Raw genomic sequence first — 72,089 nt, forward strand, 5'->3', positions numbered from 1 at the left:
CTTCCTTTTTCACTAGAAAGGAGCTATGTTGCAGTTCTCTGTACAGAGTCTGGTTGGGAGCAGCAATGTGCCAAAAAAAAGTACTGAAGTTTTTAATACATTTATCTTCTGTTTATAGCAGTGGTAGTAATAATAAGTTAACTCTAGGACTGCAAACTTACTGTAAAATTAGTTTTTCTAGAACAGTGTTGTACAACCTGTGGCCCCCAGAGCCATTCCGTGTGGACCCCAGCTGCACTGTCTCTGCTCCCATAGGCCCTGTGTATAAACTAGGACACAGTAATGTTGTGTCCATTGTGATCTTATTGCACAATTTTCAAATGACTATTTTGATCCCATCACCTATTTTGTGGTCTTATGAAGATGGGTTACTCTAACACTTTATAGAGCAGGAGATAACCTTCTGAGGCTGAGTTCACACTTCAGTTATTTGGTCAGTTATTGTTTGCGAAAATAAGGTGCGGGTCAAAAACAAAGAACAAGTGCAAATCTTCCCATTCTACCTCCTCTCTGTGTAGGCTTCACTACTGGTTTGGGCTCACAATAACTGACCAAATAACTGAAGCGCGAACCTTATATACTCACTGTTTCAGTGTAGTCTCTAAGAACGTGATCTCTGGGAACTCGTCTGTAGGAGGGGTACATATTTCTTATACATAAATTCATAGTGTAGGGACCCATCTGAATGAGGTCGCCGTGACGTGGCAGATGGGCTCGCACAATTTCATCAAAATGTGCGCTAAGAACCTCACATTTACACCTGTAGTCAGTGACATATGAAGATGTAGTAGAAGAATGTTATCATTTGAAGTTCTGCACTCGGCAGAATTCTAGGTCGTTCAGTTTGCTCTTCATTAATTTACCTGTTAGCGTGACTTAAATGGCTCCTGTCAGCAGATCTGACCTGTTGCATGTGTGCTTGGCATCTGTGTTGGTTTCATGTTCACATGTGCATTGCTGAGAAAAATGAACTTTCAATATTTGCAAATGAGACTCTAGGAGCAACGGGAGCATTGCCGTTACACCTAGAGGCTCTGCTCTCTCTGCAACTGCTGCTCCCTCCACACTTTGATTAGCAGGGCTAGGCAGTGTAAACATCATCACACCCGCCCTTGTCAATCAAAGTAGAGAGGGTGCGGCTGTTGCAGAAAGAGTGGAGCCTTCACGTGTAATAGCAGCTAGACACATTTATCACCTGGGTAGGACACAAATATTACTTTGGTGGGGGTCCAAGTCCAGCGGGAAGGTTGAATGCAGGCTCCTAAGAAATTGTGGGGGTCCCAATGAATGGACCTCCTTCGCCAATTTAACAATAATGCTCTTCACAGTTGGCCCTAAGAACATACAGTAATTCTTTACGTTTTAAGATATTATCTTTGACTATGTAATACTGAGACACTATAACATATTTACTGTGGGTTTTCAAGATGCCTTAATTTGATATACGGTAAGTAACAGATCTTAATCAATGTCTAAAATGCTATATTATATTCAGACTTTTTATAGGTTTATAAATGTTATTGTGGGGTCCATCCACAGGGAACCACATGGGGTCGTTGCACAGAACTTTGACCAACCATGCATGCAGCACTCTTCATAAAATGTATTGGAGGAACAGTCAAGCCCTTCAATATCAGAGGTCATTTTTAGAGCAGATATAGAAATAGCTGGGTACACTCAGCTCCAAATCTTCCCAAAACATTTATGGAAAGTGCACATCCTCCACACAATTTTAGCAGGGACACATATTGTGGTGCCCACGTGGTTACCGAAACCCTGCTCACATCCAGTGGCCAACAGCCATAAGATTTTGCAAATAAAACTGAGGTGCTGCCTGGCCAAATTGTGCACCCATTGCCCAGGGGATGTGAGAAGGGTTTCGGCAGCTCTGTTTGATGTTCAACCTTTATCTGGTCGCAGACAGGATTTTTGGCTAGGTGAAGAGAAGAATGCCACACTACTACAACACAGCCCAACATTGCCCATGACATTGCTTTTGGCACATGGTAAGCCTGGAGACACTTGTTGAGCTGGCGTTCAAATTCAGATATTGTAGAGGGAACATCCATCACTCATTTTCCATCTTTTGATCTTAAACAAGTGGGACTACCAGTTATGGACAATAGTTTATTTTCTATGGTATCAAATAGGCAGCCATCGCTGCAACATTTCCCCCTTTACTTGTTCTGCTCACCTATATATATATTGCGATCCCAATCTCATTCTTCTCATCACTTCCAATCGTTGTGGCATGACACGTTTCTCCACATCATCCCTTGCCTCCAAACATTGGTCAGTAGTCTCCTGGGTCCATCAGCATTTTGGCTAAGCATGAGTCTTCTTCAGCAACAGTTTCACTTCTTCCTCTGCAGGGTGGCCGAAGTGGCCAGAACTGGTAACTGAAGCACTGCTCCCATCGAAGTGAGTGGGAGCAGCACTGCAGTAGCCCGCTATATCCACTACACAATGGACGGCATCTTTTGGAACAGCTAGTCAGTGCGGATGCCGCTAATCTGATATTGATGGACTATCCTGAGGATAGGCCATCAATATAAAAATCCTGGAAAATCCCTTTAAAAATGCATTTTTTTTCAAAGGGAAAGTAATCACTGCTTTCTGAGTAACATGACCATCACTCTGTGTCATAAATAAAACATTATTCTGTGGATCAGTGTGATTTCAATGATACCAAATTTAGAGCGTTATGGCAATATAAAACACTTATTAAAATCATTTGCTTTTGTGTTGCCACATTCTGAGAGCCATTATTTTTTTTTTCTTTTTACAGCCCACAGGGCTTTATGAGTTTGTTTTTGGAGGATGAGTTGTCATTTATTTTCATATAATAGTTGGGTACTTAGAATTGTTTACATTATTTTTTTTTTAAATAAGAAAATATTTTGTAAAGGACAAACTTTTTTGTGTTTTTTTTAATAACACTTGTAAACTGCTTAAATACCATGATCAGCACTGACCCCCATATAAGTGGTTAGATGGCCAGGATCGAAGGATCTCGTGCACAGCTTCTACTGAATCACGGGATCCATGCTCTTCTGATGGACATTACATAAATGTCTAAACCTTTTACTGAATTGGGAAATCACAAAATTTATTGTCACCATCCTCCTCAGTGACCACAGGAAACTCTAGATTATAGGTTCTGTGGTACATGCACCCAAAGTAGTTCATCGCATACCTTGGGGGGGGGGGGGGGGGGGGGTGAAGCACATACATTGTCCTTATGTTGTGCTGTTAATGTGCAGAGTGTATGATCATAGCTTTGGGGGTACTTTCTATCAAATTAATTAAGTAAAGGGTACCTGGCTCACAACTTCCCCAGAACAATGCTTCATGATGTACCAAGCCCCAACAGCTTATTTTAAAGAAACAGACGCAGCACTGGCTGGAATGGAAATTCATTCTTGATTAATGAACTAAAAAAAAAAAAGTTTGCATACAAAAATAATTGAGTATTCCCTTGGTGCACCAAAAAGTTTATAGAATCTTACAAAATGAGGTAAAATAGTTAAGACGGCTTCTAGCCCTCATCACCACACCCCATTTACTTGCAGCAGTCGTGACTGGACTACTCCAAGTTGACCATTGCCTGAATGGATTCAGTCTGCGTGTGGAGGACAGTCAGGTGGCTAAGTGAGGTGGCTATGTACACCTCTTGAGGTATTATGGTGCAGTCTGTCTTGCAGCCTAGAATGGAGGTAGTGTTTTCCTGCAATAAATCCACAGTTCCTGGCACCACAGTCAAGTTCTGGTAGTGACCGTTCTCTGTGTAATTTAGCTTTTCTGCAGGTTTTGGGGACTCTTCGCCATCATCTTCGGTGACGTCTGATTTCTGTCCTTCTTCAGCTTTTGGATCTAGAACAACCAGGAATGATTTCCAAGGCGTATTTTTATCATGGATCTGTAACAAATATGTCAGAAACAGCTATAAGTGCTCATATACAGTTTCCCACTGTCTGCAATAGGGTTACAATCTGTGAGGACATGACATATGTTAAAGGGAATGTCACCAGTGACATCCCGATGTAACTAAAGACACTGTGAAATCGGTTTTCCTCACCTGATTACAATGTTGCCCTTGGTTTGGGGGCTACGGGTCCCCTACAGAGAAAAACTGAATTAGACTCACCGGTAATTCTTTTTCCATGAATCCACTATGACGGCATAGTATATGAGAGATTGACCCATGACCTCTGTAGGGGCAGGAAACAGAGAAATGTTAAATTGCCCCCCTCCTACCACAGTGTTTAAATTACTATAGTGCCCGTGAAGATATATATATTTTTTATATTATTTTTTTTGTATTTCTTCATACTAAAAGGTAATATAACATTTATTGGGTAGGAATTCTGTGCCGTCATGGTGGATTCATGGAAAAGAAATTAGCGGTAAGTCTAATTAAGTTTTTCCCATTTCACCCCCAAGACGGCATAGTATATGAGACCTAACAGATCATCAATTTTAGGGGGACCTTCCTACCAAAAGGATAATTCGGAAGATCCCGACAAGTCGAGTCTATAATGCTTAATAAATGTATGCACATTTGACCAGGTCGCGGCTTTGCATATCTGGTCCAAAGATGCACCCGCTTTTTCGGCATAGGTTGAAGAGACTGCCCTGGTGGAATGAGCCTTAATTTTTACCGGGCAAGCAAGATTTTGGACACGATAAAAATGACAGATCGTCTGTTTTATCCACCTGGCAATGGAGGCTTATGAGGCTGCTTTCACTTTATTTTTGCCCTAAACTGGACTAGAAGATTGTCAGCTCTTCTCAACTCCCTAGAGACTTCTATATATCATAACAGTTCGTCTAACATCTAGGGAATGGAAATTTTCCTTTTTGATATTTTTTTTTTTTCAGAATGAGGGAGGAACTATTTCCTGATTCCTATGGAATTCGGAAACTACCTTTGGCAAGAAACCCAGATCTGGTTTGAAAATAATGCGATCGTCCCTAATAGTTAAATACGGTTGTCTAATGGATAAGGCCTGAATTTCGCCTAATCTCCTAGCAGAGGTAATGGCTACAAGGAAAACGGTTTTGAGCGAGACAAATTTTCAAGCTTCAATCAGAGGTTCAAAAGGGCTAGATGTTAGGCCTTGTAGAACTATGTTTAAATCCCCAGATGGTACACGAGGTCTGATAAGGGACTTCAAACGAGTGGCTGCCTTGCAGAATCTTTTTATCCATCTATGCTCCGACAAATATGAGTCCAAAAATGTACGCTTAGGGCCGCAATCTTTACTTTTAGGGTCGATGGAAGACCCATGTCTAACCCCCGTTGAAGGATTCTAGGATTTCTTGTATATTTGGAGGAGACCGATTTGGATCTGTCTCTCCCAACCAGGTGCAGAATTTTCTCCAGATCTTTAAGTAAATTGCCGAAGTGACCCTTTTTCTACAGGCTTTGAGTGTGGAGATCACTTTGTCTGACTTGTTTTTTTAGGATTTCTGATCCAGGCTGATAGCCTGAAGAATTCCGGATGTGGATAAATCAATGGGCCTTGTGTTAGAATATCCTTTCTGTAGGGAAGGATCCAAGGGTCCTGGATCGACAACCTTTTGAGAACCGAGAACCAGATTCTCTTTGGCCACCATGGTGTTATCAAAATGAGATTTGGTCTTGTCCTGAATGATTTTCTGAACCACTTTTGGGATCAGCTGAAAAAGAGGGAACGCATAAGCCAAGTTCCAATCCTAGGTCTGGGAGAAGGAATCTATAGCCCAAGGGTTGTCCCTGGGATTTAGGGAGCATAATTTGCAGGTTTTTGCATTTGTTTTTGAAGCGAATAGATCTATCCTTGGAGAACCCCATCTTTTTCCTGAGAGGTTGAATGTTTCCTGATTCAGAGACCATTCTCCCTGGTCTAGAGTTTTCCTGCTCAGGAAGTCCGCCCTTTGGTTTTGGGAACCCTTTACGTGAACTGCAGAAATTGATTTTACGTTTCTTTCTCCCCAAGAGAATATTTTTTCCGACAGCCTCATCAGATCCTGTGATCTCGTTCCACCTTGTCATCTCAAATAAGATACAGCTGTTATGTTGTCAGACAGAATCTTTATATGATGACCCTCTAAGCATCCTGACACAGCTTTTAGCATTTTCCATACTGCTTTTAGCTCTCTATAGTTTGATGATTTTTCTGCAACTCTCTTTGGCCAAAGACCTTGAAAGAAGTTTCCTTCTATAGTGTGGCAAAAAAGTATTTAGTCAGCCACCAATTGTGCAAGTTCTCCCACTTAAAAAGATGAGAGAGGCCTGTAATTTTAATCATAGGTATACCTAAACTATGAGAGACATAATGAGAAAAAAAAAAAAAACTGAAGATCATATTGTCTGATTTTTAAAGATTTGCAAATTATTTTTTGCAAATTATGGTGGAAAATAAGTATTTGGTCAATAACAAAAGTTCATCTCAATACTTTGTTATATACACTTTGTTGGCAATGAGAGAGGTCAAACGTTTTCTGTAAGTCTTCACAAGGTTTTTACACACTGTTGCTGGTATTTTGGTCCATTCCTCCATGCATATCTCCTCTAGAGCAGTGATGTTTTGGGGCTGTCGCTGGGCAACACGGACTTTCAACTCCCTCCAAAGGTTTTCTATGGGGTTGAGATCTGGAGACTGGCTAGGCCACTCCAGGACCTTGAAATGCTTCTTATGAAGCCACTCCTTCGTTGCCCGGGCGGTGTGTTTGGGATCATTGTCATGCTGAAAGACCCAGCCACGTTTCATCTTCAATGCCCTTGCTGATGGAAGGAGGTTTTGACTCAAAATACATGGCCCCATTCATTCTTTCCTTTACACGGATCAGTCGTCCTGGTCCCTTTGCAGAAAAACATCCCCAAGGCATGATGTTTCCGCCCCCATGCTTCACAGTAGGTATGGTGTTCTTTGGATTCAACTCAGCATTCTTTCTCCTCCAAACACGACGAGTTGAGTTTTTACCAAAAAGTTATACGTTGGTTTCATCTGACCATATCACATTCTCCCAATCCTCTTTTGGATCATCCAAATGCTCTCTAGCAAACTTCAGACAGGCCCGGACATGTACTGGCTTAAGCAGGGGGACACGTCTGGCACTGCAGGATTTGAGTCCCTAGCGGCGTAGTGTGTTACTGATGATAGTCTTTGTTACTTTGTTCCAGCTCTCTGCAGGTCATTCACTAGGTCCCCCCGTGTGGTTCTGGGATTTTTGCTCACCGTTCTTGTGATCATTTTGACCCCACGGAGTGAGATATTGCGTGGAGCACCAGATCGAGGAAGATTATCAGTGGTCTTGTAGGTCTTCTATTTTCTAATAATTGCTCCCACAGTTGATTTATTCACACCAAGCTGCTTGCCTATTGCAGATTCAGTCTTCCCAGCCTGGTGCAGGTCTACACTTTTGTTTCCGGTGTCCTTCGACAGCTCTTTGGTCTTGGCCATAGTGGAGTTTGGAGTGTGACTGTTTGAGGTTGTGGACAGGTGTCTTTTATACTGATAAGTTCAAACTGGTGCCATTAATACAGGTAGCGAGTGGAGGACAGAGGAGCTACAGGTCTGTGAGAGCCAGAAATCTTGCTCGTTTGTACGTGACCAAATACTTATTTTACCGAGGAATTTACCAATAAATTCATTAGAAATCCTACAATGTGATTTCCTGTATTCTTTCCCCCCGTTCTGTCTCTCATAGTTGAAGTGTACCTATGATGAAAATTACAGGCCTCTCTCATATTTTTAAATGGGAGAACTTGCACAATTGGTGACTGACTAAATACTTTTTTGCCCCACTGTATGTATGCTCCCCAACCTGATTTGCTTGCATCTGTTTGAATTTGGATACATGGTATTTTCTGCCAGACCAAGACTTTGTCGAGATTTGAGGACCTTGTCCCACATGCGAGGGATGATTTTACCCACACCGGGATCCGGACCTTCCTGTCTAACGAAACCTGTCTTTTGTCCCAAACCTTCAATAGTCAGTTCTGGAAGGTTCTGAAGTGGAACTGTGCCCAAGGGACTGAGGATATGCACAACGTCAGAACTCCTAACAGCCTCATTACGTCTCTGATTGGGCAAAAGTTTTGTTTTTGGATTTTTTTTTATTTTCTGTCTCAGGCCCAATATCTTCTCTTCTGGGAGGAAAGAGGACTGACTGACTGAGTCTAGGAGGATACCCAAGAATTATATCCTTGTTTGGGGATGAACACAGGATTTTTATTTATATATAATCCAACCCTGATCTCCGCTTTGCATCTGTTCTTTTGAATTAGGAGGTCATCTAAATAAGGCATTATTATTAGACCTTGTTTCCTGAGGTGAGCTATCATCTCCACTATGATCTTGGTAAAGACCCTGGGGGCCGAGGAGATACCGAAAGGGAGACTTGTAAACTGGAAATGACAAATTTTCTCTTTTTGATCTTTTACTGTGAATCTCAGGAACTTTTGCCACTGCTCTTGAATTGGGACGTGATAATACGAGTCTTTTAAATCGATAGTGCACATCAGCGAATTCTTCCTTATTAACGGAATAGTGGATGAGAGAGACTCCATTTTGAACTTCCTGTACATAATATTTTTGTTTAGCCGTTTTAAATTGATTATAGTACGGAAGGATCCATCCGGTTTGGATACTAGAAAGAGGGTCGAGTAGAAACCCTCCTTTTCTTGAGCTGAGGGAACCGTAACATGTCTTGAACACTGTTCCAGAAGTTTTGAGACAGACTTTTTGACGAGGGGGAAGTGACTACATATCTGTTTGGGGGAAGAGGGTAAATTCTATTTTGTATCCCTTCTCTACAATGTTTTGTACCCAGGGATTTGATCTTCTTTCCTTCCACTGGTTTGTGAACTTTCTTAGTCTTCCCCCAATTTTGGCATCATTGTTTATCTTGACCACCCTTGGGGTAGCTCCACCTTCCTGTCTTTTCCTTTTCCCCTGTATGATCTTTCTTGTAGGGACGAAAAGGAAATTTTCTTCTTTAGGGTTTTTCCTCTGGAAACCCAATTTTCTTATCCGTCGCTTTCTCGAGAATCCTGTCAAGGACAGGACTGAAGACATATTCTCCCGAGAAAGCAATGGAGCACAATTTCATTTTTGAGTCTTTGTCACCTGACCATGACTTCATCCATAAGGCTCTCCTTGCTGTATTAGAGAGGGCTGCATCTTTAGCAGAGAATCTTACTGTTTCCACAGATGAGTCTGTCAGGAAAGCAGTGGCCGATTTTAGTAGGGGTAATGATTCTATAATATCCTCCCTTGGGGTTTTATTTTTTAGATGACCCTCCAGCTCATTTAACCACAAGTACATTGATCTTGCCACAGATGTGGCGGCTATGTCTGTTTTAACGCTATACATAGCTGCTTCCCAGGACTTGCGTAAAAGACCATCTGCCTTCCTCTCTATTGGATCTCTTAACTGGGAGGAGTCTTCAAATGGAAGGGAGGTCTTTTTGTTTACCTTTACTACCTGTACATCAATTTTAGGTGTTTTGTCAAATACTTGTGATTCAGAGGGATCAAATAAGAGGCGACTTTTGAACTCTCTTGATATACCTAGACATTTCTCTGGATCAGACCATTCGTCTAGGATCATTTCCTTGATATTTTCATTTATTGGGAGTACCTTAGAGCGTTTGGTTCTTAACCCGCCAAACATTTCCTCTTGAATAGAGTGAGGTTTTTGGATATCCTCAATGCCCATAGTGGTTCTCAGCGCCTTCAAGAGATCCCCCATTTGTTCAGTTGAAAAAATATATATTTTCGCATCCTCAACAATTTCTCCTTTTTGTCTTTTAGGGGGAATAGGACCCAGGCTTGTTTCTTTTAGTGAAGTCAGGGAAGATTTAACCTCGTCACGTATAATGGTTCTTAATTCTTCCATCATAGACGGTTGTTCCTCTCTCACAACACATGCAATGCAGTCTTTGCATAGCTTCTTAGAATAATTCTCAGGTAGTTTGTTAAAACAAGAAATGCATTTGAGATTTTTTTTTTTTACGTTTCCTTTGAGCCTCCTTAGAGACCTATCATAAGAGAGGAACAAGTATTAACCCCCTAATTGAGGTGGAATATATACCATAAAAGAGCCCCTAATGTCCCCCAAAGTTTTAATACATGCTGCAGAGAATAATACTTTTCCCCTTGAGGGGACTTACAATTACTGGCGCTGGAGCATCAACCTCTCTAGGCAACTCAGGAGCCGACATCATCAGACCTCAGATCAGGCTCACCGTGGCTTCCATGCTGGCTTTATACCAGATATCCAGTAATCACACTTCCGGAAACGCTGCACCTCCCAAAAAACGGAATCCCCTCTCCTTTCTCTTGCCAGCCCCTCCCTCGGACCAATGATTGATAGAGCTGAGCAAGATTATGTGGCACATTTATTAAGACTAGCGTTTTAGACATTGGTCTTAATTAGTGTTAAGCGAACTTCTGTTTTAAGTTCGGCGTCCGGTTAGCGGAGAATCCCGATATGGATTCCGAATTCCGTTGTGGTCCGTGGTAGCGGAATCAATAATGGCCGATTATTGATTCCGCTACCACGGACCACAACGGAATTTGGAATCCATATCGGGATTCTCCGCTAACCGGAAGCCGAACTTTAGACGCCGAACTTAAAACAGAAGTTCGCTCAACACTAGTCTTAATAAAGCCCTATAGCTGGCAGAGGATCCACCGAAGTTATGAAGAGGTGCCGGCCTCTCCATAACTTTGGTGCACCAAGCGCCAGTTCTAAATGTCAGACAGCTTTCGAGAAAATGATGAATGAGACAGGCCTGCAGAGCCGTCCCCTTCCCCGCCCATGCCACACCCACAATTTTAGGCATATTTCAGAATAGTAAATGACCCCCTGGCTCTGTGAACCAGAGGTCCAAGGGTGGGACTGGCAAGAGAGGAACGGGGCTTCAGTGCAATGATAAGAGGAAAGATAACTCCCTCGCTGCACTAAAAAAAATGTAATTTCTTTGCAGAATTGCAGATCTACAAACCATGGGCAGTGTTACAATCAGGTGAGGAAAACCAATTTCACAATGCCTGTAGTTGCATAGGGATGCCACTGGTGACAAACTCCCTTTAAATCCTGTTTATCTGGTAAGGAAGGTTATCCCCATTCACTCAAATCAGTCTGGGCGGCATTACCAGACAAGAGTGGTGCTGTTTATTTGGGGTAAAGGGAAGGAGGTTGCAAAGACTTTTCCCTAATTCCAGAGAACTGCCTGAAGGACTTGGTCAACTTGGTTTAAAGTGAATGTCCAATTTACAATTAAAAGCAGATCAGGTATCAGATCAGAGGCCAGGCTCCTCTCATGAATACAACGCCATATTCCTTGAAAACTCCTATTAGCCAAAAGGCCCAATATCTGTTTTGCTAGCAGACCTGTCTCCATACTATGCAGTGCTTGTGTGGGACAGATGTGATTTTATATATTTAGTTTACAATGTACATTATAAAAAAAAGGTCTATTATTCTGTGATAACGAGCTTACTGCACACAGATGCATTTCTGAGTTTAATGGAAGCTGTACAAATCTGTACACAATAAGCTCCCCCTAGTGGTGGCTGAAGGTAGCCAGAAAGCTTAAAGTGAATCTGTCCCCATTTTGTGTGGCCCTGTTTAAGGAAAACCTAGCATGAGGACAGATCCACTGTATCTTTAGCCGAAAAGGCTTAAAAAAATATATATATATATATATATGTGACATTTGGCTAGTAGTGGCCTACAAAGAATATAGCAATAGGATTCTGTTGTATTCTTGCGGGGGCCGCTCTCCCACCACATGTATACTCAGCAGCGGGGAGAGCACGCCTCTCCAGAATAAAGCGGATTCCTGACTATGACCCTGCTTTGTAAGGCTATATTGTTTAGGTGGTCCATGCTGCTGGACAGAAGAACAAAGAGGTCTTACTGAGGTGTGTCTGCGGAGAGTGGATTTGTCAGTAAAGGTCCTCTGACATGCGATGCACATGAAAGGCTTCTCTCCCGTGTGGATCCGGTTGTGCCTCTGTAGTGCGTTCAGCTGAGTAAACTGCTTTCCACACTGTTTACAACAATATGGACGTTCCCCTAAAAGAAGAATGTTAGATTACACGGCATGAACCAAAATGGTACCTTCCAGCAAACAGTATCCTATCCCATGTCTCCCTTAAAGGGGTTGTCTCACTTCAGCAAATGGCATTTATCATGTAGAGAAAGTTAATACAAGGCACATACTAATGTACTGCGATTGTCCATATTGTCTCCTTCACTGGCTTGATTCATTTTTCCATCATATTATACACTGTTTGGATCCAGGGGATCGAGGATTGTGTTCCGCAAGCCTCGGATCCGCAAAATACAGATACTGGCCGTGTGTGTGCCACAACTTCTTTGTAGAAATGCCTATTCTTGTTCACAAAATGGACAAGAATAGGACATGTACTATAATCTGCGGCGTGGACAGACGCGGACAGCACCAGATTAGGGTTGTTTCGATACCAAAATTTTGATTTAGCTTCCATACCATAAAAAAGTATTGCAATACTTGATACCATTCGATACCACGCGAAAAAAAAATAAAACACCAAAAGAAAGGCCCATATTAGAACTTTTGGGGGGACAAGGTGACTAAAAAAAAAATGGCGAAACGCACATTTTTTTTTTTCTGTTACGGCACTCACCGCATAGGACATTTTTAAAATATTTTAATAGTTTGGACTTTTCAGACGTGGCGATATGTAATATGTTTATTTATCTATTGTTTATATATTTTATATGTAAAATTGGGAAAGGGGGTGATTTATACTTAATATTTAGATTTTTTTTTTTACTTTTTTTTTTTTAATAACTATTTTCCCCCTTAGGGGATAGAACCTGGGATCTTTTAATCCTTTTTCCTATTCACACTGATAGAACTCTATTACGGTGAATAGGACTTCACACTCTCCCTGCTGCCCTGTGCTTTGTGCACACAGCAGCAGGGAGATTACCACGGCAGCCAGGGCTTCAGTAGCGTCCTGGCTGCCATGGTAACCGATCGCAGCCCCAGGATTACACTGCTGGGCCTCCGATCCGGACTGCCACTGCCACCAATGAGGGGGAGGGGAGGGGACCCTGTGGCCACCAATGATTTTAATACTGGGGAGGAGAGGGGGAGGGCGCACTGTGCCACCAATGATTTTAATACTGAGGGGGAGGGCGCACTGCGCCACCAATGATAATATAATTAACATTTAATACAGGAGGCGGTGCAGCACCTGAGGGGTTAACTGCCGCTGATCGCAGCTCCCGGGATTTGTATTAAACATTCACTTTCATTGGTGGCGCAGTGCGCCCGCCCCTCTCTCCTCACTGGTAGCAGCGGCACAGGGGAGAGGGAGAGACTGCTTCCTTCTCCCCTGTGCTGCTGAGGAGAACACAGAGCACGTGAGAGCAGCGCGCTCCTTGTTCTCTGATACTAGACTGCGCAATAGTGAAGCCTAGTATCGAAAAAAGGCAAATCCTGGTATCGAGGTCGATACCAGGGAAAAGTATCGATTGGGTATCGAAGATTTGATACCCGAAACAACCCTAACACAGATGACATCTGTATATTAGCAGTCCCATAGAAATGAGTCGGTCCACATATGATCCGCATAAAACGAGGATCAGAAACGGCTCGAAAATATGGTCGTGTGCATGAGGCCTTAACCCCTTAAGGACATAGGACGTACCGGTACGCCCTATTTCCCGAGTCCTTAAGGACACAGGACGTACCGGTACGTCCTGACTTAAAATCGGCATTCCGGCGCCGCGGGGGTTAATCGGAACGGGATGCCGGCTGAAATCATTCAGCCGGCATCCCGTAACAATGCAGGGGGGGGTCATTTGACCCCCCCGTATCGACGATCGCAGAAAACCGCAGGTCAATTCAGACCTGCGGTTTTCTGCGTTTCCGGTCCATTCGGGTGTCCTGTGACCCGATGAACCGGAAAAAGACTGCGATCGGTGGCGTAATTATACACCACCTATCGCAGTCCGAGGATTTGGAGAGGCGGTGCTGGCCCTGGTGCTGAACGCCGCTGTCCAGGGTGCTGATTGGAGCAGGGGAGAGAGGCGCGAGATTCAAACTTCCTGCGCTCCTCTCTCCCCTCCTCTTCCTGTCCAGCACCCTGACCGTGCAGCACCGTTCGGCACCAGCTCCTGCGTCCCCCTAATCGCCATCCATCACCCTCCTGCACCCATCGCCACCCAGGTAGGTTAGGGTCAGTGAGGGAGAGGCATCGTTAGGCAGGGAAAGAAGGGAAAAGTTAGAAAAAAAAAAAAGTTCTTTTATTTCAAAACTTTTTTTGATCCATCAGACCCCAGACCCCCCCCTGCCACTTGTGCCCCCCCACCAGCCCCGCACCCCCCCCACCCCCACCAGCCCCCCCTTCCCCCACCAGCCCCCCCTTCCCCCACCAGCCCCCCCACCCCCCCTTCCCCTCACCACCACTTTTTTTTTTTTCTGCGTGCGCTGACTGGCCGGCACTTTTTAGCGTCCGTCCACTGTTAGCGCATCGCCCACCCCACCACCGCACCACCCCACCGACCGCTGATCAGCGTTGTACCGCTGATCAGCAAATTTGAACTTTTTTTTTCCTAACACTTGCCCTTTCTTTTTTTGCCTTTTTTAGTACGTGAACACCCGTTGCCCCCACACACACGCACATATAATAAAGGTTTCCACACACGCACACATACACGCACACACACCCATGGCCCGCCGGATGTTCTCGGCCGAGGAGGCATACGCCCAGATTGCCTCCGACTCTGAGAGCCCCAGTGAGGATGAGGATGACCCCACGTTCCTTTTGTCATCCGCATCCTCCTCATCATCATCGGATGATGATGAGCCACCGAGGCGGCGGAGACGCCGCCAGGCGGAGCCAGGGGCCCCACATGCTAGGGATCCTGTGGCCCACCCTAGTACGAGCCGCCCTGGGGTTCGTACTGGTTTCCCGGCCCACCAAATAAGTCCACCGGAGCCCCCTGCCGATGAACTTAGTTGGTGTCCCCCAGTGGACTTTGAGCCTGAGATTCCGGATTTTGCTGGCAATCCTGGAATCCAGATTCCCACAGTGGGGTTTACTGAAATTGACTATTTTAGTTTTTTTTTCAGTAAGATACGGCCGGTCATCGATCACTTTGGGGCCAAATTCATGGAGGCCTACGTACCTGGAAGGGAGGTCGCGGTTGATGAGTCTCTCGTTGCGTTCAAGGGGAGACTCAGTTTCCGCCAATACATTCCCACAAAGCGGGCGAGGTATGGCGTGAAGCTATACAAAATTTGTGAGAGTACCTCAGGGTACACTTACAAATTTCGTGTGTACGAGGGGCGAGATTCCCGGATTCAACCCCCAGAATGTCCCCCCACTCTGGGTGTTACCGGGAAACTCGTGTGGGACCTTATGTACCCACTGCTGGATAACGGTTACCACTTGTACGTGGACAACTTTTATACCAGTATCCCCTTGTTCAGGTCCCTTGCCGCCAGATCCACGTTCGCTTGTGGGACCGTGCGGAAAAATCAACGCGGCCTCCCTGCCTACCCCCTCCAGGTACCTATCCCCAGGGGTGAGACCTGTGCCCTTACCAGTGGAAACCTGTTGCTGGTCAGGTATAAGGACAAGAGGGATGTCCTTATGCTGTCCACAATCCACAGTAACAGCACCACCCCAGTCCCTGTGCGAGGTACCGCGGCAACGGTCCTCAAGCCCGATTGTATCGTCGACTACAATCGGTATATGGGAGGAGTTGATCTCTCTGATCAAGTCCTCAAGCCATATAACGCCATGCGCAAAACCCGGGCATGGTACAAAAAAGTTGCGGTCTACTTGGTGCAGGTTGCCATGTACAACTCTTTTGTACTATCCCGAAGCGCTGGCAGCACAGGGACATTCCTCCAATTCTATGAGGCAGTCCTCAAGGCCCTGATCTTTTCGGACCGGGAAAGAGCAGGCCGGAGTACCTCGGGAATTGGAGGCGCCCGGATCGTCCCTGGCCAACACTTTCCAGGTGTGGTCCCCCATACTGGAAAGAAGGGACGAACCCAAAAAAAGTGCAGAGTGTGTCACAAGAGGGGGATACGGAAGGACACCACCACTCAGTGTGACACGTGCCCCGATCATCCGGGCCTCTGCATTATCGATTGCTTCAGGGAGTATCACACTTCCATGGAGTACTAAATTTTTATAATCCCCAACAGTCCACTAGAGAACATAAAAAACTATGGCTCTCAGACTTTGGAGACACGGAAACATTTTTTTTTTCCCAAAAAAATATTAGTTTTAGTGCAGGCATCCTCAAACTGCGGCCCTCCAGATGTTGTAAAACTATAACTCCCAGCATGCCCAGATAACCTACAGCCATCAGCAGGGCATGGTGGGAATTGTAGTTTTACAACATCTGGAGGGCCGCAGTTTTTAGGATGCCTGCTTAGTGTCTCCAAAGTCTGAGAGCCATACATATTGGGCATCGTCGCGTGCGTAAAAGTCGTCGCTATAAAAATAACTTTTGCCCAAACGCCTCGGATGAACGGTGTTAAAAATATAAAATAAAAACGGTGCCAAAACACCCATTTTTGGGCAAAATTTCCATTTGAATCCTTTTTGCCGGTAATAAAGCTAGGGTTAACAGCCAAACAAAACTCAATATTTATGGCCCTGATTCTGTAGTTTGCAGAAACACCCCATATGTGGTCGTAAATGGCTATATAGCCGCACGGCAGGGCATAGAACGAAGGGAACTCCATATGGTTTCTGGAAGGCAGATTTTGATGGACAGTTTTTTTTTTGACACCATGTCCCATTAGAAGCCCCCCCTGATGTAGCCTAGACTAGAAACTCCAAAAAAGTGACCCCATCTAAGAAACTACACCCCTCAAGGTATTCAAAAGTTACTTTACAAACTACGTTAACCCTTTAGGTGTTCCACAAAACTAAATAGCGAATGTAGAAACAATTTTAGAATTTAATTTTTTTGTTACATTGCCTCAAAAAGAGTAATATAGAGCAACCAAAAATCTAATTTACCCCTAAAATAGTCCCAAAACAACAACCACCTTATCCCGTAGTTTCCTAGATGGGGTCACTTTTATGGAGTTTCTACTCTAGGGGTGCATCAGGGGGCTTGAAAGGGTACATGGTGTCAATAAACCAGTCCAGCAAAATCTGCCTTCCAAAAACCATATGACATTCCCCTTCTTCTATGTCCTGCCGTTTAGCCAAACAGTAGTTTACGACCACATATGGGGTGTTTTTGCAAACTACAGAATCAGGGCAACCCATTTTGAGTGTTGTTTGGCAGTTAACCCTTGTTTTACTCCTGGAAAAAATTGATTATATTGGAAACTTTTCCAAAAAATAGAAATTTCAAAATTGTTTCTCCATCTGCCATTAACTCTTGTGGAACACCTAAAGGGTTAACAAAGTTTGTAAACCCAGTTTTGAATACCTTGAGGGGTGTACTTTCTTAGATGGAGTCACTTTTTTGAAATTTCTATTCTAGGGGTGCAACAGGGGGCTTCAAATGGGACATGGTATAAACAAAACCAGTCCTGCCAAATCTGCCTTCCAAAACCCATATGGCGTTCCCCTCCTTCTATGTGCTACCGTTCGGCCAAACAGTAGTTTACGACCACATATGGGGTGTTTTTGCAAACTACAGAATCAGGGCAACCCATTTTGAGTGTTGTTTGGCAGTTAACCCTTGTTTTACTCCTGGAAAAAATTGATTATATTGGAAACTTTTCCAAAAAATAGAAATTTCAAAATTGTTTCTCCATCTGCCATTAACTCTTGTGGAACACCTAAAGGGTTAACAAAGTTTGTAAACCCAGTTTTGAATACCTTGAGGGGTGTACTTTCTTAGATGGAGTCACTTTTTTGAAATTTCTATTCTAGGGGTGCAACAGGGGGCTTCAAATGGGACATGGTATAAACAAAACCAGTCCTGCCAAATCTGCCTTCCAAAACCCATATGGCGTTCCCCTCCTTCTATGTGCTACCGTTCGGCCAAACAGTAGTTTACGACCACATATGGGGTGTTTTTGCAAACTACAGAATCAGGGCAACCCATTTTGAGTGTTGTTTGGCAGTTAACCCTTGTTTTACTCCTGGAAAAAATTGATTATATTGGAAACTTTTCCAAAAAATAGAAATTTCAAAATTGTTTCTCCATCTGCCATTAACTCTTGTGGAACACCTAAAGGGTTAACAAAGTTTGTAAACCCAGTTTTGAATACCTTGAGGGGTGTACTTTCTTAGATGGAGTCACTTTTTTGAAATTTCTATTCTAGGGGTGCAACAGGGGGCTTCAAATGGGACATAGTATAAACAAAACCAGTCCTGCCAAATCTGCCTTCCAAAACCCATATGGCGTTCCCCTCCTTCTATGTGCTACCGTTCGGCCAAACAGTAGTTTACGACCACATATGGGGTGTTTTTGCAAACTACAGAATCAGGGCAACCCATTTTGAGTGTTGTTTGGCAGTTAACCCTTGTTTTACTCCTGGAAAAAATGTATTATATTGGAAACTTTTCCAAAAAATAGAAATTTCAAAATTGTTTCTCCATCTGCCATTAACTCTTGTGGAACACCTAAAGGGTTAACAAAGTTTGTAAACCCAGTTTTGAATACCTTGAGGGGTGTACTTTCTTAGATGGAGTCACTTTTTTGAAATTTCTATTCTAGGGGTGCAACAGGGGGCTTCAAATGGGACATGGTATAAACAAAACCAGTCCTGCCAAATCTGCCTTCCAAAACCCATATGGTGTTCCCCTCCTTCTATGTGCTACCGTTCGGCCAAACAGTAGTTTACGACCACATATGGGGTGTTTTTGCAAACTACAGAATCAGGGCAACCCATTTTGAGTGTTGTTTGGCAGTTAACCCTTGTTTTACTCCTGGAAAAAATTGATTATATTGGAAAATTTTCCAAAAAATAGAAATTTCAAAATTGTTTCTCCATCTGCCATTAACTCTTGTGGAAGACCTAAAGGGTTAATAAAGTTTGAAAAAACAGTTTTGAATACCTTGAGGGGTGTAGTTTCTAGAATGGGGTCATTTTTGGGAGGTTTCTATTATCTAAGCCTCACAAAGTGACTTCAAACCTGAACTGGTCCATAAAAAGTGGGATTTTGAAGATTTCTGAAAATTTCAAAATTTGCTTCTAAACTTCTAAGCCTTGTAACATCCCCAAAAAATAAAATATCATTCCCAAAACAATTCAAACATGAAGTAGACATATGGGGAATGTAAAATCATCACAATTTTTGGGGGTATTACTATGTATTACAGAAGTAGAGAAACTGAAAGTTTGAAATTTGCTAATTTTTCAAAATTTTTGGTAAAAATTGTATTTTTTTATGCAAAAAAATTAAATTTTTTGACCCAATTTTAGCAGTGACATGAAGTACAATATGTGACGAAAAAACAATCTCAGAACGGCCTGGGTAAGTCAAAGCGTTTTAAAGTTATGAGCACTTAAAGTGACACTGGTCAGATTTCCAAAAAATGGCCTGGTCCTTAAGGTGAAAATGAGCCCGGTCCTTAAGGGGTTAAATGGATAAAAAACAAGCTATACTGAATACCTTCTTTTAAAACAATATATCAATCTGGGTAAACAGACGGCTCCACCACTCAGGTAAATGGTAGAGGTGCAAAACTGCTAGATCTGACTCACCCAGTCAGAAGCATGAAATTACAGAAAGGAAAAGGATAAGCAGGCACACTCTAATTTGGGTACAATCTATTAATTTATTTGTATTCTAGTGATTGTGAGATCTGATAGATGGATATAGTATAATAAAATGAGAAAAATAAAATGAGCAAAAAATATGTATGAGCAAAAAATATAATTGTATATAAGTCCTTTTCAATAAATAGTAATAAAAATGTAAAAAATGTAGAATAATAGGTGATCACCACTAAGTAGAAAGTGATGGATACCCTGAAAAAATATCTAGATAAAAAATGTTCATAAGGTCTTTCATAAACAGTTTTTCATATAATAGTGGCCACTGGTCAGAGGATAAAATCGAGTAAAAGATGTGCCTTATAAGATTGAAAATCCATGAGTAGGATCGTCCTTCATAAGGGAATAATCGCTGAACAGAGGATTAATATCGAATGGTGCCCCTTTGTGTACTTGTGGCTCCGTTTGTACGGTATTTTATAGATATCAATCGCCGCTCAGCAGAGGATAGATATTGCGCCTTTTCAATATGTTTTTGATAAAACAGCAGGCATGTACATATAGTTGCAATTCAAAGCTTATGACCATATGTAACTGTTAATTGTTGTATTCCATATGCCAAGCTGTGGAGTGCGGCGTCCCGCACTGTCTCTGGCTACAGAGGTCACTTACCCTTCCCGGCGCTGATTGTGTTGGATCCTCTGGTAGTGATCGGCTGTTCCTGGGAGGCTGTTTCAATTCAGTCCAGTTCCTGCTCTGTTTCGAGTAGTGAATATTCCAGTAATCCTCAGCTTCTTAAACGCGTTTCGGGAGTCTGTCCCTTCATCAGTAAGTGGAGGATTATGGTGGATGCTGTGATATTTATAGGGCAGCAGTGATCAACTTATTTGTCGACTAATTAGCATTACCAATAAGGTTGATGTGTTCAATTGGTTGCTTTATTCCAGTCTTATTTGGCACATTAGATTTGTGACCAGAATAAAAATGTGCAAATTCTGGCAACAAATCTAATGTGCCAAATAAGACTGGAATAAAGCAACCAATTGAACACTTACTGATGAAGGGACAGACTCCTGAAACGCGTTTAAGAAGCTGAGGATTACTGGAACATTCACCACTCGAAACAGAGCTGGAGGAACACTGTGAACAAGCTTGGAAAGGTTCGCGATCACATGACCGCTTGCGTCACCCTCCAGACGCGCGAACCACGCCCCCCCGGCGTCCTAGGCAACACAAGGCACGCCGCCGACTCCTGTGACCTGGACTGAATTGAAACAGCCGATCACTACCAGAGGATCCAACACAATCAGCGCCGGGAAGGGTAAGTGACCTCTGTAGCCAGAGACAGTGCGGGACGCCGCACTCAGGCACAGAGCGTCCCTTTCCTCCGCAGCTTGGCATATGGAATACAACAATTAACAGTTACATATGGTCATAAGCTTTGAATTGCAACTATATGTACATGCCTGCTGTTTTATCAAAAACATATTGAAAAGGCGCAATATCTATCCTCTGCTGAGCGGCGATTGATATCTATAAAATACCGTACAAACGGAGCCACAAGTACACAAAGGGGCACCATTCGATATTAATCCTCTGTTCAGCGATTATTCCCTTATGAAGGACGATCCTACTCATGGATTTTCAATCTTATAAGGCACATCTTTTACTCGATTTTATCCTCTGACCAGTGGCCACTATTATATGAAAAACTGTTTATGAAAGACGTTATGAACATTTTTTATCTAGGTATTTTTTCAGGGTATCCATCACTTTCTACTTAGTGGTGATCACCTATTATTCTACATTTTCTACATTTTTATTACTATTTATTAAAAAGGACTCATATACAATTATATTTTTTGCTCATTATACTATATCCATCTATCAGATCTCACAATCACTAGAATACAAATAAATTAATAGATTGTACCCAAATTAGTGTGCCTGCTTATCCTTTTCCTTTCTGTAATAGATCAATCTGCTCTGCTCCTCCTGATCTATATCATGCTGCCTGCAAATCAGATCCAGCATTCAACAGGAGACCCAATTCTCTTATACAGGTTTCTCCAAGACAGACGATTTCTTTGTATTACCAGTGTGAACTTTATTATGCTGGTAGAGAGAATTCCTCTGAGCGAATGTCCTCAAGCAGATGTCACATCTAAACGGCTTGGCTCCAGTATGTATGCGATTATGATGCTTCAGATATTCCTTGGAGGCAAAACTTTTCCCACAGGTCTCGCACATGAAAGGCCTCTCTCCTGTGCCGAGAAAAGAGGGCGTGAAAACACAGATAACTATGATGTCGTACACACCCCATACACATCTCTTGTGACCGCTTACCGACAGTCAGTTTAGATCTTCAGTACATGATTATATATATTTTTTACCCCTTCCGCCTCTAAGGCCTCTTGCAGACGACCGTATACCCTCCGAGACATACGGTTTAGTGACCCACAGAAATAAGTGAACACCATAGAAAACAAAACCAAATCCCTTAGAAAATTTCATACCCTAAAAGGGTGCCATTAAAATACTACTCATCTCTTGCCAAAAAAGTTATAGCCCTTATGCCTCTTGCACATGACTGTATGCCCTCTGAGACATGCGGTACGTGAGTGGGCCGTCTGTCCCGGAGTGGCATGATCGTGCGCACAGGAGCACACGGCTTCTTAGATTACAGTGATGCTGTGCACGTCTTGCCTCCTGCGCGGCTACTGTCCTGCATTCATATGATCTTAGGAGTGCGGGACAATAGCCCGCGGGCGGCCCGACGTCCACACCATCCCTGTCATCTATGAAGCCGTGTGCACGATCATGCCACTCAGGGACAGACGGCCCGCTCACGAAACGCATGTCTTAGAGGGCATACGGTCATGTGCAAGAGGCCTAAGGGTTTTGTTCATCAACCTTACTTTTTTTGGCAAGAGATGAGTAGCATTTTAATGGCACCATTTTAGGGTATGAAATTTCTAGGGATTTGAGTTTGTTTTCTATGGTGCTCACTTATTTCTGTGGGTCACTAAAATGACAACAATACCAACTTCATCAAGTTTTTTTTTGTCTTTTAACATTTTTACTTCTCCATTGAAGCAGCAGTGTGTTATTACAATTACAGCAATACCAACTTGTCTCTTGCGGGATGACTTTTTGGTCACTTATTATTGTACCTTTTGGTAGGCAAGAAAAAAAAAGGTGTGTTTTTAACCACACGCAGTATAAATAACCTCATCCTTTTATAGTTGGGGTCGTTACGGATGTGATGATACAAATTATGTATAATTTTCAAATTTTTTATTTTTTTTCATTTGTCCCTAATAATAACAGACTGAATTTTTTTAATCTTTTTGTAACTTATCCCATTAGTCCCGCTAGGGGATCAGATCTGCCGATTGCTGCTATAATATACAGCAATACCTTTGTATTGCAGTGCATTATGTCTCTGGCAAGGCCTAATAGACATACTAAGATGCAGCCCTGGGGACCACTGCATCATGGGGGAGACAATGCGCTAACAGAGAGTCCCCTCTTGACAAACATGACACAGAGGCTGTGATTGCAACAGACTGCAGCATCTAAGGAAGCTAAAGAGAACAGTGCAATCTACATGTTATAGAGCAGGAGGAGCTGAGCAAATTAATGTATAGTTTTGTGGGAAAAGATTCAGTAAAACTTGTAATCTATTCATGTAAATTCCTGCTCATCCGGGGCTTTGCAGTCCTGTAGATGGTCCTATCAGTGATAGACAGCCTTCCCTCTACGACTGTATATACAGAGAGCTGTCAATCACGGATAGGACCGCCTCCTGGACTGCAAAGCCCAGAATGAGCAGGAATGTAAATGAGTAAATTACAAGTTTTACTGAATCTTTTCCCACGAAACTATACATCAATCTGCTCAGCTCCTCCCGCTCTATAACCTGCTGCCTGCAGCTCAGACACCATGTTCAACATGACAGGGTCCCTTTAAACAGCCAGGGTCCAAGTTATTTCTGATATCTTGACCCCCCGAAGGGGTTAAATAAACAATTACTTCTCTGAACGACCATAGAACAAGAAAGAAAATGTCCTTATATACCACGGTCATCCCAAGTACTATACGCGGCATCCATCCCCACAGGGTTACCTTGTAGAAAAAAATATGATAATGCATCCGTACATTTTTTTTTTTACTGCACTGTGTATGATGGAAAAGTGCAATGGACGACACTTTTATATCCTATATTTTTCTCACTGTATATGTTAAACGTGAGGAAAAACCATTACACTAATAATTCTGCTGGTTACCACAGTACAACATTAGCACTTACTGTATGTACCTATTGTGCCATTCCTCCTGTTCCATTTAGGATGTAAGCTCTTATGGGCAAGGAACTCTCGTTTTGGCTTATTTTTGCTGAATTCTTTCCATTTTGCTACTTTCCCTACTCTAAAGCGTTTCTGATGTGTTGGCGCTATGTGAATACAGTATATTATTATTACCTGTGTGACACCTTTTATGATAAATAAGCATGTGATTCTGGGTGAACTTGGCCCCGCACTCTTCACAGACAAAGGGTTTCTCTCCGGTGTGGATTCTGCATGAGGGGGGGGGAAAAAAAAACATTAAATCTAAATTATATATTGATATATAATACACTATGAACTGCCCAATAAAGTCGGGATATGCGGTCTGCGCCACTTCTCCGTTCTCAATAAAATACAATGACATTTTGTTTCAAAATCTGCTGTGGAGTGGCCTGAAATCCGCAGGGTAATAACGTGCATCTGGCTGCAGATGTCACCCATTACATGTTTTCCGGTGATTGGCTGCAGCGGCAACCATGATGCCGTCCACGCCACAAATCAAAGTTTAGTAAAGACAGCGGTGGACCCACAGAGCCGGAACCGAGCAGCGGGAAGCAGGCAAGTATGCTTACCTTCAAAGGTCCGCCGGGGTGAGGGTGGTATTTAAAACACGTCAGTGTTGGAAAACCCCTTTAAAGGGGCTGGATGATTGCCTGAAGCCGACTGTCCAATACCTTATTGAGCGATTAAGTCCTAAGCATCCCTTGTAAAGGACTTAGGCTACTTTCACACTTGCGTTCAAAGCGGGTCCGTCTGGTATCTGCACAGACGGATCCGCTCCTATAATGCAAACGCTTAGATCCGTTCAGAACGGATCCGTTTGCATTACCATGAACAAAAAAAAAAAAAAAGGAGACTTTTGTATTACTTACCAGTAAAGTCTCTTTCTCGCTCTTCCTTGGGGGACACAGGAAACCATGGGTATAGCTCTGCTCCCTAGTAGGCGTGACACTAAGTGAAAGCTGTAAGCCCCTCCTCCATCAGCTATACCCTTCAGCCTGGAGAAGAGACTGCCAGTTGCGTGTCCAAGTAGTGAAAGATAACCACCAACCGGAAAAAGAACTGTCGAGCCCCAACGGGGGCAACCAAGCCAGAACCACAACTGTAACCCAAATGAAGGGCGGGTGCTGTGTCCCCCAAGGAAGAGCGAGAAAGAGACTTTACTGGTAAGTAATACAAAAGTCTCCTTTTCTCGCCCATATTCCTTGGGGGACACAGGAAACCATGGGACGTTCCAGAGCAGTCCCAGAAGGGAGGGACCAGAACAAACTCAACCAACACCAGAGGCATCAATCAACTGCCGCCTGCAACACCAGACGGCCTAAAGCAGCGTCAGCCGACGCATGAGTATGCACCCTGTAGAACTTGGTGAAGGTGTGCAAGGAGGACCAAGTGGCCGCCTTGCAAATCTGCTCCGTAGAAGCCCGATTCCTCTGAGCCCAGGAAGCCCCGACCGCTCTAGTGGAGTGAGCGGTAACACCAAGGGGCGGAACCTTGCCCTTGGCGAGATAAGCCTCAGTAACAGCCATCTTGACAAAACGGGCGATAGCCACTTTGGATGCCGCCATCCCTCTGCGCGACCCTTCCGGGACCACAAAGAGCGAGTCAGTATGCCTGAAAGAGCTGGTTACTTCCAGGTAAATCTTGAGCGCCCTGACAACGTCCAGGCGATGAAGCTTCCTCTCCCGCGGGTGGGAAGGAGAAGGACACAAAGAGGGGAGAACGATGTCCTCGTTCAGATGAAAGGCGGAGACCACCTTAGGAAGGAAGGAAGGGACCGGACGAAGAACCACCTTGTCCTGGTGGAACACTAGGAAAGGTTCCAGACAGGAGAGTGCAGCCAATTCGGACACCCTCCGAAGAGAGGTGACGGCTACAAGGAAAATAACCTTGCAGGACAGAAGTCGCAAGGAAACCGTCCGCAGAGGCTCGAAAGGGGAAGCCTGGAGCGCTGAGAGAACCAGGTTCAGGTCCCAGGGCGGTACCGGAGGACGGTACGGGGGAACCGCGTGAGCCACGCCCTGAAGGAAGGTCTTGACAGGACCAAGGGGGGCCAGTGGGCGCTGAAACAAAATGGACAGCGCAGACACCTGACCCTTCAAAGAACTAAGGCCCAGCCCTTGGGCCAGTCCGCTCTGCAGGAAGGACAAAACGGCGGGGAGAGAAAAGCGGAGCGGAGGAATCCCCAGATCGGCACAGAACCCCAAAAAGGTCCTCCAGGTCCTATAATAGATCCTAGAAGAGGACGGCTTACGGGCGCGGATCATGGTGCGGACGACGTCCGCAGAAAAACCCCTACGCGTCAGGACGGTGGTCTCAACAACCACGCCGTCAAACGTAGGGACCCTAAACGCGGGTGGAAGATCGGTCCCTGAGAGAGAAGATCTTCCCTGGCGGGCAGCGGCCAGGGCGCGTCTGCCAGGAGCAGCATGAGGTCGGCATACCAAGACCGGCGGGGCCAGTCCGGAGCGACCAGAATCACCGAGACGCCTTCCGCCGCTATCTTCCGAAGGACCTTGGGCAGGAGAGGGATGGGAGGGAATATGTATGGGCGCGCGAAGCCTCGCCAAGGAAGAACGAGGGCGTCGGCTCCGCAAGCTCCCGGATCCCTGGCCCTGGACAGATAGGCGGGGACCTTGTGATTGAATTTTGAGGCCATGAGGTCCACGTCCGGTATGCCCCAACGAAGGCAAATGGCCTCGAATACCTCCGGGTGAAGAGACCACTCGCCGGGGTCGACGGTGGTGCGACTGAGGAAGTCCGCCGCCCAATTGTCCACCCCTGGAATAAAAATTGCAGATAGGGCCGGGACGTGGGCTTCCGCCCAACGGAGAATGCTGGTGACCTCCCGCATTGCTGCAGCGCTGCGAGTGCCCCCCTGGTGGTTTATGTACGCCACAGCCGTGGCGTTGTCCGATTGTACACGAACAGGATGACCCTTCAGCAGATGAGTCCAGTGTCGTAGAGACAGAAGGGCCGCTCTCAGCTCCAGGACATTGATCGAGAGTTTGGACTCCGATGGAGACCAAATGCCCTGGACGGATCGGGGAGGAAACACGCCTCCCCAGCCCAAGAGACTGGCATCGGTTGTAACCACCAACCAGTTGAGTGGCAGAAAGGACCTTCCCAGAAGAGGGGACTGTAACCACCAGCGGAGAGATGACCGCACCGGAGGCGATAGACGGAAGGGATGATCCAGAGACTCCGGCGATTTGTCCCAGGAGGAGATGATCGCCCGTTGGAGAGGGCGGGAGTGAAACTGCGCAAATGGGATCGCCTCGAAGCAGGCAACCATCTGCCCCAAGACCCGCATGCAGAAGCGGAAGGACGGTCGACGGTGGAGAAGGAGACCCCGAACCGCCCCACGGAGGGTCAGACGTTTTTCCGAGGGAAGACGTACCTCCGCCGCTCCTGTGTCTAAAAGCATTCCCAGGAAGACTAGCTGTCTGGAGGGGGGAAGGGAGGACTTGGGGAAGTTGATGACCCAACCGAACCTCGCCAGAGTCTCTAGAGTGAGATCCACGCTGGCAACCGCTTGAGAAAGGGACGGAGCCTTGATGAGGATATCGTCCAAGTACGGTAGCAGAAAAACACCCCTGGAACGGAGTAAGGCCAAAACCGGGGCCAGGACCTTGGTGAACACCCGGGGGGCAGTTGCCAGCCCAAAGGGAAGGGCGACAAACTGGAAGTGGAGGTCCCCCACGGCGAATCGGAGGAAGCGATGGTGACACCGGGCTACCGGAACATGGAGGTAGGCATCCTGTATATCGATGGAAGACATGAAATCTCCCTGCTCCAGGGAAGCCACCGCGGAACGGAGGGACTCCATCCGAAAGCGTCGAAGGAGGAGAAAACGGTTGAGCTTTTTGAGGTCCAAAATGGGCCGCACCGAACCTCCCTTCTTGGGAACTACATAGAGGTTCGAGTAGAACCCTTGGAACCTTTCCTCTAGAGGAACGGGGGTAATCACCCCCCTGTCCAGTAAGGCTTGAACGGCCGCGGAGAACGCAGCCGCGCTTTTCGGGTCCCGCGGCGGGCGGGAGCGAAAGAACCGATCTGGAGGGAAGGATGCGAATTCGATTTTGTATCCGGAGGACACAATTTCGAGGGCCCAGGCGTCGGAGACGTGAGCCATCCAGACGTCCCTGAAAAGGAGGAGCCGGCCCCCCACCCGGGTGGGTGGGGGCGCGCCTTCAGGCAGAGGACTGCTTTGCTGCGGGTGTGCGGGCAGCCTGCAGCTTGCGCCAGGAGGGCTGGGCCCGAAAAAACGGCTTCCTACGCTTGTCCTGGGGAGGAGCCGAAGCGGCAGCTGTGGTGGGAGCCCCAGAGGCCCTGCGGGAGGACCGAAAACGAGACGCACCAGGGCGTCCGCGGGGGGCGCCCCTTGCTTGGGGTTGAGGAAGATGGGTGCTTTTACCACCCGTGGCCTCCGAAATAAGTTCGTCTAGGCGGACCCCGAAAAGGCGGGAACCCGCAAACGGTAGCCCCGCCAAGGAACGTTTGGAGGCAGCGTCCGCTTTCCAAACCTTCAGCCAGAGCTCCCTCCTGACGGAAACTGCCAGGGCGGAGGAGCGTGCAATAAGGGCTCCCGCATCAAGGGAGGCCTCACAAACAAAATTCCCGGCCCGAATAATAAGCTGGGCCAAGGAACGTAGGTCCTGGATGGGGACGTCCGAGTCCAACTCCTGTTCCAGCTGCGCACCCCAAGCAGAGATTGCTTTCCCTGCCCAAGCAGAGGCAAAAACCGGTCTGAGAGCAGAACCGGAGGCAGCAAAAATGCCCTTGGAAAGGGTCTCCATGCGACGGTCCTCCGCTGACTGAAGAGAGGACCCGTCGGTAACAGGGATGGCCGTGTTCTTTGACAGCCGGGCCACAGGGGGGTCCACCTTGGGTGGGGAAGACCATGTGGCCACGACATCGGCTGGAAAGGGATAGCAAATGTCCAGCTTCTTGGGGTTGACAAAACGGGCGTCCGAGCGAGCCCAAGCCTTAGACACCACAGAGGAGAAATCAGAGTGGATTGGAAAGACTTTTGAGGCCTGCCTGGGTCTGATAAAGGAGACGCTAGCTGCGTCAGAGCTAGGGGGATCATCCTGCACCTTAAAGGTGTCACGAATATCAGAGATGAGTTGACCCATCGCTGAGGCTAGCTTGGACGGCAGGGCCGAGTCCATTTCCAAATCTGAAACCGCCAATTCACCTTCAGAGAGCGAATCCTTTGGAGAGGAGAGGCTCGTCTGGGTGCGCACGCGTGGCGGGGAGAGTGAGGCCTCAGAGGAGGAGGCTCGCTCTACTCTAATACGCTTCTGAGAGTGCCTAGCTCGGGAGGGGTCACTAAGAGAGAGTGAACCCGCTGCAGCGGCAGAAGCAGTGGACCCGGAGGGCGCGACAGTCAGAGAGGCGTCCTGCGGGGTAGGTGGCCTGTCTATTAGGCGGCCCACGACATGAGTGAGGCTTTCCACGGCCTGGGACAGGGATCTAGCCCAGTCAGGCGGGTCAGAGGAAGCAGGGAGCGACACAGCGGGCGACTGAGGCTGCGGTGGAGCTCGACATGCAGTACAGTGCGGATCAGACTGCCCCCGGGGAAAGGGTTCCCTACAAGCAGTACAGGCATGGTACCAAGGCTTGGCGGCTGCAGAAGGGTTTGACATGGTGGAAAAAAGATGTTGCACTTAAAGTGGGAGACCCCAAGAAAAGTGGTGGCACGGAGGGGGTTAACAGTCCTACCAGACCCGGATGATGCAAGTGGCAGCGGTAAGGGGAACAGACTGAGGAGGCTGTGGAGGAGAGGCAGCAGCACGGAGATGAATGGCTTCAGGATCGCACGGCAGAGAGGATTCCACGCAGCACTGAGAAGTGGAGCCCGATGAAACCGGAAGTAGCGGAGCGCATGTAGGAAGCTCCGCCCCCCCTCTGCCACGCTGAAGAAGAAGCAGAGCCGCGCGCGCGCGGCAAAATGATTTTAACCCCCAAGGATGATGAAGTGCCGGCCTGAAATAGCGCCGTTCACGCCAAGTAAGCGGCCCCCGCCGCGCCTGGATGTGGCAGACGGCTTGCTTTTTTCCTGCAGCCGTCCCCTGAAGGCAGCGTCCCTGCCAAGGACTTGCCCAGATAAACTCCCCTGCCCGGTAACGGTCCCGATATGCCCGGGGGGGGGCGCACGATGTAGCAGTGGCCATGTAGCAGTGGCCAAGGGGGATGTAGCAGTGGCCATGGGAGCCCAGGAGGCCTGTAGCAGCGGTGGGAGGGAGGAAGGGGAGGCTGGAGCAGCCACTCTCACCATACGCTGTCTTCGCCCTCAGTCCATCCAGCGGGGGTCGCCCCTTCAGCTCCTGGCACCGCAGTGGCAGGAAGCCGGGGGAGGGACTTGGCGTGCGGACGACCCTGAGCTGGCGGGACGCAGGGGAGCGAGGCTGCCCTGGTCCACCTTGTCTTCTGTGGGGGAGGCGGCAGTGCGGAATTACCGGCACTGGCGCAACTCAACCCCGGGAGAAACAGAGGGGTCTAATGCGCCTCTGTTGTCCCTGTAGGTAGAAAAAAATCGAATTAAAAACAACAAATAACGCAAAAATAAAAAATCATAGGAAAACAACCCTGCATAAGCAGGGGGTGTCTTGCCTCCTTGGACACTAAGCAAAAACTGGCAGTCTCTTCTCCAGGCTGAAGGGTATAGCTGATGGAGGAGGGGCTTACAGCTTGCACTTAGTGTCACGCCTCCTAGAGAGCAGAGCTATACCCATGGTTTCCTGTGTCCCCCAAGGAATATGGGCGAGAAATTTTTTTTTTTTTTTTGTTCATGATAATGCAAACGGATCCGTTTTGACTTTACATTGAAAGTCAATGGGGGACGGATCCGTTTGAAAATTGAGCCATACTGTGTCAACTTCAAACGGATCCGTCCCCATTGACTTACATTGTAAGTCTGGACGGATCCGTTTGCCTCCGCACGGCCAGGCGGACACCCGAACGCTGCAAGCTGCGTTCAGGTGTCCGTCTGCTGAGCGGAGCGGAGGACAAACGGTGCCAAACTGATGCATTCTGAGCGGATCCGCCTCCACTCAGAATGCATTAGGGCTGGACGGATCCGTTCGGGGCCGCTTGTGAGAGCCTTCAAACGGAGCTCACAAGCGGACACCCGAACGCTAGTGTGAAAGTAGCCTTACCTAATAGCTTGAGAGACGCTACCTAAGGAGGCTTTCTTGCTGTGGATTATACGTGCAGTACGTGTGCAGGTCATTGTTTTCAACCAGACAATATGTAATGCTTAATTTGCCCTGAGGTGGCGCTGCAGGGATACTGAACACTATGCCAAGTTCCCTGGAGACTACAGCCGATTACTGGGTGTCTCAGCCACAGTACATCACTTAAATAAAAAAAATATATAAAAAAATAATAATTTAGAACTGTCATGTTAAAATGTCAGACGTCTTGATTGTTGGGGGTCCAGATGCTGAGACGACGGGGCAGAAGCGGCTAGCGCTGCCTCTCCTTAGTAGCTGAAGACTGGCTAATAGACTTAGGGGGGGGAATTTATCATTTGCGGTGGTTTAGCCGTCTTAACTTTGTGAGTGCAAAGCAATAATATATTTGCCGCAAATGTGGTGGTCACCTATGCCTGTTGATACACACCAGGGGGTTGCCTGTCCTGGATATGCGAAATTTTTGTGACTTTTTAAAACGTTGCATATCATAAATCAGGTGTTGTGATCTAAAATCCTGACCTACTTTTCGCTGAACCACTAAATTTGCACCAAATGTCCAATGTGGGCATCACTTGCACTAATTTTATGCCACAAAACTGGCATAGCAGACTTTAAAAAAAACTAAGGAGGACATTTATCATGTTTTACTACTGCCGCAAAATAAAAACACTAGTTATAAAAAAAAACTATTAGATTTATTTTTTTCTTTAACATTTTTTAGTCCCACAAGGGGACATCACCTACATAACACACTACTTAAGTATTGTATTAGGCTGGTTTCACGCGGGCGTTGATGGAAAAGATGCGGGTGCGTTGCGGAAACATGCGTGATTTTTCCGCGCAAGTGCAAAACATTGTAATGCGTTTTGCAAGCGCGTGAGAAAAATCGGCATGTTTGGTACCCAAACCCGAACTTCTTCACAGAAGTTCGGGCTTGGGATCGGTGTTCTGTAGATTGTATTATTTTCCCTTATAACATGGTTATAAGGGGAAATAATAGCATTCTTAAAACAGAATGCTTAGTAAAATAGCGCTGGAGGGGTTAAAAATTATAAAAAATAATTGAACTCACCTTAATCCACTTGTTCGCGCAGCCCGGCTTCTCTTCTGTCTTCTTCTTTGAGGAATAGGACCTTTGATGACGTCACTGCGCTCATCACATGATCTTTTACCATGCTGGTGGATCATGTGACGGACCATGTGATGAGCGCAGTGACGTCACCACAGGTCCTTTTCCTGTGCACAGCAAAGATGAAGACAGAAAAGATGCTGGCTGCGCGAACAAGTGGATTAAATATTATTATTATTTTTTTAACCCCTTTAGCTCTATTGTACTTAGCATTCTGTATTAAGAATGCTATTATTTTCCCTTATAACCATTGTTATAAGGGAAAATAATAATGATCGGGTCCCCCTCCCGATCGTCTCCTAGCAACCGTGCGTGAAAATTGCGGATGCTTGCGATTTTCACACAGCCCCATTCACTTCTATGAGGCCTGCGTTGCGTAGAAAACGCACAATATAGAGCATGCTGCGATTTTCACGCAACGCACAAGTGATGCGTGAAAATCACCGCTCACCTGCACAGCCCCATAGAAATGAATGGGTCCGGATTCAGTGCGGGTGCAATGCGTTCACCTCACGCAATGTATCCGCGCGGAAATCTCGCCCGTGTGAAAGGGGCCTTAGGCTTTACACTGATAGGCAGCATATTAAACCTTGCCTCAGGCAGGGCCTAATAGGCTTCTATATATGAAGGACCCAGATGCCATTGTTAGGCCTTTGGCTTCCATAACAACCTTCAGCACCCTGTGACTGCATCACAGGGGAGCCAATAATGTGCCATCTGCCTCTGAACATAGTTAGATGTCAGGGTCGTTATTAACCATAACATTTTAGGGGTTAATCAAGAGGACTGGAGGCTTTTCTGATTAGGCCTGTTCGTGAAGGAGCCGAGCGGTCATTAGACGTCCAAATACCCGGGGCTCCTGGCATGGACACCCATGCAACACTAGGACACCATAGACAGGTTTAGGGCTTGTAAATGACTGCCATAAGAAGGCATGTGGGTGGTCATTAGAGGAATTAACTGGACACATTTTGTTCTTTTTGATGCATGGTAAGTATAGAAGTAATCACACTATAACACTGATGGCATATAATACATATGGCATCAGTGTCTGATGGGAAGGGGTCCAACTACTGCAACCCCTGCCGACGGCTAAAATGAAGTTGCATCTACACTATTAAAGCAGCACATCATTCCAGCTCCACTTGGTCTTTTCAGAAGTTGCTTGATCGGCCCCATCAGGAAAAGAAAGCACCACTTTATTCTAAGGCTACATCCACACAACCGTACGTGTTTTGCAGTCGGTAAATTGCAGATCCGCAAAACATGGATACCGGCCGTATGTGTTCCGCATTTTACAGAACGCACATGGCCAGCCCTATGTCTTGATTGCGGACAAGAATAGGACATGCTCTATATTTTTTTCGGGGCTGTGGAACGAAATTAAGGATGAGGGCAGCACAAGGTGTGCTGTCCACGTCTTTTGCGGCCCCATTGAAATGAATAGGCCCGCACCCGTTCTGCAAAATAGCGGAATGGATGCGGACCCAAAAATACGGTCGTCTGAATGCACCCTTATAAACAGGAGACTTCGTGAAGAGACCCTCATCCATCAGACATTAAAGCGACCCGCTAGTTCCACATAGAAACTTCATACTCACTGGAGAATGTAGAGTGCATTTATGTGGCGCCCTCCATGGCACCACGGTCCCCAGCACCCGCTCCTGCCAAGATGGCCACGTGCTTCCCAGACCACCTGATGAACACTGTGCATCAATAATCTGAGATACTTACTGCTTTTCCAGCCCTGCTCATGAATCCATGGCTAAACTCTCCATTCTTCAGCCAGTGTGGAATTTTTTTATTTGAAACCAGACGGTTGCTTTAATACCATATCCTAGCAGTGCCATAAATGCCTAAAGGATAATAATCGTTTTTTTAACTACTTCTGACATGTCATAGTAACACGGCAGATCTGGAGCGGTGAGCGTCCTGCAAGGAATGCTTATTTCCTTATTTTTATGCCACCACTTTGCCCCAATTTTTCCTAATCTTCAACAATCCCTTTAAAGGGCACCTAACATCTTTACAAAGTTCTGACAGTGTCATAGTGACATGTCAGAAGTTTTGATCGATGGAGCTTCAGGTATTGAGACCCCAACAAACAAAACTTCTGACATGGATTCACCTCGTCCCAGCACAGAAGCTCCAGCGACCCTCCTGGTCATTGCTTACAAGCTGCCAATGTCTCAACTGGTGGCTGCAGTGATCACATATCATAATGCAGGTAATACGGCACAGGACTGGCGCAGGGGTTACATGCCGGCAGCTTGTAAGTAACAAGCAGGAGGACCACCAGAGCTTCTGCAATGGATCGCTGAGGGAAAGTAGTGGCATGCTATTTATTCTTAGCATTTTTCAACAAATGAACTCGTTTTTATTTTCACAAGAGCCAATCACCGGCCTCAGATCATGTGGGTGTACGATACCGGAAAATCTACAAATACGGGAAGGACCACCAGAGTGGCGGTCTTGGTTATTTTAACACATTTCCTGCTCTTGGCCGATTTTTTTTAAGTCCAGGACAACCTCTCTAAGGGACAAAAGCAACATAAAAGATGGATGGATGGATGGATAGTTAGTTAAATATGGACATACCGGTAGATATCACACGAGACAACAACATGAATGTCCAGCACTAAGAAGGAGATGGGATTTCAAATCAGAGGTGAATTTCTTTTACTCACCAGCAACTAGTTTTCTGAACATTCCTACCTCATATGCGTTTTAAGGGCAGACGTCTGGGAGAACTTGGCGTCACACTGGTTACATTCAAAAGGTTTGTCCCCCGTGTGCGTCCTCTCGTGGAGCCTCAGAGCCGTTTTGGAGCTTAATCCCTTCCCACACAGCTGACAGAAGTGTCTTTCTCCTCCACCTTCATGGACCTGCAGAATGTGCCTCTTAATATCTTTTTTCCTTTTAAACTTTTTCCCACAAAGTTCACAGGGGAATTGCCGATCGTTGCTGTGCACGTGACGTTGGTGGCTTTTCAAATTGCACCTATTGGCAAAGGTCTGACTGCAAATCTCGCACAGATAAACCTCTTCAGAGCTGCCATGGTTCTGCTTGGAGTGTTTCAAGAAACTTTTCTCATCTGTAAAGTTCTCCACGCAGATGCGGCACATGTACCCTTCGCCGGTTTTGTTGCCTTCCTCGTTTGACTTTCTGTCACTCTCGTCCAGTTCACACGGACTGTCTTCATCGTCATCTTCTGCTTTTATGCTACAGTCCGTCTGCTCATCCATAGGTTCTTCGTTACATGAGCTTCCTTCATTTCCTAGGCCATTCAACGGGGAGCTGACTTCTTCACTGTCCTGCTGCTCTCGGAGACGCCGAGTATACTTTTTCTTAGGAATTTCAACGACCGCTTTTTTACCAGCTAGGCGACCGCTTGATCTTCTGGATTTGGGGTTTGGAGATTTCGAGGGATTTTCATCAACCGTAGTTGATTCTGGACACAACTCGCTTCCAGTATTACCTTCCGGCGCACTTGGACTGTCTGTGGTAGTACTGGTTACTGGAGCCACCTCCTTGTTGTGGATCTCATGGACGGAATTTGCCAGTTCTTGCATATCCCCTTCCGTCTCCTGGGATTCAACAATATTTTGCAAGTCCAACCAGACGGACTCCTCCAGCTGCTTTTTATGCTGCATGCAAGTTTCTGCAAGGTCAACACATTTCAGTTTATGTCCAAGGTCAATCATCCGTTGCAGTTGGTCTTCAAACACTTCTATCCGAGCCGTGTACACGAACTCCAGGAACGAGGAGAAGTCAGCCGCGGTTATTTCATTCAGCACAACGGTGCCACCCATATTAGCGTCATTCATAAAAACCTCCTTAAAGTATCTGCTGGAGGCAGCGAGGACAGATTTGTGGGCGCTGAACTCTAATCTGGACCCCTGTTCTTCGACTACTACCGTCACATCACACAAGTGGCCGTGCAGACGAAGTTGGTGCATTTCATTCATAAGGTGGACATGCAAGGATTTGGACTCAAGCAAAACAGCTGGGCTTTCCATCATAGTAGGCTTGGGTTACCTGGCTGGAAGAAGGACAGCAATCAGTAACGCACATTGTATGCAGGGACAGTGCGGGGGGGTTGCCCACAGGCACTGAAAATGTCTCCCCAGCACCCTCACCCCGCAACGCTGTCTATTGAGCTATTACTGGGGCACAGTCTAATGAACATACAGTCATGGCAGGTTTGTGGACCTTTGTTAGGACCGCGACTGCCATGACAGAGCATGGGGGCCCCTCGCAATTGTGTTCGCAGGCGGCTCATGGTGACAGGGAGCCCCTTACATAACTGCCTAGATGCCATGGCAGATACTGACAGCAGCATCTAGGGAGTTAAACGGATGAGATCAAAGTAATCTTTGTTCATGCCATTACAGCGGAGCCCAGCGCTGTATCACAGCAGCCTGTCCCAATGTTAAAGGGGTTTTACGAGACTTTAATACTGATTACCTATCCTCAGGATAGATCATCAGTATCTGACTGGTGGGGGTCGGACACACGGGACCCCCGCTGATCAGCTGTTTGAGAAGGCAATAGTGGTCCTGTGAGTGCTGCGGCCTTCTCGCAGCTTCTCCTAGGCCAGTGATGACACATTCATCTGCCAAGTGGCCTAGGTGTAGCTCAGCGCCATAGAGGTGAACGAGGCTGAGGGCGATACCAAGCACAGCCGATATACAATGTACCGCGCTGTGCTTGGTGAGCAGGGAGAAGGCCGTGGAGCTCATAGGACTTCTGGTGCCTTCTCAAACAGCTGATCAGTGGGGGTCCCGGGTATCGGACCGCACCGATCAGATACTGATGACCTACATGTATCCTGATAGGTCATCAGTATTAAAGGGGTTATCCAAGATCTATAAGGTCCCCCCTATTGCCTGGGCCCCTCACATAGGTTGTACTTACCTCGCTCCCCGACATCCGCGCCACTTCTGATGATGGCACGGCCGCCGCTGCATCTCCCTGGTGGGATAGCAGGCCGTGACGGGAATGAGCCTTCCAAGCTTCACCAGTCTCGTTCCCATCGCGGTCTGCTACTGGCTGCTTTTCAACAGGGAGATAAAGTGACGCGGGTGCCGGGGAGCGAGCCTGGGCATACAGGGGGGGGGCGGGGTATTACAGATCTTGGATAATCTGTTTAAAATCTAGGATAATCCCTTTTAATGGCGTGGACACAGCCAACAAGGCAGCATAAAATACTGCAGCATGGGGGACACCTAACAGAAACCTGCGGTGCCCCATTACAGTCAATGGGGTCCACTGGGCGGTGCTGGTGCCACATCCAAAGCCTCTTTTTTTTTTTTTTTTAACGCTATACCAGAATAGAAAAATGGAAAATGTGCCGCACATCATTCATGTCTTTATTACTTTGCATCTACCCCCTACACTACAGCACCCAGGAAGCTATTATTATTATTATTATTAGGTATAGATTATTATGTATACATAAATATAAATGTATTATTATTAATGAAGATGCTGATCATGTGACTTAGTTACAGCTGAGCACGAGCTCCACAGACACGTGACGTGTATTATTATACTGGATCTTTGCTATGAGCCACAGGCCAATGTCGCTGACACGATCTGGTGAGCCAGCACTGACAGCTGATCCCGTCTGACGGGAGGTTACCTACCTGGCGGCTGTACCGTGTAATCCGGTACAGCGCCGCACTGTGTCGCTCCGTCACAGGTGATTACGGTGCGCACCGGAAGTGATGAAGATATACGGTAACCCAGGAGAACTCGTTCCTGTGTTGCGACCACACCCACTTTCTAGAGCGCTGCCAATCAAAGCACGTTATGCAAATAGTCATCGATAGACTAGCTGGTGACATCATCGCCAAAAACCATCGCCAGGGGACAACAACTACTTTTAGTTGTCTAGTGTTCACTTCAGACAGTGTGTTTGGGCGCCGAGAAAATGGCGGCGTTCGCACATAGTGGATTCCCGGGAAGGAATCAAAATAATGTTATAGACCTGATTTATAAGCGTGGAGGAAACGATGAGCGTCTTAACAGTGGTCGTCTGTAAATTCATTAGTGGTGCAGGATGTGAGGTTTAGGTCAGATTATTATGGGGAAGACCTGGAGCTGTGCGACTTTTTATGACTTCAGAACACTGGGTATATCTGTTTGCTGTGCATTGGGATGGCCTGGGGTTCTTCATGTATTCTGGGCTGTATTCATATTTTTAGTATTGTTTTATGGGGTTTTTTGTAGCCCGTTTGCTAAGGCCTCTTGCATACGACCTTATGCCCTCCGAGATACACGGTCCGTGAGCGAGCCATATGTCCCGGAGCGGCATACATCATGCGCACACGAGCACACACCATCATAGATTACAGTGATGCTGTGGATGTCAGGCCGCGCAGGAGGCAAGACGTCCACAGCATCACTGTAATCTATGAAGCTGTGCGCTCCCGTGTGCACGATCAATGCCGCTCCGGGACATATGGCCCGCTCACGGACCGTGTATCTCGGAGGGCATACGGTCGTATGCAAGAGGCCTGTATTTTGTGGAACGGAACAGCTGGCCCCTGATAGAACTGTACTATCCTTGTCCGTAATGCGCACAATAATAGGACATGTTCTATCTTTTTGCGGAACGGAAATACAGAAACAGAATGCACACAGAGTACCTTCTGGTTTTTTTGCGGACCCATTGAAATGAATGGTTCCGTATATGGTCTGCAAAAAAAAAAACTGAACGGACACGTAAAGAAAATACGTTCATGTGCATGAGTCTTAAGACTGCAAAATTTGCAGAAAAAAAAGTACGACTTTTATTTCCACCCTTCGGCTTCATTTACACTTCCTTGACCCTAGTATGACCGTGATGTGATGGTATGGCCCATGTTTCATCAGTGACACTGTCTGTGAACATCTGTATTTGATGGTGCAGTGATTTTCAGTCTGTATCTTCCTTGGTATGGACTCTGCTAGGCTAAAAATGAGCTCACAGACCATAATGTGCGTAAGGGATCTGTGATCGGGAACAAAATAGGGCATTCTTCTGTGGTGTCGCCACAGACCCATGGGCCACCAATACACACATTAAAGTCAATGGGGGTAATTTAAGACCATTATTTCGTGGCAGTCTTTTTCATAAGATGCTCCTAATATATGATGGGGTGTGCAACTTAGCTGCATATTTAGTATTAATTCCATCTGCCAAAAAGGTTTTCTGCAATTTTTATGCTTTTTTTTTCCTGGAGTAAAATGAGTAAATTTGCTGGGGCCAGCCTCTCCAGCCTTAGGCTAGGTCTACGCGACGATATGTGTCGCGCAACACATAGGGCACAACTACACTGCAACATGTGTCGTGCGACATCACCATTTTTATAATGATAGTCTATGGATTGCAAGGCGACATTGTGATTTGGCCTGACGAAGAGCAAGTTAGCGCGAAACGTCCGTCGCCGCCAACTTCTTCTGTGTTTATCAGCACCGTATGCTCCTGCCTGAAGATATTATTTATGAACGAATAAAGCTTCGTTTTATCAACACTGGTGAGTGCCACCTTTTCTACTTTTCTCCATATGGTTAACATTGTGGCCACATTCCAATACCTGGTGGTAATATAGTTTATCGAAGGAACTAAATACATAAAAAGTATTAACCCCACCGGAGAGACCAAGGCTACTTTCACACTTGCGGCAGAGGAATACGGCTGGCAGTTCCATCGCCGGAACTGCCTGCCAGATCCATCAAAACGTATGCCAACTGATGGCATTTGTAAGAACGATCAGGATCCTGATCCGTCTTACAAATGCATTGACATGCCGGATCCGTCTTTCCGGTGTCATGCGGAAAAACGGATCCGTCATTTTTTTTTTCACTTTTTTTTTCGGTCTGCGCATGCGCAGATCGGAAGGATGAATCCAGCATTGCGGTATTTTGAATGCCGGATCTGGCACTAATACATTCCGATCTGGCATTCCGGCAAGTGTTAAAACGGAGATAAAACCGTAGCATGCTGCGGTTATATCTCTGTCCTGAACAGTCAAAAAGACTGAACTGAAGACCTCCTGATGCCTCCTGAACGGATTGCTCTCCATTCAGAATGCATTAGGATAAAACTGATCAGTTCTTTTCCGGTATTGAGCCCCTAGGACGGAACTCTATGCCGGAAAAGAATAACGCTAGTGTGAAAGTACCCTAGTAGATACGGTTATATCTGCACCGCTGTGTGAATACATTATTGTGAGAAGTCATAGCTCATTATTGGAGTACTCCAAATTAAGTTTTTAATTTATATGCGTGAGCTCCGCATTTTTACATGTTTATTGTTGCTGGAAGGGATTAATGATAATATCGTACATGAAATAATACCTTTTTTAACCTTTATTAAATGTGATGGTGTTTTGTATAATTGTTGCAATAATAAAAAATATTTGTATGCAAAAATACTGTGAGCCAGCGGTTTATTATATTATCTATACAGCTGGTAACTGGCAGGCTGAGCTCCAGTAGTTTGCTGCTTCAGCTTCTCTACAGTTGATTAACTTTAATCAATTATGTCGGCGATTGCGTTCAGTGTGTGCGTTTTTTCCGTCCAAATTGTATCCGGATTTAGGGTGGCCATTTGCTTTGCCCTCAAAAGCTGGACACTGAAGCCACGCCTCCAGTAGTCGCAGAAGGGGGGGGTGGAAGACCTGGAAGATGGTGAGGTGAGCTGCACTGGGGCCAGAAGTGCTTCTCTCCTCCTCAGTCAGCCAAAGAGAGCCATGTCTGCAGGCTCTAGGGACTGATTGGGGGTCAGAGACGCCTCAGTCAGTTAATATGTTGCTGCAGCCCACGCTCAGACAGCGCAGTGCTGCTGTCTAAGCGTGTGCTGCTGAAAGGGAGGACATCCGTCCTGGAAGCCAGAAAACCGGACTGTTCCGGCCTAAAACCGGACGTCTGGCCACCCTATCCGGATTGCAGGCATTTTTCCAGCTTCGAGGGAAGGGTTAATGCAGCTGGTGGTTACCTCACTGTTGATGGCTTTGGGTTCATGGAGCTTAGATCTGCTGGTCCTTGGGTGGCGTTCAGCAGGAACCCTTACCAACGCTCCATATGCAAGTGTTGGCAGAAGCCGCATGACAATATTGGTGCTTGGTTTGGCAGCACATATTTTAAAATTGGTAACCATGCATGTATTTAACCCCTTCAAGCGACAGCCAGTTTGGACTAAATGCCGGAGCCCCATTTTTCAAATCTGACATGTGTCACTTTATGTGGTAATAACCTTGGAACGCTTTTACTTATCCAAGCCATTCTGAGATTGTTTTCTCGTGACACATTGTACATCATGTTAGTGGTGAATTTGAGTTGATACGTTTTACCTTTATGCACACAAAAATCCCAAATTTGCTATTTTCAAAATTAGAATTTCTTTGCTTTTAAGACTAAGGCCTCTTTCACACGGGCGTTGCGGGAAAATGTGCGGGTGCGTTACGGGAACACCCGCAATTTTTCCGCGCGAGTGCAAAACATTGTAATGCGTTTTGCACTCGCGTGAGAAAAATCGCACATGTTTGGTACCCAAACCCGAACTTCTTCACAGAAGTTCGGGCTTGGGATCGGTGTTCTGTAGACTCTATTATTTTCCCTAATAACATGGTTATAAGGGAAAATAATAGCATTCTGAATACAGAATGCATAGTACAATAGCGCTGGAGGGGTTAAAAAAAATAAGAATAATAATTTAACTCACCTTAGTCCACTTGATCGCGATGCCCGGCATCTCCTTCTGTCTCCTTTACTGAACAGGACCTGTGGTGACGTCACTCCGGTCATCACATGATCCATCACCATGGTAAAAGATCATGTGATGACCGGAGTGACGTCACCACAGGTCCCTGACCTAAAATGAATGCTCACCACAGGTCCTGTTCAGTAAAGGAGACAGAAGGAGATGCCGGGCATCGCGATCAAGTGGATTAAGGTAAGTTACTTTTTTTTTTAACCCCTCCAGCACCATTTTACTATGCATTCTGTATTCAGAATGCTATTATTTTCCCTTATAACCATGTTATAAGAGAAAATAATAATGATCGGGTCTCCATCCCGATCGTCTCCTAGCAACCGTGCGTGCAAATCGCACCGCATCCGCACTTGCTTGCGATTTTCATGCAACCCCATTCACTTCTATGGGGCCTGCGTTGCGTGAAAAACGCAGAATATAGAGCATGCTGCGATTTTCACGCAACGCACAAGTGATGCGTGAAAATCACTGCTCATGTGCACAGCCCCATAGAAATGAATGGGTCGGTATTCAGTGTGGGTGCAATGCGTTCACCTCACGCATCGCATCCGCGCGGAATACTCGCCCGTGTGAAAGGGGCCTAATAGTGATACTTCATAAAATAGTTATCACTTCCCCATATGTCTACTTCATGTTGGCATCATTTCGCAAATGTCATTTTATTTTTTAGAAAGTTAGAAGACTTAGCAGTTTAGAAGCACATTTTTAAGAAAATTTCACTGGTGACTCATGCTTCAGCCATGCAGGTAAGGTGTTGATTGCATTTGCAGGACTGAAGCTATTAGGCCTCTTTCACACGAGCGTGACGGATTAGGTCCAGATGCGTTCAGTGAAACTCACCCCATTTTCCAAGCAAGTTCAGTCAGTTTTGTCTGCGATTGCGTTCAGTTTTTTCCACGTGGGTGCACTGCGTTTTGATGCATTTTTCATGCTCGTGATAAAAAACTGAAGGTTTACAAACAACATCTCTTGCTTGCGGATGCAATGTATTTATCACTGAAGCCTCATTCACTTCTATGGCTGTGTGAAAAACGCAGAATATAGAACATGGCTGTGATTTTCACGCAACCCAGAACTGATGCGTAAAAAAAAAAACACTTCTGTACACAGACCTATTAAAATGAATGGGTCAGGATTCAGTGCGGGTGCTATGCGTTCATGTCACGCATTGCACCCGCGCGGGAAACTTGCTCGTGTGAAAGGAGCCTTAGGGTGCTGCCACACATCGTGGCTGGGCGGCATTTTGGATGCAGCAAAAAATCCATGAGGTTTTTGCAGTAACATACCTGCGGTTATGACGTGTCCTCTTCCAGCAAAGGAAAGCACAGTGCGTCTTATAAAGTGAATGAGTGCTACCATTATGGAAGCGCTCATTAATACACAGGAGGTCCAGATAGTGGTGAGTGTAGCGCTGCTAGCGCTAGAATTGCCGCTATCTGGTCTTCTGCCGGGCGCTGCGCTGTGTCTTGACAGTTTACAGCATCAGGACCTAGTGCGAGTAAGTGCGTGCTATGACCTGACACTGCAACGCCAGACCACGGTGCAGAGCAGCAGGAAGAGCACGCTGGATCTTGCTAATGGCGGCGCCATCCGGAATAGGAGAGGTAATATTTTTTTTTTTTAATCTGAGGTCTGATGATTATAGGTGGCCCCATGAGGCTGGTATCAGATTAACAGATGGGGAGGGGGGGGGGGGGGTCCTGATCTGAGGTCTCATTAACATTGGGGGGTCTAATCTGAGTTCTCATTAACATTGGGGGGTCTAATCTGAGGTCTCATGAACACTGGGGGGGGTCTGATCTGAGGTCTCATTAACATTAGGGGGTGTAATCATAGGTCTCTAACATTGGGAGGGTCTAATCTGAGGTCTCATTAACATTGGGGGGATCTGATCTGAGGTCTCATTAATAGGGGTGCACCGAAATTTCGGCAGCCGAAAATATCGGCCGAAAATGCACCTAATCCACTTCGGCCGATATTGTTACATATCGGCCGAAAATATGGGGTGTGGGATTTGTCACCCACCATCTGCGGGCGGGCGCCGGGCGGGCGGTTTACTTTGTCACTGCATCTTTATTTTACCTTACAATCGTGAGGCTCCAGTAACTAACAACTCTGCAGGCAGAGCGGAGGCCGGCGTAACGTCACTTACTCACGTGACGCGCCTGCTCCGCCTCCTTCATTCATAAAGTGGGCGGAGCAGGTGCGTCACGTGAGTAAGTGACGTTACGCCGCCCTCCGCTCTGCCTGCAGAGTTGTTAGTTACTGGAGCCTCACGATTGTAAGGTAAAATAAAGATGCAGTGAGTGATGCTGTGAGCAGCAGGGCCGGGGCTGTTATGGGTAGGGGGATCGGTCTATGGCACTGCTATGGGGAGGGGGGATCTGTGCACTGCTATGGGGAGGGGGGATCTGTGCACTGTTATGGGGAAAGGGATCTGTGCACTGTTATGGGGAAAGGGATCTGTGCACTGTTATGCCCATAACAGTGCACATATCCCCTTTCCATAACAGTGCACAGATCCCCCTCTCCATAACAGCGCCACCCACAGATCCCCCTCTCCATAACAGCGCCACCCACAGATCCCCCTCTCCATAACAGCGCCACCCACAGATCCCCCTCTCCATAACAGCGCCACCCACAGATCCCCCTCTCCATAACAGCGCCACCCACAGATCCCCCTCTCCATAACAGCGCCACCCACAGATCCCCCTCTCCATAACAGCGCCACCCACAGATCCCCCTCTCCATAACAGCGCCACCCACAGATCCCCCTCTCCATAACAGCGCCACCCACAGATCCCCCTCTCCATAACAGCGCCACCCACAGATCCCCCTCTCCATAACAGCGCCACCCACAGATCCCCCTCTCCATAACAGCGCCACCCACAGATCCCCCTCTCCATAACAGCGCCACCCACAGATCCCCCTCTCCATAACAGCGCCACCCACAGATGAATTTCATTCATGAAAAAGAATTATTAATAAAATCATTTAAAAAAAAGTATTTTAAAAGTATTTGGGCAAAAAGGCAGTTTCGGTTTCGGTTTTCGGTCAAGGGCATCCTGAATTTTCGGTTTCGGACCAGAATTTTCATTTCGGTGCACCCCTACGTCATTAACATTGGGGGGATCTGATCTGAGGTCTCATTAACATTGGGGGGATCTGATCTGAGGTCTCATTAACATTGGGGGGTCTAATCTGAGGTCTCATTAACATTGGGGGGATCTGATCTGAGGTCTCATTAACATTGGGGGGTATAATCTGAGGTCTCATTAACATTAGGGGGGTCTAATCGTAGATCTCTAACATTGGGAGGGTCTAATCTGAGGTCTCTAACATTGGGGGGATCTGATCTGAGGTCTCATTAACATTGGGGGGTCTAATCTGAGGTCTCATTAACATTAGGGGGGTCTAATCATAGGTCTCTAACATTGGGAGGGTCTAATCTGAGGTCTCATTAACATGGGGGGGTCTAATCTGAGGTCTCATTAACATTGGGGGATCTGATCTGAGGTCTAATTAACATTGTGGGGTCTAATCTGAGGTCTCATTAACATTTGTGGGTCTAATCGTAGGTCTCATGAACATTGGGGGGTCTGATCTGAGGTCTCATTAACATTGGGGGGCCTAATATGAGATCTAATAAAAGTCTAGGAAAGGTGACAGCTTGTAAAGGCCATATTGGTGGTCACCCTGGTAAAGATTGTTGAGTTTATATTCACAGGGAATTCAGTTCTTAAGTCTGATAAGAAATATTTGTTTTTCTTTATTTTCCTCCTGTAAAACCTAGCTGGTATAAAACACACTATACCCACAGGTAAGTAGTTGTAAAAACCTCCTGGCTTTTTTTGTATGCCATTTATTTTATGCAGGTTTTTGCTACATCCTAAACACAGCACAGCCACAACGTATAGCAGCACCCTTAGGTGTGAGTAAACTTTCTTGGGAGAGGTGTTAGAGCTGCATTGTAAGTGGCAGACAACAGATGTACACTATGTAGTGCAAAAGAGATGATGAGAAAAATGGCTTGGTCACTAAGGCCCCAAATACAGACAGGGGAAGGGGTTAAATATTCTATACAGCCAGCAGCTTCCGGGAAAGCTGAGTGACCTCCGCTGTATCGGCCACACAAGCTGTAGTCGCTTTCTGAATGAAAAATCTGCAGTGATAAAACCCCAATCCGCTAACACTCGGCTTTCCCAGACTCCTGAGGGACAGATCCACCAACCTAGCACTGCATTGAATTACAACTCCCAACATGCTCAGCTTATAGCTATCCAAGCATGTTGGGAGTTGCAGTTTGAGGCCATAAGACATGAGCCTTCAAGTATATAACACTGGACAACAATACAGATGTGCCTTGCAGTGTGGAAAAGCTGGGTGATGTCCCTTGTCACCCAGCTTTCCAGGAAGCTGAGAAGAAGAGAAGTGCCTTGTGTTCCCTGTGACTGTCAGCCCCAGGACACAGACATCACGTGTGCGCTCTACAAATGTCCCCCCGGAAAAATAACGCTCTGTTTAGTTCCGCTTAAACAGGAAGTTCCGGGGGAGTGAGTATGATGACAGCTGACCACGTGACGTTACACAGTGCTTACGGAGCATGGAGGTTAGAAACAACCCTTCTCTGAGGGATGAGCTGCAGCAGTACCTCCAGGAGCTGGGTATCCAGCCAGTGTGTGTGGAGCACCCTGAGGTGGGTCTGAACTGCGTCCTGTCACCTTGTAGAATGAGGGCTCTGTTGTAAATCACGTAATACCGCAGTGGAGTCGCAGCGTGTGCTCCTTTCTGTTCGTGCCACGTTTTAGTATACGTGTTGCCACCAGAGGGCGCTGTATCCCTACATTGCAAGGTCCATGCGTTTAGGCTTTAGAAAGCGTTCGAGGTTGTACAGCGCCCTCTACCGACTGTAATCAGAGGGCTGCAGGATATATTCTGTGATGGTCCTCCACCTGCCATCTGCTAGGGGGCAGCTGAATGGACACGATAGACATATTGATCTCTCTGAACATATTCCATAGCTTTGTCCTGTGGGAGGATGGAGGGAACATTACACGTGAATGAACGCGTGATGGCAAAATCGCCAAGAATTTTGATGCGCTGTAGATTATAGTAAATCTTGAATTTCTTCCAGATCTTTCCTGCAGATTTGTAATGCAAAGGGTGAAATCAATGGCAAAATCCCCATACAACACGTAACTACAAGAACTTGCAGGAGTATGCTGTAAAGTCAGCCATACATTCACACGACTGTGGTGTTTTGCAGATCCGCAAAACACGGATACCGGCCCATGTGTGTTCAGCAATATGCGGACCGCACATGCCGCCGCCGCTATCATAGAAAATGCCTATTCTTGTCCGCAATTGCAGACAAGAATAGGACATGGTAAAAAAAAAAAAAATTCTGGGGCTGCGGCACTGAACTATGGATGCGGACAGCACACTGTGTGCTGTCCACATCTTTTGCAGCCCCATAGAAATGAATGGGTCCGCAAAATTGCGGAACGGATGCGGACTTATTCATACGGTCGTGTGAATGTAGCCAAAGGGTGAGGGTACATTCATATGAGAAAAAACAGCCATAAAAAGTCAGTTTTTCATGGCCATTTTGCATCCGTGTGCGTATCCGTTTTTCTGGCCGTCTAACAATTTTTAACATCCGTTTTATGCACAGCCATTAAAAACAGATGAATTTCACAGATTTTTTTTTTTATCCCAACCCTTGCAGTGCCCTCAGTATATATAATGCCCCTCACCCAGTGACCCCAGTATATACACTGCTCAAAAAAATAAAGGGAACACAAAAATAACACATCCTAGATCTGAATTAATTAAATACTTTTCTGAAATACTTTGTTCTTTACATAGTTGAATGTGCTGAGAACAAAATCACACAAAAATTCAAAAATGGAAATCAAAATTTTCAACCCATGGAGGTCTGGATTTGGAGTCACACTCAAAATTAAAGTGGAAAAACACACTACAGGCTGATCCAACTTTGATGTAATGTCCTTAAAACAAGTCAAAATGAGGCTCAGTAGTGTGTGTGGCCTCCACGTGCCTGTATGACCTCCCTACAACGCCTGTGCATGCTCCTGATGAGGTGGCGGACGGTCTCCTGAGGGATCTCCTCCCAGACCTGGACTAAAGCATCTGCCAACTCCTGGACAGTCTGTGGTGCAACGTGGCGTTGGTGGATAGAGCGAGACATGATGTCCCAGATGTGCTCAATTGGATTCAGGTCTGGGGAACGGGCGGGCCAGTCCATAGCATCAATGCCTTCGTCTTGCAGGAACTGCTGACACACTCCAGCCACATGAGGTCTAGCATTGTCTTGCATTAGGAGGAACCCAGGGCCAACCGCACCAGCATATGGTCTCACAAGGGGTCTGAGGATCTCATCTCGGTACCTAATGGCAGTCAGGCTACCTCTGGCGAGCACATGGAGGGCTGTGCGGCCCTCCAAAGAAATGCCACCCCACACCATTACTGACCCAATGCCAAACCGGTCATGCTGGAGGATGTTGCAGGCAGCAGAACGTTCTCCACGGCGTCTCCAGACTCTGTCACGTCTGTCACATGTGCTCAGTGTGAACCTGCTTTCATCTGTGAAGAGCACAGGGCGCCAGTGGCGAATTTGCTAATCTTGGTGTTCTCTGGCAAATGCCAAACGTCCTGCACGGTGTTGGGCTGTAAGCACAACCCCCACCTGTGGACGTCGGGCCCTCATATCACCCTCATGGAGTCTGTTTCTGTCCGTTTGAGCAGACACATGCACATTTGTGGCCTGCTGGAGGTCATTTTGCAGGGCTCTGGCAGTGCTCCTCCTGTTCCTCCTTGCACAAAGGCGGAGGTAGCGGTCATGCTGCTGGGCTGTTGCCCTCCTACGGCCTCCTCCACGTCTCCTGATGTACTGGCCTGTATCCTGGTAGCGCCTCCATGCTCTGGACACTACGCTGACAGACACAGCAAACCTTCTTGCCACAGCTCGCATTGATGTGCCATCCTGGATAAGCTGCACTACCTGAGCCACTTGTGTGGGTTGTAGACTCCGTCTCATGCTACCACTAGAGTGAAAGCACCGCCAGCATTCAAAAGTGACCAAAACATCAGCCAGGAAGCATAGGAACTGAGAAGTGGTCTGTGATCACCACCTGCAGAACCACTCCTTTATTGGAGGTGTCTTGCTAATTGCCTATAATTTCCACCTGTTGTCTATCCCATTTGCACAACAGCATGTGAAATTGATTGTCACTCAGTGTTGCTTCCTAAGTGGACAGTTTGATTTCACAGAAGTGTGATTGACTTGGAGTTACATTGTGTTGTTTAAGTGTTCCCTTTATTTTTTTTGAGCAATGTAGTTCCTCCAGTATACATAATGCCCCTCTGTAGTTCTTCCAGTATAAATAATGCCCCACTATAGTGCTCTCAGTATAATGGGCCCCACACACGCACAGTGACCCCAGTATACATATAGTGCCCCACTATAGTTCTTGTGTAGTAGTAGGGCCTCAGTATATATAATGCCCCCCGCCCAATGACCCTAGTATATAGTTCCTCCAGTATAAATAATGCCCCTCTGCAGTGCCCTCAGGATATATATGCCCCCCTGTAGTTCTTCCAGTATAAATAATGCCCACTGTAGTGCTCTCAGTATAATGGGCCCCACATACGCACAGTGACCCCATACATATAGTACCCCACTATAGTTCTTGTGTAGTAGGAGGGCCTCAGTGTATATATAATGCCCCACCCACACACAGTGACCCCAGTGTGTGTGTGTGTATGTATATATATATATATATATATATATATATATATATATATGCCCCTCTGTAGTTCCTCCAGTGTATATAATGGCCCCCATTGTTCCTCATAGTGTCCACAGTATATATAATGGTGTCCTACAGTGCTCTCTGTAGATATAATGCCCCTTCCCCCAGTGCACTCAGTATATTATAATGCACCCCCAGTAGTGCCTACAAAAAAAACACAAATCCTCACCACAGGCTCGCCCGGGACACCTGCTCTGCTCCTCAGTGACGTGGTGACACTTTCTGCATGATCATGTGATGTCACGACTCTGGGAGCATTAGGTCCTGCTGGCTCCCATATTCCCTGAAAGGTCCTTCTGCGCCACTCATGTACCCGTTTTAAATGGACATTAGCCAGGTGCTCTTCTGTCTAAATGGCTGTTAAACAGGGCCCATTACGATTCACAGGGGTCCGTCTGCCAGTCAAAATGGCCAAAAATAGAACATGTCCTGTTTTTGGACTTATGTTTTTTGCTGGCCATATAAACAAAACCAAAAAAAACAACGGCAATGTGACTTACAAAACTATGGGGTGACTTGACCCTATGGACTTCAATGGTTCTGAAAATGGCTGTGTGAAGGCCATTTTCCACTGTTGTTGTGAATGTACCTTAATTCCCATGTCACCTGTCCTTTGCAGTGGCCAGAAAGGGGGAGGGTTACCCTTTAACATACATTTGCAAGAAAAAGTAAACTCTTTTACTTGGTTCCACCAGAATCGTGCACACACTGCCCTGCATGCCAGGCTCATCTGGTGGTCCCTGCCTTGACATCCAGCATGTTTGACACACTTAGCTCTCTCATCAGCCGTGGGGGGACAGTTGCCGTGAGTCAGTCCTTGCGCTCCTGTAATTTGCCCACTGGCTCCTTGTATTACCCATACGGCACAGGTAGGTTTAGCGTTAGGTCCCGAGCTACTTGAGAAACCTTGGCGCGGTGCTCGGGCTCAGACATGTCCTCCACAGTAGGATATGTTGGCTAATCTCTCAATTTTACATCAGTATGAGGGTTTAGTAAGACCGCACAGTGCACCTGTCTTTGTAAAAGTTATTGACAGTTGGGAGGTCCCATATACAAAATTGGAGATTGTAGTGACCAACGGTTGCAAGAAAAAGTATTTGAACCCTTTGAAATTACCTAAATTTATCTATTGATTACTAATAAAATGTGGTCTGATTGATGTCACAATTCTAGACAAACACAATATAACTAAACTAACAACGCACAGAATGTCTTTTATTGAGAAAATAGAGTAAAAATCCACAATGCGGAAGAAGAAGTAAGTGAACCCTTTAATTTATTACCTGTAGATTCCAGTGTTTGTTGAAAGATTTGCACAATGTTGAGGAGGACTTTTGGACCATTCCTTCCTGCAAATGTGTTTAGCTTCATCAGTATTTTGGGGATGTCTTGTGTTCACAGCCCTCTTCAAGTCATGCCGCAGCATTCTTCTGGAGATAGGGGCTGTCGGCGCTGCTGAAGAAGATGCCCCTAGCAAAACTATTGGTGTGCTATTAGTTTAGATTGTGTTTGTCTACAATTGTGACTTGTATAACAATCAGACCGCTTTTTATTAGTGACCAATGCAGAAACCTAAATAATTCCAGGAGATTCACTTACTGTCAGTCACTACATCCATAAGTTTTGTATATGGAGTCACCCAACTGTCCCCCCAAAATATAAAGCATGTTGGATTTCAAGTTAGGCCATAACCAGATGTGTCTGGCATACTGGGCTGAGAGTTTATATGGTGGAGCCGAGTAAAATAGCTTTCAGTGGATGAGTGTTGGTGCTATAGAGTCTGTTAAAGAGCAGGGTTTTATAGTGGTCAACCAGCTTAGGCTAACTGCACTGCTTAATAAAGGGGTTGCCCAGGGTTTAAAAAAAATGCCTCCTTTTCTTCCCAAAACAGCATCTCTTTTGGGGGTGGGCTGTTTGGTATTGCAGTGTATCCTTGTTCAAGTGAGTGAAGCTGACCTGCAATACCAGACCCATCTCAAATGGAGACCAAACCCTCCTATCAGGATACTAAGGCTTGGTTCACACGGCCGTTACTAGTTCCAGCAGGCTGCTCAGCGGAGAACAGCTTGCTGAAGCTCTCTGGATCCGGCGTTGCTGGATGTTACCAAAAAAGCCCCTTGGCAGGACAAAAACTGCTGCACGCAGTTTGGTAACATAACTGCAGTGTGAAACGGGCCTAAGTAGGTCAAAACTCCCAAAATTAGTACAGATGAAACTCGAAAAAATCTGAATATTGTGCAAAAGTCCATTTATTTCAGTAATGCAAATTAAAAGGAATTGCATTAATGCAACTTAGAATATTGTGAAAAGGTTCAATATTCTTGGCTCAAAGTGTCACACTCTAGTCAGCTAATTAATCCATATGCCCTGAGCAAAGGGTACCTCAAAATTGTGACTTTGGGGTTTCATAAGCTGTAAGCCATAATAATCCAAATTATACCAAATAAAGGCTTGAAATATCTCGCTTTGCATGTAATGAGTCTATCTCATATATTAGTTTCACCTTTAAAGTTGCATTACTGAAATAAATGAACTTTGCACGATATTAAAACATTTTCGAGTTTCACCTGTATGTACAAAAACCACACAAAAAATTGAGTCATTACACCTACGGTACAAAAAATATCAATTTTATTACAATAGTCACATAAAATCACATTAAACAAATTTAAGTAAATAGCAATGAAGTGAGGAGTGACTAAATAGAATAATTCATATCTATTTCAAATCAACCAGCTAGGTTGTTTCAGGTATCGAATGTTCGATATCCAATCGATACTTTTGTCTGGTATCGACCTCGATACCGGGATTTGCCTTTTTTTCGATACTAGGCTTTGCTATTGTGCAGTCTAGTATCAGCGCGCTCCATGTTCTCCTCAGCAGCACAGGGGAGAAGGAAGCAGTCTCTCCCACCCCCCTGTGGCGCCGCTGCCACCAATGAAGAGAGAGAGGGTCGGACGCACTGCGCCTTCAATGAAAGTAAATGTTTAATACAAATCCAGGAGACGGGTGCTGGCGGGGAGCTGCGATCAGCGGCAGTTAACCCCTCAGGTGCCGTACCCGCCTCCTGTATTAAATGTTAATCATCATTGGTGGCGCAGTGCGCCCTCCTCCCCTCAACCCCCCAGTAATAAAATCATTGGTGACGCAGTTCGCCCCCCCGTATTAAAATCATTGGTGGTGCAGGGTCCCCTCCGCCCTCCTCATTGGTGGTGCAGTGGCAGCTTCTGATCGGAGCCCCAGCAGTGTAATCCTGGGGCTCTGATCGGTTACCATGGCAGCCAGGATGCTACAAAGCCCATGGCAGCAGGGACAATGTGAAGTCCTATTCTCCCTGATAGAGCTCTATCAAGGTGAATAGGACAAGGGATGAAAAGATCCCAGGTTCTAGCCCCTAAGGAAGAAATAGTTATTAAATAAAAAGTAACCAAACAAATAAATAAAATATTGGAGTATAAATCACTCCCTTTCCCAATTTTACATATAAAATATATGAACAATAAATAAACATATTACATATTGCCACATCCGAAAAGTCCAAACTTTTAAAATATGAAAAAATATCTCCTATTCTGTGAACGCTGTAACAGAAAATAAATAAATAAAAACTGCGCGATTCCCCAATTTTTTTAGTCACCTTTTCCCCTAAAAAAAAAATAGGATCGGACTGTTCTATTATGGGCCGGGCCGGACGTTCCATAAAATGTGGAATGCACACAGCTTTTTTGGTGTTTAATTTATTTCGCTTGGTGTCGAGTATCGCAATACTTCTTTATCACAACAGGACCTCAGCACACGTCTTATCAGTGGCTTTTGTGGGTGCACGTCCCCTCCGACTCCTTCTATAAATAACTTGTATCCATAGTGTGGAGACAGCACTCCAAAGACGGCATGGAGCTTCAATTCAACATTTATTTTACCAGTGGTACAATCTCAGAGTTACATTTATTGCTTATGGCAACGTTTCGGGCCCAGTTTGGTGCCCTTTATCAGGCTGATAAGGCCGGGTGTCAGAATTCCACGGCATTTTATATATATTCCTTCTTTCTGCATTTATAGCTTGATGAAGGGCACAAAACTGGGCTCGAAACGTTGCAATAAGCAATAAATGTAAATCTGAGATTGTACCACTGGTAAAATAAATGTTGAATTGAAGCTATATGCCGTCTTTGGTGTGCTGTCTCCACACTATTGATACAAGCAATACTTTTTTATGGAATCGAAACCGAATCAAAACTTTGGTATCGAAACAGCCCTACAACCAGCAAGGCTACAAAAACCCTGTAAGGTAAGGACCAATATACACTTATATACAGGACATGGGGTAAAAAGCCATACAAAATGCTTACACATATCCAGAACTGCTTACTAGCGCCCCTAGGTACATTTTGCGCTCCTTTGTCAGGAGGAGGCAATGGGGGGGGGGGGGGTGACCAACCCAGTAATTTCACATAGCAAGCAGCTAAGGAAAAGCTGCAAATGCGTTCATGTATACTTCGCCATCATCTCTGGTGTATGACTTCAGGGCTATTGGCACCTGGATGATTGTAGTGAAGGAGATATGAACACATTTTCAGCTTTTGCTATATGAAATTAATGGGTTTGTCGTCCCGCCCCCGTCGCCTCCTGAAGAAGCAGTGCGAAATGTACCTAGGGGCGCAAGGACATGGCGGAAGATGCTAGTAAGTGGTTATGGATATGTGTAAGCATTTGGCATGGCTTTTTACCCTATTTTATCAGTCCTGTATTGAGGGCTTCCACACTGAGAGTGTATACTGGTCATTAGCCTTACTGGTTCATTTTAATTAGATATGTAATATTCTATTTAGCCGTTCCTCATTGCTATTTACTTAGCTTTCTTGTTTAACATTTTATGTGACAAATGTAATAACGTTGATGTTATTTATTCTAAAGTAGGTGCAATTCTGTCTTTTTTTATTTTATTTTTTTATACGTCTCAAATAATTGTGTGGCTCTAAAAAAAAAAAAAAGCCACATAGTTCTTTCCAATAAGGAGGCCGAGTTATGTCTTCCAGGTCTTTACAGTGGAGGAAATGATGCCACATGTCCAGCACCTAAAAGGGGCACACAGTAAGAATCTGTTCTTGAAAGACAAGAAGAAGAAAGGGCTCTGGCTGGTGACTGTGCTCCACGACCGCCAGGTAAACCTCAATGATCTTGCCAAGAAGTTGAATGTTGGCAGCGGAAATCTCAGGTTTGCCGATGAAGCTTCTATGGTTGAGAAGCTGAAAGTGGGTCAGGGCTGTGCCACCCCACTCGCCCTCTTCTGCGATGACAAGGTTGAAGTAAAGTTTGTTCTGGATTCCAAGTTTTTAGAAGGAGGCCACGAGAGGCTCTATTTCCATCCGATGACCAATTCTGCAACAATGGGGATTACTCCCGATGAATTTGTCACCTTTTTAAAAAAGACTGGTCATGACCCTGTGATAATAAAATTTGATGATTAGATCTAGACGTGTCCTAGTCTTTTATTCCTCGACACATACTGTTTATGGAAACCTGAAAAATAATTTTTTTGCCATTTCCGCACTATTGTATTTTATGTCATGTCCTACATTATCCATTCATGGTTGGAAATATTGGGGTGTAGCCTATTCCATTCTGTCTGACACCCACTTGGTGCTGACATACATTGAACAGATTAGTATGTAGGAGAATAACTGCAGCCAGCCAACACAGTTTGTAGTCTGTAACCATGGAACACATAGGTCTGTATAGGCCCTGTAGACACAAAGCTGTAGACCTTTAAGTTTTCTTTTATGATGCTTTAGAGGATCCTTGTCATGGGTATCTTCACACACGTCTATTCTGCAATGTTCTAGTTCCTTGTTATCCGTATGAGATGAGAAGGATGTGAGGGCCTGCATATATGAAGATCTGGATCCAGTGACCAATAAGAAAAGAGAAGTAGGTAGTTCATTGACATCAGGGGCGGACTGGGAACTTAAAGGGGCCCTGTTTTGTAGTCAGGTCCAAATTGATGCAAGGCAGGGCCAGCAATACCTTATTGTGGCACATTATACCACCCCTGAAAAATAACAAAAGATAAGCAGCACTACAGAGTCCAGCAATTGGTAAAAATGTATCTACCATTGATAGGAAAGATGGTGCTCGCGGGTAGAGATCCTGGCTGAGGGTCCCAGCATGTACCAGTTATACGTAAAGATCCGCAGCACTCTTCCATTTGTGCAAAATACTAATTGGTTTATTTCAAATCATCAGCATAGTGACAGCGACGTTTCGACCATCTCTGGTCATTATCAAGCAGTGAGACTATACCATAAGATATGCCTTATAAAAGGGTGTGTGTGACACCACCCAGGAAGTGGGGGGGGGGGGTGTCACCAATATTAGTCAAAATATCTCAACATACAGTACAGACCAAAAGTTTGGACACACCTTCTCATTCAAAGAGTTTTCTTTATTTTCATGACTATGAAGGCATCAAAACTATGAATTAACACATGTGGAATTATATACATAACAAACAAGTGTGAAACAACTGAAAATATGTCAGTCATTCTAGGTTCTTCAAAGTAGCCACCTTTTGCTTTGATTACTGCTTTGCACACTCTTGGCATTCTCTTGATGAGCTTCAAGAGGTAGTCACCTGAAATGGTCTTCCAACAGTCTTGAAGGAGTTCCCAGAGATGCTTAGCACTTGTTGGCCCTTTTGCCTTCACTCTGCGGTCCAGCTCACCCCAAACCATCTCGATTGGGTTCAGGGCCGGTGACTGTGGAGGCCAGGTCATCTGGCGCAGCACCCCATCACTCTCCTTCATGGTCAAATAGCCCTTACTTTCAAAGTTTTCCCAATTTTTCGGCTGACTGACTGACCTTCATTTCTTAAAGTAATGATGGCCACTCGTTTTTCTTTACTTAGCTGCTTTTTTCTTGCCATAATACAAATTCTAACAGTCTATTCAGTAGGAATATCAGCTGTGTATCCACCTGACTTCTCCTCAACGCAACTGATGGTCCCAACCCCATTTATAAGGCAAGAAATCCCACTTATTAAACCTGACAGGGCACACCTGTGAAGTGAAAACCATTTCAGGGGACTACCTCTTGAAGCTCATCAAGAGAATGCCAAGAGTGTGCAAAGCAGTAATCAAAGCAAAAGGTGGCTACTTTGAAGAACCTAGAATATGACATATTTTCAGTTGTTTCACACTTGTTTGTTATGTATATAATTTCACATGTGTTAATTCATAGTTTTGATGCCTTCAGTGTGAATCTACAATTTTCATAGTCATGGTCAAGGTGTGTCCAAACTTTTGGTCTGTACTGTATGTGTCGATCTTGCATATAAATACATGGGAATCAATAGAAGTCTACATTCAATTCATTAAAATCATTGATGAACCACTTACTGCATCCTGGAGGTGCCCCGTGTGAGGTCCAATATGCAAAGAAGCACGCGCTAATGTCCGGCGTACTTCCCATTCCACTGCGTATGCGCTGGGTTGGTGATAGGTTTCGCACTCCAGCCAATGGGAAACAGGAGTCTGATGACGTATCCTGTTGCTAAGTGCAGGAGAAAAATCCCGCTGTAGCCAGTAGAAGGAAAGGGGGGGGTGTCAAATGACATATGTTGTTGCTAAGGCATGGAAGCGACTCAATAATCTAATTGCGTCCTACAGGCAAAACTCTATACTCCTACCTGAAAAAAACCGAACTAAAAGGCAAGACAAAATTAGTCCATTAACAAGGGGCCCTGAATGGAAGGACAGTTATAGAGCAGTTGACCAATGGTTAATTAAATTAGGGGGCTCAATATGATTGGAGTCGTCGCATAGGCGTCTCCTAGTCCTCACATGAGTTCCTAAAAAAAAAGGTCAAACGCAATGATCCCTACAGGGGAGTGATCAATTTTTAATTGACCCTCAACCCTACTCAAGGAGTCACTGTGGCCATTAAACCCCAATGTATACATTATACCACCCCAACAGAGCCAAATACCACAGTCCATCACAAAATACATTTCCAAAGGCTTCCACTGGCCGGCCGTGAGGAGGGCTCTGGAGGACTCCTGGGCATTGGCCCTTTGGGAAATTTCCATGTAAGGTCTACAGCCAATCCGCCCCCGTTTGACATACAAAACAGAGGTCTTCATCTTGACAGAACCCATATGAGACTTCCATCAAATTGATTCACACCCTTCTCTTCACTATCAGAAATCACCTAATGCACGTGTGCCCATACATTCAGCTCCAAGCCAGGAGGAGGTCCTTTCTGCATACATTTTTGCCATTATTTGTTGCAAACCCACAGCCCCAATTGCATTGAAAAGTGCAGTCAAAGTTTTCTTAAGATGTTCCTCGGCACACCCAGCCATTTTCACATTGAGCTTATATACTGTATTGCCTGAGCTAATTCCAGGGGTATTGTACGTTTTCAAATTGTGTAGATAGTACACCTCACTTCACTGCAAGCATGTGCCAAAGCTGTAAGACTCACCTTGTTACAATATATACAGTTCCTTGAAAATATATTCATGCCTCCTGAACTTATTTCCACATTTTTTTCACGTTAAACCCACAAACTCAAATGTATTTTATTGGGATATTATGTGATAGATCAACACAGAGTAGCAAGTACCGTATTGGTAAAGTGAAGAGAAAATGATTCCTTGTTTTTCACATTATTTTTTTTTTAATTGATTATCTTTATTAATTGATATATAAAAGCAAATTACAGTACAAAAAGAATTTTTCATTTTCCTTTCCCTTTATCCCCATTCCCTATGCCCACCCCCCTCCCCGTACCTGTGGTGCGTCAAAAAAAAAAAAAAAAAAAGAGGAATAATTATCCTAACTAATCAAGTCCTCCAACCGCCCCATATCTTAGTCCACTTCTCCTCAGCTTCCCTCTGTTTATACACTGCTCAAAAAAATAAAGGGAACACTTAAACAACACAATGTAACTCCAAGTCAATCACACTTCTGTGAAATCAAACTGTCCACTTAGGAAGCAACACTGAGTGACAATCAATTTCACATGCTGTTGTGCAAATGGGATAGACAACAGGTGGAAATTATAGGCAATTAGCAAGACACCCCCAATAAAGGAGTGGTTCTGCAGGTGGTGACCACAGGCCACTTCTCAGTTCCTATGCTTCCTGGCTGATGTTTTGGTCCCTTTTGAATGCTGGCGGTGCTTTCACTCTAGTGGTAGCATGAGACGGAGTCTACAACCCACACAAGTGGCTCAGGTAGTGCAGCTTATCCAGGATGGCACATCAATGCGAGCTGTGGCAAGAAGGTTTGCTGTGTCTGTCAGCGTAGTGTTCAGAGCATGGAGGCGCTACCAGGAGACAGGCCAGCACATCAGGAGACGTGGAGGAGGCCGTAGGAGGGCAACAACCCAGCAGCAGGACCGCTACCTCCGCCTTTGTGCAAGGAGGAACAGGAGGAGTACTGCCAGAGCCCTGCAAAATGACCTCCAGCAGGCCACAACTGTGCATGTGTCTGCTCAAACTGTCATAAACAGACTCCATGAGGGTGATATGAGGGCCCGACGTCCACAGGTGGGGGTTGTGCTTACAGCCCAACACCGTGCAGGACGTTTGGCATTTGCCAGAGAACACCAAGATTGGCAAATTCGCCACTGGTGCCCTGTGCTCTTCACAGATAAAAGCAGGTTCACACTGAGCACACGTGACAGACGTGACAGAGTCTTGAGACGCCGTGGAGAACGTTCTGCTGCCTGCAACATCCTCCAGCATGACCGGTTTGGCATTGGTTCAGTAATGGTGTGGGGTGGCATTTGTTTGGAGGGCCGCACAGCCCTCCATGTGCTCGCCAGAGGTAGCCTGACTGCCATTAGGTACCGAGATGAGATCCTCAGACCCTTTGTGAGACCATATGCTGGTGCGGTTGGCCCTGGGTTCCTCCTAATGCAAGACAATGCTAGACCTCATGTGGCTGGAGTGTGTCAGCAGTTCCTGCAAGACGAAGGCATTGATGCTATGGACTGGCCCGCCCATTCCCCAGACCTGAATCCAATTGAACACATCTGGGACATCATGTCTCGCTCTATCCACCAACGTCACGTTTCACCACAGACTGTCCAGGAGTTGGCAAATGCTTTAGTCCAGGTCTGGGAGGAGATCCCTCAGGAGACCGTCCGCCACCTCATCAGGAGCATGCACAGGCATTGTAGGGAGGTCATACAGGCACGTGGAGGCCACACACACTACTGAGCCTCATTTTGACTTGTTTTAAGGACATTACATCAAAGTTGGATCAGCCTGTAGTGTGTTTTTCCACTTTAATTTTGAGTGTGACTCCAAATCCAGACCTCCATGGGTTGAAAAATTTGATTTCCATTTTTTTATTTTTGTGTGATTTTGTTGTCAGCACATTCAACTATGTAAAGAACAAAGTATTTCAGAAGAATATTTAATTAATTCAGATCTAGGATGTGTTATTTTTGTGTTCCCTTTATTTTTTTGAGCAGTGTACATAATTTTCTCATAGTTTTTTACCTTGTTAATTAGGTTTATCCATGTATTTATCTCTGGAATATATCGAGCAAACCAGGTCCGACTGACCGAAACTTATTTTGGAAAGATCATTAAGCACAAACACTTGTGGTTCGAAAGGAATTCGTATTTTTAATTTGTAACGGATAAAGTTGTTAATGCTATTCCAGTATTTTATAAGTTCTGGACAGGTCCAGATCATATGAAGATAGTCCGCGCCTGAGGTGTCACATTTAGGGCAATTAGAGGTATCTCTTAGCCCACATTTATTCATCCATAAAGGGGTGACATATAATCTATGACAAATATTAAAATGTACTAGAACATGGTTAAAGTTCTGGTATAGTAAACCTAGATTCCCAAAAATATTCTCCCACCCTTCTACTTGTATGTTCGGACAATCCATCTCCCACGCTCTTTGTCCTGGTGATTGTGTATCACTAAATCGTGCCTTAAGTAATAACTTATATATATTTGAAATCTTCAATCTAGGCGGTGTCCCCCCTACCCAATCATTCAAGAAGGATGAGCTATCTATATCCAACACCAGTTTATCGTCCAGACTAGATAATGCTGAACGCAATTGAAAATATCTAAACCATGAAAAATTTACTATGTTATGTGATATCTCTATAAATGGCTTAATCTCTCTATCCTTAATTACCTGTGAAATATACAAAATTTTATTCTTTTGCCAGAATGTGTCAACTGCAATATCATCTAACCTTTGTAAGTGCAGATTATGCCAAAGAGGCGTGAATGTAAATGAGCCCTTTACCTTCAACCATGTCCTAGTAGTAGCCCACACTTTCAGGAGTAATTTTATATTCTCTCTATAGCCCCGCTCATAGCTCCTCAGTAACCCGGATTCCAAAAGAGTGAATATATTATTATGAGCGTGGCTACCCACTATTTTCCCTAAAAGTGCACTGTTTTCTGATTCATAGCACATCAATAGCTGAGTAGCAATAAAATAGCCTTTAAAGTAAGGGAGATTTAAACCCCCGAACTCCAGTGATTTATACAAATATTCTAACTTTATTCGAACTCGTTTTCTTCCCCATATTAAATCATTAATTATTCTTTCCATAAGTTTAAAGTATTTATCTTGTATCCAGATAGGTGTATTCCTAAGCACATAGAGAAATTGTGGTAATATCACCATTTTGACCAATGAAACTCGGTCAGCTCTAGATAGGGGAAGTCTCAACCAGATCCCTATTTTAGCTCTAATCTTTGTCACCATGGGGATCAAATTAAGTTGTAGAAAATTTTCAACCCGGGGTGATATAGTCAAACCCAAATACTGAAAAGAGTCAACGATGTCCAACTGTGTCACAAGAACCTCTTTCTGTGGTAGGGGGTCTATTGGCATCAAACTGGTCTTAGACCAGTTTATAAGAAGACCGGACACCTCACCAAATAATTTAACCATTTGAATAATTCTGGGGAGAGTTGTTTCCGTATGGTCTATAAAAAAGAGAACATCATCCGCGTATAGGGAAATACGGTCTTGCACTCCTAGCGTACCAAATCCCTTAACTTGATCATCCTGCCTAATGGCCAACGCAAGAGGTTCAATATAAATATCAAATAACAATGGGGATAGTGGGCAACCCTGACGCGTCCCTCTATTTAAATCAAAACTAGTTGTCAGGATCCCATTGAGACTCACTTGAGAATGCCTATGAATCTTTCCCCAAAGCCCATCCTTACCGGAACCTTCCAGAGGAATCGCCACTCCACCCTGTCAAAGGCCTTAGAGGCATCCAGTGACAGGATGGAGCGAGCGGTCCCCCCAGGGGCCTGAATATTAGCAAAGAGCCGATGAAGATTATGGTGCATGCCCTTATTTTGAATAAAGCCATTCTGATCCGGATGGACAATGGAGGAAATAACCCTAGAAAGCCTTGTGACCAAAATCCTCGCAAGGAGCTTTACATCTGCATTAAGCAGTGAGATTGGTCTATATGATTCTAGATCTACGGGATCTTTGCCTTTTTTTGGAATTAATGTTATTACGGCTTCCATCATTGAATCTGGTAACTTCCCGTCCTCCACTGATTCAGAAAAGACCTCCAGCAGTCTGGGGAGAATAGAGTCCCCATATTTACTGTAGAATTCGTATGGGAGTCCATCTGAGCCAGGGGTGGAGTTGGCCGAACATAATTTAATAGCTCTCTCAAGTTCCTGGATTGAAACATCCAATTCAAGTGCTTTCTTTTGCGCCTCAGTAATGGTTGGAAAAGCAATGTCATCAAGATAGGCATCCATCTTATCATCTGTGATATTCAAATCAGCTTTATACAAATCCAAGAAAAAGTCCACAAAGGCCTTCTCTACAGGACCCTGTCCACTAACCATCCTACCATTAACCATTCTAACATTATCTATATATTTTTTGGATTGTTGACTTGAGATCACTCTGGACAAAAGTTTACCAGGTCGCCCTGACTCCGTAAAGTATTTTTGCCCTTTAAAAAAAAGGCTCTGTTGGGCCTTGTCCAATAAAAAGTTAGAGTATACTTGTGTGGCCATTTGCATACTTTCTCTATTCTCCTCCGTCTTGTTCGTATAAAAGGATTGTGTCGCCAATGATGCAAGTTCTTCTAGATTTTTCTGTTTTTTCCCATACTCCTTTCTAAGGTTCGCAATATTACTGACCATCATTCCCCTCATATACGCCTTAAGGGTATCCCATACCACTTGGATTTTAGCTGAGCCATAGTTGTTATCCCAAAATCGACCAATTTCATTCTGGATTGTTTCATGTGTCTTTATTACTGATAACCAGTAAGGGTTTAATCTAAAAGGGGGCTTTTGTATGTGTCTTTCCTGGGTTAAGCAGAGTTCGAGGAGTAACGGTGAATGGTCCGAAATTGACCTTGTTTCATATTTCATTCGTTTTACGAGTTTCACGTATTTACTACTTATTAATGCAAGATCTATTCTAGACATAGATTTACCTGCTTTACTAAAGCATGAAAAGGCCCTTTTCCCCTGTCCTAGGTGTCCCCACACATCTTCAAAACCCGCCTCAGAGCAAAACCGTGCCAGGGGAGACCCCTGAACCGGGCTATCTCCCTTGGCACTCGTAGAGACCCTATCACGCAGAGGATCAATGTTACAGTTGAAATCACCAATAATCATTGTTGGGCACTCTGGCCATTTATCCATAAATAATAACAAAGAATTAAGTACCAAAAAGGAAAATGGCGGTGGAATATAGACAAAAGCTAAAATACATGTCTTCCCCCTTAATCTACAATATAGGAAGATAAATCTCCCCTGATGGTCAACAGAGGATGCCTCACAGACGAAATCAATCTGTCTATGTATCAAGACAGTAAGACCTCTAGAGTGGCTGGAAAAAGTAGAATGATACGTATGCGCGGCCCATCCCCTGCCGACCACCCTAGAGGTCTCTTCAGTAACATGAGTTTCTAACAAACATACTTTTGCTGGTAGGTGGACCTGTGTCAAATCAAAAATCGCTTGTCTTTTTCCTCTATCTCCCAATCCGCGTATATTCCAGGCAAGGATTCTAGTCGTCATTATCAAAAGCGGTTAGGTGGGACAAAACAACAAACAAAAAAAAAAGGTTGGACGCACCACAGCCCATCTCCCACCCAAACCCCACCCCCCCGTACAGGTAATCCACCACGTATTGTAGTAGATTTCTCTCCTATAACCATCCCTCCCACACTCCCCACACTCGGCCCTCCCTATTAAGAAACAGAGAAAAGGACAATTGGGGATATAAACCCCCTATAGCAGTTATTCAGTTATTGTTCCCACCAAATCCTAAAGCAATTAAGTCACAGATCATTTCGTTCAAGCCAGTCTGCGGCTTTATCTGGAGTATCAAAAAATAGGATTTTGTCATTAAAAATAATCCGCAATTTTGCTGGGAACATAAGAGAGTATTTGATATCCCTTTCTCTTAGCTTCTTTTTTAGCGTCATAAATGTGCGTCTCTTTTCTTGTATGTCTTTTGAAAAATCCGGAAAAAAAGCCAATCTATTACCATTATATACAACCGGGGAGCATTCCCTCGCCCTTCTCAATACCATATCTTTATCCCCTGTGGCCAATAACTTAACAAGAATTGTCCGAGGTTGTCTCCCTGGGATTGGTTTACCCCCTGGGACCCGATGGGCTCTTTCTATCATTAACAGTGGGGAGAACGAGTCCTTCCCGAAATTCTAAAAAATTAACTTCTGTATAAATTGAGTGGGATTCTTCTCTTCAGCACCCTCTGGGATCCCTATTATTCTCACGTTGTATCTTCGCGATCTATCCTCAAGGTCCGCCACCTTTTTCTTCAGAAGGTTACACTCTAATTTCAGTGTGGAGACTTCAGAGTTTGTTTTTTGGGATTCGTTCTGTATCAAGGCCGTAGAGCTCTCAAGATTGTTAACTCTGTCTCGGATTTTTAACAAATCATCTCTTATTAGACCCACATCCGCTTGGATAAACCCAAGTTGGGTTGTAACAGCCTGTATTAAATCCCCATTTTGTTTAACTGCTAGGAGTATTTCTTCTAGCGGAGAGGAATTGTCATTGGGCATAGCTTCTCCCATTATACCCTCTTCTTCTTCAGGTTGTCTAGAGGCTTTTTGTGGTTCTAACTCAGTCACCTCAGGGTCGCCATTTTTTCTAGAGGCAAAGTCCTTTTGTCCGCCCCTCATATTAACCCTTGGAGACCTCAAGAACTGATCTATTTTTGTTGTTTCAAAAGTTTTTGTGCCCGGTTTCTGACTAGAAAGGTCAGCCGAGCGCCTACTGGCTTTTGGAGCCATGCCTTGATCCTGTTTCTTTTCTTTTTTTCTTTTTTTTTTCTTTCCTTCTCCCTCTTTTTTCTTTTCCCCTTCTTTCTTCTCTTTCCCTTCTCTTCCCCTCTTTTTTTTTTTTTTCTTTTTTTTTTCTCCTTTTTTTTTCTTCTTCTTTCCCCTTTTTTTCTTCTCTCTTTCCCCCTTTCTCTCTCCCCCTTCTTTTCTTTTTTCCTTTGCCCCTTCTTTTTTCTTTATAATTTATTTTTTATTTATTTTTTTTTCTGAATTTTTAATAAATAGAAATCTGAAAGTGTGGAGTGCATTTGTATTCAGCCCCCTGTACTCTGATACTCCTAAATAAAATCCAGTGTGACCATTTCCCTTCAGAAGTCACCTGATAGTAAATAGAGTCTACCTGTCATTTATCCTCAGTATAACTACTAATGTGGAAAAGCGCAAGGGGAATGAACACTTTTTCAAGGCTCTGTAAGTTCTTCATCTTTAGAAAGCCAAACCCACACTGCATAACAGCATGCTGGTGATTTAATGCCCCCAAACCTAGCAAGAGGTTCCTTTTATTCCACAGTATCTGAGACCTGTATTGCCTTTCAAAATGGATTCCCTCTGCTAGTATTCAAACCTATTTTATTTTTTGGGGGGGGGGGGGTGGCTCGGGGACTAAATAAAAGGTCAGATCGTAGGATGGACCCTGGATGCAGATATAAAGACAAGCATTTTTTTCCAAAGCTTTTGCAGAGCAGTTAAAAGGGTTGTCTAGGCCAGGCATGCCCAACCTGCGGCCCTCCAGATATTGCAAAACTACAACTCCCAGCATGCCCGGACAGCCTACAGCCATCAGCCTACAGCAGGGCATGGTGGGAGTTGTAGTTTTAAAACAGCTGCAAAGCCGCAGGTTGAGCATCCCAGGTCTAGGCTACAGATATTGCTAACCTCCGGCACTCCAGTTGTGGTGAAATTACAACTCCCAGCATGCTCTATTCATTTCTAAGGAGTTCTGAGAACAGCTTTGCAAGTGTACAGTTGTTTGAAGAGACCATGGCACTCATGCGAGCACGTCGTCCTCTTCAATGTTTACCTGCGCTCCGTCTCCCTATGTAGAGGCGGCGCATTCAAGTGAACAGAAGAGAAAGCTATAATTACACTGTGCCGTCGCTACAAGGGAGACAGTGCACAGGTAAACACTGAATAGGACGGTGCACTCGCAACCCCTTCAAATAGCTGATTGGCAGGGGTGCCAGGAGTCGGATCCCCCGCCGATCTGACCTGTCCTGAGAGGACGTCATCATTAGCTGTAGCCTCCAAATGATGCACAACCTGGATCACATTGTTTACATAATATATTGTACTCAAATGAAAAAAAAAAATACAAAAAAAATTTTTCACACATTTCCATCTGTCAGTGTATAAACAATGAACATTTGTATTTGCAGCTTGCATATCTGGAAAGTGCTAAGGACAGCTGCACAAGCCATGAAATTAAACACAGACTCAGCACTGTGTGGAAGAAGTTTATTATATATTTGATATTTTTTACTCACCCGTCTGCAGTGAGGAATAATACTGGAGGATCCGACTCACCCAGTAACCTGACACACATCACAGACACCCCCATTGTGTAAGTACGAGACATTACCATATGAAAGGAATCTTCAACTAATGTATTGACTTCATTTCATATAGCAGGTTCTCTTTTTCTTAACCCTTTCACTGACAGAGGTTACAGCTGATTCTACATCTCTGGTGACCGAGACATTTATAGCCTTATTTTACGTTGGGCGGAAGATGGCATCTGCCCCCTATCAGTTTTTTATAGGTGATTTAGGCGGTAATAAATCTGTGGCCTCCTACCAACGTCAAGGTGGTCTCAGTCAGGCAGGACATACTCTAAACCTATCTATGTATCTACATTCAGGAGAGCAGACCCTGTACATATAGTGAGCTGATTCTTGTTATCAACGTCGCCTGTGGGATAGGCGGGTGAAACGTGTACAAAAATGCTGCTCCAAAGATAAAATAGAAGCGCATTTATCTCGGGAGTAGCATTTTTTTGTGCACTTTTTGCCTATCCCACAGGCGACCTTGATTAGGTGGTACATATAGGTGTACGTGCTCCTCGTCTCATTGCTTGCTTGATGCACACAGAGGTAACTAGGAGCAACACACTATATGTGCAGGGTCTGCTCTCCTAAATGTATTGCCCAAATGCATAGATAGGTTTAGAGTAGGTCCTGCCTGACTGAGACCACCTTGGCATGGGTAGGCTGGCACAGATGTGTTTTGATCAAAATATATTGGCTGAGAGTCTTGTATTTCATCATATCAGAGTGAGGGCTTAGTCCATATATGATGCTTGTGATGCGTTAGTGCATTACTTTCTGTGATTTTTCCTTCTACAAATGTAGCCATGTACATTCAGGGCCGCTGCCACCCACAAGCAAAGTAGGCGCCCACCGTGGCCTACTTTGCTTATGGGTGGCGCCGGCCCTGCCCGCCGCTCACCCCCTGCAACCTGTGGCATCCTTGTCTCTATGGGGTACGGACTGCTGGCTGCGAAAGTATCTCCGACTCCTCACACACAGCAGAGAGAGCGGGCTGTGGGCAGATAGGCATGTATAGTGCGACACGAGAAGAAACAGTGACCTCTACTGGACAAAGCCCATACTGCGCCTAGGAGACAACTTCCCTGTCTCCTAGGCGCAGTATGGGCTTTGTCCAGTAGAGTTCACAGTTTCTTCTCGTACCGGCGTTAGATATACTAACTATAAAGATCTTTCTGATCAGAGCCCCGGGGGGCACTCTAGGTCATGGTCACACTCTCAGGCCTCATGCACATGACCCTATTTTGTAATTGTGTCCGATCTGCATTTTTATCCGCAAACAAGGAACACACGCCGATGCCATCCATGTCTTATTCTTGGCCGCAAAATGCAGACCACTGACTCATTGAAGTCAATGGGTCCACAAAAAAATGACGCCGTCCGTGTTTTGCGGACTACAAAATGTCGTGTGCGTGAGACCTCAAACTGGAACCTGAACCGTGGAGTAAAATTCAGGGTATGTCCATACCTTCAGATTTCTTGCACAAGTTTCTGTGACTGAAATTCAGTTCTGTACATCTGAATAGGGTTTTATTGGCACCAAGTAAATGGATTTCTGCAAGCCCCACTGACCAACAAATATGCCTTCTGTATGTCCCTACAGCTGGACTTAGATTACTTCTGGAATGTGTAGACCAGACTCCCCCTTTAAAATGAGCCAAAGATCACAGCTTTAGTTGATATTTTCAGTTTATTTCTAAGGATGGAACCATGAGCTAGTTGACTGCTGAACATTAAATAGTCCTCACACTGTAATGTGCTAGGTATATCTCTGGCAGCAAAAGGGTTAAAAAGTAACATTTATGGGGTCATTTATCAAACTGGTGTAAAGTAGCACTGGCTTAGTTGCCCATAGCAACCAATCAGATTCCACCTTTCATTTTTTACAGCTCCTTTGGAAAATGAAAGGTGGAATCTGATTGGTCGCTATGGGCAACTAAGCCAGTTCTACTTTACACCAGTTTGATAAATGACCCTATTAAAGTCTATATTATAGACCAGGCTGCAAGAGGTGGGTCGGTTTGAGGAAACTGCCAAGTTGACTTGTTCTACACTGTTTCTGAAATGCTGGTAAAAATGAGTGGGCGTTACGGAAACAGTGTAGCGCGCCGGACTACGGTTCTGTAACCTGTGAGAAGCAGTGTAGTTCTCTCTGCTGTTCCCCTTAATGGAAGTTGCGGAAATCGCACAGCAGTGAGCTCAGCTGCTTCTATAAACCCAACCACCTATTTATTTTTTAACCTTTCCATGTTGGAGGCGTACCCTTCCTGTACTGTGTGTATAGACAGTGCAGCAGAGTGTATGTGCTTTATGGCTGCTGAAATAAATGGAAATAGATTGTCAGGGAAATGCCATATATTTTTAGTGCCTCCAGGAAGTGATGGCATTGGCGTACCTTTCTGTTCCTTTCCCCGGTGACCAGGAGACTTTCATACAAAGCCTTATTCACTTCAATGGAGCGAGTACTTGTAATTAAGACGACGGGCAGTGTAATGAAGAGGAAGCAGCGTTCGCATGGAGCGCCGACTCCTCTTTAAACAGCTGATTAGCGGGTGTCAGACCCCGCAGATCAGATATTGATGACCTGTCTTGAGAATAAATCATCACTATATACTGCCTGCCCAACCCTTTTAATGTTTTGCATGCACCGTTTGCCTAAAAGGGGTTGTCTGGCTTAGAAGCAAACCCCCCCTATGTCTGTGCCGCTGCCCTGTTTTTGGCTCTGTCCAGCAACCAGTCCAGACGACCCCTTCATCAAATGACCGCATTGGTTCACGTGGTGCACAGTGCAAGACATTTTTGTATCTAAAGGTAAATGGCTGAGATAGGAGTCATCTTTCCATCTTTTATACTACGCTTCTGATATTTTCAATATTTCTAGTTCTCGTAGGCCGAATTCACCATGGACGTGCTGCTTGTCGCTGTCCAAAATGATGGGTAGATGGTGGTCAAACAATCATACACACAGTTTACCCATGTAGAGTAGAAAATCTAGTTGTATGTTAGCAGTGGCGTAGCTTGGGTTGCCAGCACCCGGGGCAAGCCATTTATTGCGCCCCCCCTCCCAACCTGTGGACACGCCCCTTTTACAGATAATATAGCAGTCCTATATAACACCACAGATAACATGGTGGTAACTCTCTAAGTACAGATGATGTAGTAGATGGGTATAAGGCCCCACACAGTGTGACCTGAAGTCTGAGGCCAGGATGCGGCAGGGTGGGCCAAATTCTCAATCCACTTCCCAACCCTACCGTGAAACAAATATGTGTTTGGACATTACAGACATCACTACAAAATATACAGTATAATACAGCACCACATACCTCATCCATCCAGTGACATCTCCTGTGATGTAGACTTTCCTCAGCGTCTTCATTCGGAGATAAGACCGTCATGACACCTTCTTTCAGCCGCGTCTCATCTCTGCAGAGTTTTATTATTATTAGTTATTATTATATATAATGGCCCCCTCTGTATAATATATAATGGCCCCCTCTGTATTATTATTATATATAATGGCCCCCTCTGTATAATATATAATGGCCCCCTCTGTATTATTATTATATATAATGTCCCCTCTGTATTATTATTATATATAATGTCCCCTCTGTATTATTAGGATATATAATGTCCCCTCTGTATTATTAGTATATATAATGTCCCCTCTGTATTATTAGTATATATAATGTCCCCTCTGTATTATTAGTATATATAATGGCCCCTCTGTATTATTAGTATATATAATGTCCCCTCTGTATTATTAGTATATATAATGACCCCTCTGTATTATTAGTATATATAATGTCCCTCCTGTATTATTAGTATATATAATGGCCCCCTCTGTATTATTATTATATATAATGACCCCTCTGTAATATTAGGATATATAATGGACCCTCTGTATAATTACTATATATAATGTCCCCCTCTGTATTATTAGTATATATAATGTCCCCTCTGTATTATTAGTATATATAATGACCCCTCTGTATTATTAGTATATATAATGTCCCTCCTGTATTATTAGTATATATAATGGCCCCCTCTGTATTATTATTATATATAATGACCCCTCTGTAATATTAGGATATATAATGGACCCTCTGTATAATTACTATATATAATGTCCCCCTCTGTATTATTAGTATATATAATGCCCCCTCTGTATTATTATATATAATGACCCCTCTGTAATATTAGTATATATAATGGCCCCTCTGTATTATTAGTATATATAATGTCCCCCTCTGTAATATTAGGATATATAATGGACCCTCTGTATAATTACTATATATAATGTCCCCCTCTGTATTATTAGTATATATAATGTCCCCCTCTGTAATATTAGGATATATAATGGACCCTCTGTATAATTACTATATATAATGTCCCCCTCTGTATTATTAGTATATATAATGTCCTCCTCTGTATTATTAGTATATATAATGTCCCCCTCTGTATTATTAGTATATATAATGCCCCCTCTGTATTATTAGTATATATAATGGCCCCTCTGTATTATTATTATATATAATGACCCCTCTGTATTATTAGTATATATAATGCCCCCTCTGTATTATTAGTATATATAATGTCCTCCTCTGTATTATTAGTATATATAATGTCCCCCTCTGTATTATTAGTATATATAATGTCCCCTCTGTATTATTAGTATATATAATGCCCCCTCTGTATTATTATTATATATAATGGCCCCTCTGTATTATTATATATATAATGTCCTCTCTGTATTATTAGTATATATATAATGGGCCATTATATATCCTAATAATACAGGGGGGGTCATTATATATAATAATTATACAAGGGGGCCATAATATATTCTACAGGGGGCCATTATATATTATAGTTATACAGAGGGGCCATAATAAATGATAATTATACAAAGGTGCCATTATATATTATACAAAGGGGCCATTATATATAATAATTATACAAGGGGCCATTATATATTATACATAGGGGCCATTATATATTATAATTATACAGAGAGGCTATTGATAATGGGCCCTCTGTATAATTCTAATATACTGTATAATGGCCCCCCTGTATAATTATTATATATAATGGCCCCTCTGTATAATTATTATATATAATGGCCCCTCTGTATAATATATAACGGCCCCTTGTATAATCATTATATATTATGGCCCCACAGTAGAACTATAAATTATAGTTATACAG

General features: G+C 44.9%; 2 protein-coding genes across 2 annotated transcripts; one reads left to right on the forward strand and one right to left on the reverse strand.

Moving 5' to 3' along the window:
* Positions 1 to 1,600: 1,600 nt before the first annotated feature.
* Positions 1,601 to 38,119, reverse strand: GZF1 (GDNF inducible zinc finger protein 1). Its single transcript, XM_040429760.1, has 6 exons — positions 38,031 to 38,119; positions 35,098 to 36,424; positions 24,187 to 24,281; positions 21,799 to 21,966; positions 11,918 to 12,075; positions 1,601 to 3,919 (listed from the first exon to the last, which is right to left on the reverse strand). Exons 2-6 carry the CDS (start codon positions 36,402 to 36,404, stop codon positions 3,587 to 3,589), a joined length of 2,061 nt encoding a protein of 686 aa, XP_040285694.1. The 5' UTR covers positions 36,405 to 36,424; positions 38,031 to 38,119; the 3' UTR covers positions 1,601 to 3,586.
* An 8,585-nt stretch (positions 38,120 to 46,704) lies between these two features.
* LOC120997409 (prolyl-tRNA synthetase associated domain-containing protein 1-like) lies at positions 46,705 to 55,449 on the forward strand. The gene is made up of 2 exons (XM_040427483.1): positions 46,705 to 46,841; positions 55,017 to 55,449. The coding sequence occupies exons 1-2, from the start codon at positions 46,749 to 46,751 to the stop codon at positions 55,446 to 55,448; spliced, it is 525 nt and encodes a 174-aa protein (XP_040283417.1). The 5' UTR covers positions 46,705 to 46,748; the 3' UTR covers position 55,449.
* The last annotated feature ends 16,640 nt before the right edge of the window (positions 55,450 to 72,089 follow it).

Source organism: Bufo bufo, chromosome 4, assembly GCF_905171765.1.
Source record: "Bufo bufo chromosome 4, aBufBuf1.1, whole genome shotgun sequence".
NCBI lineage: Eukaryota > Metazoa > Chordata > Amphibia > Anura > Bufonidae > Bufo > Bufo bufo.

Bases quoted from the DNA above. Each gene is read 5' to 3' on its own strand.
- GZF1 (XM_040429760.1), bottom strand. From the start codon at position 36,404: ATGATGGAAAGCCCAGCTGTTTTGCTTGAGTCCAAATCCTTGCATGTC. The intron at 21,967-24,186 runs GTAATAATAATA...TTCTCGGCACAG, and splicing joins TCATAAAAGGTGTCACACAG to GAGAGAGGCCTTTCATGTGC. The intron at 12,076-21,798 runs GTAATACAAAGA...TTCTTCTTTTAG, and splicing joins GCATAATAAAGTTCACACTG to GGGAACGTCCATATTGTTGT.
- LOC120997409 (XM_040427483.1), top strand. From the start codon at position 46,749: ATGGAGGTTAGAAACAACCCTTCTCTGAGGGATGAGCTGCAGCAGTAC. The intron at 46,842-55,016 runs GTGGGTCTGAAC...TATGTCTTCCAG, and splicing joins TGTGTGTGGAGCACCCTGAG to GTCTTTACAGTGGAGGAAAT.